Source organism: Mustela lutreola, chromosome 1 (genome assembly GCF_030435805.1).
Source record: "Mustela lutreola isolate mMusLut2 chromosome 1, mMusLut2.pri, whole genome shotgun sequence".
In the NCBI taxonomy this organism is placed as follows: Eukaryota; Metazoa; Chordata; class Mammalia; order Carnivora; family Mustelidae; genus Mustela; species Mustela lutreola.
In genome coordinates, this window is record NC_081290.1 from 252,038,608 (window position 1) to 252,110,696 (window position 72,089).

Sequence of the window (72,089 nt, forward strand, 5' to 3'; positions counted from 1 at the left end):
AGTCTCTTGAAAAGAGGTATAGTCAATATCCTATTTTGGAAAGTAGGATGACCTCTATTCCTCACTACATACACAGGGCAGATTTTATTTTTAAAGATTTTATTTGAGAGAGAGAGTGTGTGTGTACCAGTGAGGGGAGGAGCAGAGCAAGAGGGAGAATCAGACTCCCCACTGAGCAGGGAGGCCAACACAGGATTCAGTCCCAGGATCCTAAGGTTAAGACCTGAGCTGAAGGCAGATGTTTAACCAACTGAGCCACCCAGGCACCCACAGGGAAGAAATTTTTAATAATGATGTATCTTTCCTCTTCTGGATGCCCTGATTCAGATTGTCAAGTTTGCCCTTAGGATCATGATGATTCTCTGTTCTCCTTGAAGTAATTGTGGCACAGAGGAGTGTATGTCAGAGACAATGCATTTTAGTTCACAGAGTATCTGAAATTTTTTGAACATCGAGGACAGCACTTTCCAGCACTCCATTAAGCTGACCTTTGATTTGGTCCTAATAATTTCCAGGGGCCACAGTTTAGGCCATTTGGCAGTGTCCTATCAGTCTATCCTGGCTGACTGAGCTTAAGATTGACTTTCAAATAAAACTTCTTTTGTTCTCATAATTTCTCAGTGAAGTGAAAGGTGTATGGTTGTATAATATAGGTAGATAAAATGTTATAATTATCAAATATTTTATATCAATAATAACATTTAATACTGATTTAATTGAGGACACTTCATATGTAACTTCCTCAGAGGACCTTTTTGTTATTATTATTTTTATTTTATTTTTTCCTTTTTGTCATTGTTATTAAGTAAGCTCTAGGTCCAACATTGGGCTCGAGCTCATGACCTGGCATGGGTTTGTAGGTTCTACCAATTGACTGAGCTAGTCAGGTGCTACTGCTCCAACCTCAACTGGAGGACTTTTTTGAATCACCATGCAATCCATTTTCTTGCCTGCTTTCTTTTTCATCATATTATATATATATTATATATATATATATGTATATATATATATATATATATATACATTCATTTCACTTTAAAAATTCATTTATTCTCTCTCTTTTTCATTGGAATGAACAGTTCATAAGGGCAGGGGATCTTGTTTCTCCTATTCACCACTGTATACCCAATACCTAGAATTATATCTGGAACATACTCAGTGCTTAAGATACATTTATAATTTGAAACAGCCCCGCAGGGCAGATACAGTACATTTGGTGATGAGGTAGCACACTCAGCTGAGCCTCTTGACTTGCTGAATGTAAAGAGCTAATACATAGCATGGCATATTTTCTTTTTCTGCTTTTTAACTGGGCACCTCTAATGATTAAGCCTGAACCCAAGTTCAACTACATTTGGTAGTTTGAAAGTACCACTTGCTATGCAGAGGACTGTGAAAACAATTTAGAGCCATTAACCTGTGAAAGAAGGCTAACACTTCTATGGCTTAGGCTTTACAGGGGCGATGCAGATAAACAATCTTTGGGAATGCTTGGATGCGTTGAACCCATACCAGTGAGAAAGTTTAGCAGTTCAGAATTCTCAAAAGCAGATATTTTGGAGGTTTTTAAAGAAAGCCTCTTGCTAAGCCTCTATCACACGTATCTCTCAAACCTTTTCAGCTTATGGTTTATTTTTGTAATATCCAAGTCACAGAATTCCATTCAATTTCCCTTGTAACTAATATGTGCTTCATTGAGGCAAATAAAAATACATTTTCTAGCTTTCTTATATCTTCAGTTGTTCTTCCAAATTTATTAGGCTTTCCCCCCACCCCCCTCTTTCTGATAATTATGGCTGCTATTTCAGGAAAAGATTTCAAATGTCAATAGTAAGTTTGCTGTCTTCTGTGTGGCTATAGATTTGTAGAGGGACGCTTGTAGATTTATTAGTCCACACAGAATGGCATGTATCTATTTCTATGATAATGCAATGCTTTTGAAAATGCTGTGTGACTTTCTATTTCACTAAACATAAAATAGAAACGTGGATAATGTGTTTGGCCCATTTTTTTAAAAAAAGCATATAGTTATCAGGACTGTCATCAAGGATTTATTTGAAATCAGATTATTTTCTTACCTGCTCTGTCAAAGCAGCAACCTTGAGATAACTGAAGGGGAACTGAAGGTTCACCTACTGAGGCCACATTCAACAGCTTTCCATCTACTCCTCCTAAAGCTGCATAAAACCCAAGGCTAACAGGATATGAGTTTAAACTTTTTGTGAAGATACCCAGGTGTGCTCTTGGCCCAGCACCCTTCAGTTTCACTTACTTAGGTCTGGAAGAGGTGAGCAAGTTGACACAAGGATAAAATATTTCCAATATATGAGTTTCCACACTTTTATCAAAACTCATAACAGGACATATCTCTGTAGTGAATCACTTCCTTACTCTCCCCTCCGTCGAACACTTTTCAGTTACAGCAGTGATGCCCAGCCCCCCATGGTATGTGCCAGTACCCAGAGGATCAGGATGGAATACTTCTGGAGGGACCTGAGTGTCTTCATTCAGGGGCATTGGTTTCAGCAGAGTCTCCAGACAAAATCTGTCCTAATTTCCCCTTTCATTTTTCACGTTTGTCCTAGAGATTGGCCTGTGCCTCTTCTTGGAAGAGTGCCATTGCTGTGATGGACCATAAACACTGATGCTCACAATGCCTGGAAACAAAACTTAGTTGATTACTTACTAGACATGTGACGTTGAACATGTTTCTCAACTTCCTTGTACTTCAGTTTTCTCCCCTTTCAGATGAAGATTATAAAGGTAACTCAGTCGTAGGATGACTATTCTGTTCAAATCATTAGATAAATGAAAAGTGTTCTCAACAGAACCTAGCAAAGAGTACTTGCTATGCAAATATTTGCTACTACTCCAGTTGTTACACACACACACATATCCCTACATTCAACAATCACATGCACACTCTTTCCCATTAGCATGAATTTTGGCTTCTTTGCCTTAAACTTTTACTTAAAGTTCTAATTTCTCAGGGCACCTGGATGGCTCATTCAGTGAAGCATCTGCCTTCAGCTCAGGTCATGATTCCAGGGTCCTGCCATCCAGCCCTGCATCGGGCTTCCTGCTTAGTGGGGAGCCTGCTTCTCCTTCTGCCTCTGCTGCTCCCTCTGCTCGTGTTCTCTCTCTTGCTCACTCTCGCTCAAATAAATAAACTCTTTAAAAAATTAAAAAATAAAGTCTTAATTCTCTTATTAATGTCATTAATCATTAATTTGATATGCCAGACATTCTAATGCATGATGGGAGAGTCTCGGTTAAGGCTTCCTGAGTGAAAATGTTTCACAGTTCTCCACAGGGTTTAGCCTAATGTTTAGAGTATCCAGTGACATCTTTCCAAGTCATTCCTGTGATCATATATTTACCCTACTGCCCAACAAAACAGATCTATTTCCTGAGGATTCCCTGTGCTTTAAACAAGTCATTTTGTTCTTATCATTTCCTCAATCATCAGTATCCGACTAAATATTTTCCTTTAGTGACCACCTCAAAATTCACTTTTATTATGAAGGCTTTCTCTAATTCTGTAGTCAAAATGACTTTCTTCCTACTGTAATTACCAAAAAGGAAATAAGATAATTTTTTTTAAGTATAATTTACCCATAGAGAAATGTACAAGTTTTAAGTTTACAGTTCAGGGAATTTTGACAAATGCATATACCTATGAAATGAACATTCCTTTACTCCAAAAAGCTATCTTGAGTCCTTTGCCAGGAAAGCCTTACCATCTCTCTCAGGTAAAATTGTTCTGATGTCTAACACCATAGCTTAGATTTGACTGTTTTAGAACGTCTCATGAAATCAGACAGTAGATATTCTCTTGTATATATTAATCATGAATTAAAGTCCCCTAGACAAAGTCATGGTGGAGGGCAACCTATGGTGAAAGATAACAATAGTCTCTATTATATGCTGCCTTTCTGAAATAACTCCTAGGGAATCTGGCTGGGATCCCAGAGTGTTTGGCATAAAGTAGGTACTCTAAATATTTGCGTTGAGTTATATATTAACTGAGGGATTGTAGAGACAATGACTTCACCTAATGTTGAAAATTCAGTCAGACAGAGGAGACATATTCCAAGCAGGCATTTCTCATTCTCCTCACGTGATATCTATTTTTCTCTCCCATGTTTTAGAGATTAGCCTACATTGCAGTCATGCCTACATCCATTCAGTCAATCGTGAAAGCCAAACTCTTGACCTTGAGAAGAAATAGGCAAGGCCTAGAAGGTGCTTTATCTAGCGTTCTATTGAAAATCTGCCTAGAGTACTTCAAGGACGTTTTACATAAAGTGATACTCTTACAGTGTTTACAGAGAACATAATGAAATGCCAAGTTGCATAACTTGGCACCTGTTATGCATTATCTTGCTGTCACTGAATTCGTAATATCTGTTTAATATGTATAAGTAATATAGCTTTCCCCAAAGTATATCATCTTGTCAAAATAAAGAAATTTTCAAATCCCTCTTAGCTATATGCTTGGGATGTTGTTGAAAGAGGACTTTTTTACATTTGTAAGGAAGGGAATCTGAAATATTCAACATTGGCACTTAGAGATTCTAAAATCTATGGAGGTCACACAAATTTAGGTTATATGTGAAAAACTTTAATTAGATTTTTCCATCAAAATTATATAACTAACAACAGCCACATGACTGTACCTATATCCACATAGTCTGCTTTGGAAGTGCATACACTGATTTCTTGTTGCAGGACTCTCTAGGGTTGGCTCAACCACAAAGTTACAGAAAAACAGAAAAATATTTTTCTTCACTACATTTCCCATTTTTAGTATAATTGCACATTCTTTTTTTTGTAAAGATTTTATTTATTTATTTATTTGACAGAGAGAGATCACAAGTAGGCAGAGAGGCAGGCAGAGAGAGAGAGAGAGAGGAGGAAACAGGCTCCTTGCTGAGCAGAGAGCCCAATGCGGGACTCGATCCCAGGACCCTGAGATCATGACCTGAGCCGAAGGCAGCGGCTTAACCCACTGAGCCACCCAGGCGCCCATAATTGCACATTCTAATGAGCCAATCCTAATATCGTACATCTACAATCAAATGACCATGATATGCCATAGCTGAGCAAAATCTTAAGGATGTGTTTACCTCAAAAAAAAAAAATAATAATCCCCCAAGGAAACATTTTAAAAATATAAACAAATTTTAAAATATTTATAAAAATATAAATATAAACACATTTAAACATATAAATGTTTTAAAAATATAAATGTAATTTGAATGAGAATATAGCTTGCTAACATTACATTTACATATGCAGAATATAAATTCAGATCTATTGAAATATAAAGAAACATAAAGATGTGGTAAGAAATTTGACAAACCCTGCTTTAGGAATTTCAGCTCTCTCACAAATCCAGCCCAATAGAAATGTTTCCTCAGTCTTCCTGTGCCAGGAACAGGGTCTGCAATATCAAATAAGACTGATATCTTTCCTGCTTTTCCAGGGCAGAAACATTAAAGGCATCGTTACAAAAATGGTCATTGATTTTATTTGGCGTGTGTGTGAAAAACTCTCTGAGTATATTTAAAGTCTTCTAAATGCATGATTTCTTTCTGTAGGCTCTCATTCAGAACTTTGACTCTCCTGTGGTGAGTATGATTATGCAGATTCCCAGGGTGCAGCCATTCAACAATTGAAGCTAGAAACAGTCTACTCAGAAGAAATCTGCTGGAGGCAGGCATCTGACAATGAATAACATAAGGGACAGCAAACAACTCATAACAACGTAGACAAGAGACATAGAACTGTAGCTTAGTTCAAAAATTCAATATTATTCCAATTTATATCTTTATGTATGTGAGATATTTCTTAAAAGAAGCCTTATCTGAAAGTACAAACAATAAAATGCACGAACATTGGGCAGCTTGTAGGGTAACTGAAAATAAAGAATGAGAGATGGTAAGGCATTAAGAGTTCCTATTTATTCCCATCCATGACCACCTCAAACATCAGACCTGATGAACCTCAAAGAATGCTCCTCAGAAATCTTAGGTCTCATCAGTTTACCTTAAAAATAACTACAAAAATGGATACCATAATGCCACTAAAGAAAGTTTCAATTCAAGCCAGCCATTTCCTTTACAAGATTACAACCAGAAGAATGATACAACTAAAGAATTTACATTGACAAAACTGAAAGAGAATTCGAGACAAGAGAACTTCAGCCTTAAAATTTTGCCTTTTGCTATATATGTCTGTGCATATTAGTCACTGCCTATGCTTCTAATAGTACCCTGTTGCTGTTGTAACAAATTGTCATCAATGTGGCTTAAAGCATATAAATATATTATGTTACAATTCTGAAGCTCAGGAATCTCATACAGATCACACTTGGCTAAAGTCAAGCTGTTGGCAGAACTGTATCTTTTTTGAGGCCCTAGAAAGAGCTTTGCCTTTTCCAGCTTCTGGAGGCCACTCTTTCTTTTTGGTTCACGGGTCCTTTGTTCCGTATTCAAAGTTAGGAATATTGGGCCAACCCCTCTTCTTGCTACCATCTCTCTGGTTTTCTCCTCTTTTAACCTCTTCCATTTTTAAGGACTCACGTTATTACATGTGTCACACCTGGATAATCTAGGATATTTTCCCTATTTTGAGACCAGTTGATTAGGGACCTTACTTCAATATTTGTACAGTCTTGTACTTGTGCCATCTTTAATCCTCTTTGCTGCATAATCTAGCATATTCACTGATTCAATGGATTAGGACACAGGAATCTCTTAAGAATGAGTATCCTTCTATTTGTATGCTTTATTTTCCTTTTCCCTAGAAGAGATTTTACAGATACAAATCCGTATAATATATATATGTATATATTTTTATTAAAATTTTATTTATATATGCATATATATGTATATGTATATCTTTTTTAATTAAGATTTTCTTATTTGTCAGAGAGAGAGAGAAAGTGCAAGAGGGGGGTGGCAGGCAGAGTAGGCAGAAGGAAAAACAGGCTCCCCACTGAGCAGAGAGCCTGGCATGGGACTCCATCCCCAGACCCTGGGAGTATGACCTGAGCCAAAGGCAGACGCTTAACCAGCTGAGTCACCCAGGCTCAGAGTAGAGAGAGTGGAGAGTATAGCTACTAAATTAAGAAAAAACATCAGCATAGGGTCATTTTCTTGTAGACTTTTAAAAACAAACAAACTCATTTTTAACTGTTGTTTAGAAAATTTTTGATTATTATTAGATAGAGTGTAATAAAAACTGTAAAAATCAAGTATATATTAATATTTTTATATTATTATGATGATTAAAAATGATTTTTGGTAATACATTCCAATGTTATGACCAAATTTAAATACCCTATGTATTAATACATTTATCATTCTGTTATCCAGAAGACATATAAATACATTCTCAGTGCAGTTCATCCTGGAATTCACTCTGAAGATTTTCCTTGTGAAAACAAAATTGATCAAAATTAAGGCTTACAGTATAGATCTTTTTCTATATTAGGGTGGAGCTTGAGAAATTTGAAAATAATTTCTTACCTTGAAGAAATTAGTAGAACCTCAGCAATAACCATTAATTGTTCTCCTTTACTATACTATTAATTTACATTGCATTATACTTGCCCGTGATGGATTCTCTCTCTCTGTTTCTCTCTTTCATATCTGAATTTCAAAAATTTCTCTGTTAATAAAGATTTTCACTCAGAAGCATGACTTTACCATTGGGCTAGCTATATTTTCAGTTCCTCTTTGATGTCAAGATTTTAAATTATGGGGAAAAATTTTGCCCTATGTCGACTTACTGTAACTTAATAGGTTTTGAATCATACTTGAAAATATTCTGTATTTTTTAAAGATTTTATTTATTTATTTGATAGGCAGACATCACAAGTCAGGCAGAGAGAGAGGAGGAAGCAGGCTCCCTGCTGCGCAGAGAGCCCGATGTGGGGCTCATGTGGGGCTCGATCCTGGACCCTGAGATCATGATCTGAGCTGAAGGCAGAGGATTTAACCCACTGAGCCACCCAGGTGCCCTATTCAGTATTTCTTAATCTGTGGCAGTTTGTTGCTGTTGACCGGTTTCTTTCAATCCTCAAGCAGAGAGCACTCGGCTTTATTTCACTTGCTAGATTATACCACTGATAATCATCAGTTTTACTGTCCACACAATTGCCTTAGTTTTCACACATAAGGATAATAACAACTTTCTTTTTGGATGGCCAGACCTTGTTTTCTCCTTTGCTCTTGAGAGGGTATGTCCCTCTCCCAATACAAAAGGTCTCAAATTTATCTTTCAATTTTTTTCTTATATGATGCCACAATTTGTATTCATGATGATGTTTAGTTACCAAAAATACTTGCGTATATTCAGAGGAAGAAAATTGAAAACAATTTTTCAATATCTAGTAAATATCTATAGCCTTTTCATTTGGGAAAAATTGAATGTACATTTCTGAAACTAACTCTTCACACTATATAAAATAACATCACGGGCGCATACACACACAAATATATTAAATATTCCTTGAGTCCCCCTAAAACTTTTAATATATATTTTCAATCTCCAGAATGTATATTTTATGTCAGACCAAATCAAATTTCAAATGTATTTTAATGATTTTGAAGATATCCAGCCAGCCATTTCCAGAGAGATAAGGTATTAATCAAAATAAAGATGGAAAATAGAACTTTATTATAGAAATCACATAGGTCAGAAGAATTATGTAGGAATTAAATGGATAGTTTAGAAAAGTTATTTTCAGCTAAAAAAAAAAAACCTCATTATTTGCGACGTCTTGGAAATCTCTAGGATTGTTGTCAATTTTGTGAAAATATGTATCAAGTTTCTTTAAAATAAGTGTCATAAAATATGGGGGAAAAAATCCCAAGTTCTTATTCAATATATTTCAAACCCTGTCTCTACTCTGTTATCACCTGCCACACACTGTAGGACATGTTCATACTGCAATGTCACTTTTGACCCTTGACCTTGGTATCACTTTTCCCAGGGTTTTTTTTTTTTTTTTTTTTTTTTTTCACAATGAGTGGTTAAAGTCCAAGGAGCCATTTTTATCAGGGAAGCTAATTTAGTTATGTATAGATATGACCGCAGGTACAGAATACATCACTAAATCCAAATTAAATCTATCTCCAGGTCCACCTTGCCTTAGCAAATATCAAAAGTCCCCATAAAGATTGAAAGTAGTAGTATGGTATAAGAGAAGTTGAAGTGGAAATAAAAAGCAGTCATAATTTGATTACATTGAGAATATTTTATATTTTGCAGATTTGACAAAAACATAGACCATGTGAATACATTTTCTTTAGAGCACCTTTAGGACCTTAGAAAAGGTCTGTGCAAATTAAGTTCTCTGGAACCTTGCTTCATTAATTTCATGCCTTTACATGGAGAAAATTTTCTATACTGTATTACTTTTCAAATGTTAGCTCTCTATTTCTATTTTGGTAATTTTGTTGTTCATGTACATTTTATGGTATGTCACTATAAATCCTTTTATTATTTATTTAATTTTTAAAAAAAGATTTTATATATTTAACACAGAAAGAAAGAGCACAAGAAGGGGGAATGGCAGGCAGAGGGAGTGAGGAAGGGAGAAGCAGGCTACCCATGGAGCAGAGAGCCCAATGCAGGACTCTATCCCAGGACCCTGAGATCATAACCTGAGCTGGAGGCAGACACTTAGTGGACTAAGCTACCCATGTGTCCTATAAATCCTTTTAGAAAGCAAGTACTATAGGCCCTCCTGGGTGGCTCAGTTGATTAAGCATCCAACTCTTGATTTCAGCTCAGGTCTTGATCTTAGGGAGTTCAAGCCCTGTGTTGTGCTTCACACTGGGTATGGAACCTACTTAAAAAAAAAAAAATCTATGTATCTATTTATATCTATACACCTACATAGTTAGATAGATATAGATAGATATAGATTTAAATAAAAAGCAAATGGTAAGTAAATTATGAAATAAAACACAAATAGGACTGGGAATCAGAAGATATTAGGTTATCACTCAATGTCTCTGGCATCCAAGTTTTTAAACTCAGTGGTGTAAGGCTAATTAAGGCTGAATATTATGATATGTGGTCAAATGGGATGACCTCAAATGGCCTAATCACAAGATTCCTCCCTACCCTGCTCCAGCAGGTAAGATGCACTAGCCAACACCTTCCTCAGCAAGGGGCCCAGGCATGGTTCCTACTTATCCCTGAGTGGTGGGTTTCAGTCTGTACCAACCCAAAGGATTATTCTAAGAAGCCCATCACTTCCTCCATGGAAACCAGGGTTCACATCATTCTCCTGGTACTATTACTTTACAAATAAAGAACCAGTGAGCATTACCCAAGCCAAAACCCACGGCCAATCACTGACCAAACCATGCTTGAGCTCCCAACAAAACCTTTTATCGCTTTAGGACAGACTCCAGCTTCTCCTCAGGGCAGAGAGAGGAGTTTGAGCAGACCTCGTTTTCCCAGGGCAAACGGTGGGATTGACTTCTTTTCTCTCAGTCCCCACTTCAGCTGGGTCACCCCAAGAAGCATTTTCCCACACAGATAGACTCTCTCTTCCAAACTCTGCTAAAACCTTTTCTTTTCAGCTCACTTCTTTCCACGATGGCAGAATTTCCATGATGGCATCGACATCGCACAGGTGACCTTCTTGTTGTCCTTCTCTTCTCCCCCAAGGCAGCATGTGACTCAAACCACTCTGGGTCTTTCTCATACATCTCCGCCATGAGACCAGCATCTGGGACCCTCTAAACCTGCTGTATAGATGTTCATCCCAGAGATAATGAACCACAGTTCAGTGACGTTATTTGCATAGAACAGTGCCTGAAAAACTGGGGGGCCTATTTTCTGCACCAACAGGAAAGGCGTTTCTGCAAAGGCAAACCAAGAGAGTTCCCTCAGCAGGTGCTCTGTTGTTGTTTAAAGCCTGTTGAGATGCTAAAATCTGGAACTGAAGGCCTCAGCAAGAGGGCTGCCAATTTCCTTGGTAAAAGAACCACAAAGAAGATGGGCTTTGGATACTTGACCTTCGTTTGCTGTTCTTGTTTTTGTTTTTTATTTTTATTCCCCTTTACCGAGTAGAGTAACTGCTTCATCTATCAAAGGACAGATTGAAATTGCAGCAACCTGTGCTCTCTCTTACATTAGTAAGATGCTGAAAATCTGGAAGACTCTTGAAAACCTTTGCCTCTTGATGAGAAGGTCCAGTGGGGGCAGCAGTGAGAGGAAGCAGGACAGCGACGAAGTGATATGGGCGAGGACTCAGGGGAGGGGCAAGAGGTTAGAATGTTACAACACTATTTTGTGTATGAGAATCATAAATGCCTCTCTCAGAGATATCTTGAGTGAAAAATCAGAAATTACAAAAGGAGGAGAGACTGCTTTAGAGACTCTGTGTATTTAATTAATTAAAAATACCTAAATAAATCCTTTGATTCAAATCTGCCATAATTGATTGCATTTGCCTGCCCTTAATTCTTCAGTATAGTAGAAAAAGTCATAATGCATTGTTTTAAATACCACAAGATGGCTTAGTTGTGAACTTGTGACATGTGCAAGATGTAATTAATCAGGGTTTTTCTGTAAGAGAAAGGCATAAAGAAGGAAGAAAAGCCATGAGGCTTCAAAGTCCTTATACTAAACCAGCAGCTTTTGCATCTTGCAATTAGCAAAGTTGAATGTTGATTATATTAATAGAATTAATTGAACAGATAAGAAAGGTAATTGGGTGAGGCATGCTTGGAATACATCTTTTTGAAGAACATGATTTTTAACAATGGATTAATATCTGTGTGTACCAAAATAATACTCTGCTGTTGTCAACAAAGCTGAAAACTTGCTTTATTTTCTTCTTTATCCTTAAAACTAGAGGTGTAAGGTAGCAGAACATAAAGACTTTTGCTCTAGAGCCAGAATGGTTGGTTTGACTTCCCCAACTCTCCTGCTCTATAACCTTGGTGACGTCACTTCAAATTTCTAAGTCTCATTTGCCACATAGGTAAAAACGAGAACCTCTAAGAATGCTTTATTTAGTAGAGGACATAAAACAATACAACTCTCAATAAATGTTAAATGCTTCATAATTGCTTTTATTTTGTCTATGCTGAGGACCTCGTGAGCATTATCTCACCTTATGTTTGGTCTGACCCTGTATGCACAATTTTGCTCCATAAAGTGAAATCCATTTCAAATTACAGAGTCTGAGGTTTGAGTTCAGGATTCCCTGTTTACAGAAGGACGACTTTGGGAAAGTCATTCAGCTTTGAGTTTCATATTTTGCGACTGTGAAATAAAAACAAAATAATATTTGGGGGAGATTTTTTTGGTAAAATCTAAATGATTCATGAATCATCTTGTCATGTCATTTATGTACCTTTCCTTTTCTTTAGTCTTCCCTTAAGTGTACTGCTTAAACATATTACTACTAAGTTTTAGCAAGTCTCATATTGAAATAGAATTGGATATGAGTTGGAAATATACCAATCTGCCCAGCTTTTCTTAATTGGTGCTTGGGGAAGTTTATAAGGCACAATGTCTTTGAATGCCCTGTTACAGACAAAAAAAAAAAATCATTTTGCAATGCTTATTAAATTATATTTTATTAAAAGGACATTTCTTTAAAACTAAAACTAACTGTTGTCACGTGTTCTACTCAGAAATAGAGAAGAACAAAATAAGTCTGTATATGGGAAAGAGAAAGTATTTATTCTTCCCTTTCCAAGCTTATGATATTCAGATTTCAAAGTTTGGGATAGAATTACAAAATGCCTCATAAAATTTGAATAACTCTAGTTTATTAAGGGACGATAAATGTCAAATGATGTGAGGGGCCAACAAAGAGAAACCTGAAAGAGAAATTCCATCGCACCTGCCCAAATATTTACAGACTCTTTGGAGAAGACAGTCTTTGAGATGAGACACAAAACCAAGATAAAGTGCATAACGGTGATCTAGAGTGGGGGTGCAGATAAGACAAAGTTAGGATTTAGTGCTTCTGCTATTTCTGTCCAACCAAACATTCAAAATTTAGTGGCATGAGACAACCATTTTACTGTGCTCACAGGTTCTGTGGGACAGAAATGTAGCTGGTGGCTTGTCTTTGTTCCATAACTTCTGGGGCCTCAGTGGGGAGGACTCCAAGGTTCAAGGTGACATGAAGGCTGGGGCCAGAAATCATGAGGAAGTTTCTTCAGCCATATAGTTAGCACATGGCCTGAGTGATCAGAAGGCTGAGTTTACCTGGAGCTCTGAATTAGATCACCTATTGCATCATGAGCAATGGACTGGACTTCATGAGCACGATGGCTGGGCTTTGAGAAAAATTTCCCAACAGCAATCAGCCCTAGAGAGCAAGGTGGGATTGCATGGCCTTTTCTCTCCTAGACTCAGAAGACGCCCAGTGTTACTTTGAATGCTTTCTCTTCTTTACACTGAGTCACTCAGGCCAGGTAGATTCAAGAGAAGGGACCAGAGCCAAATTGCAGGCTTGTTTAAAAACCACCACATAGAAAACAGTCACTTTATCTTTCTATTTCTCACAGTAATAAATATGAGATGTTTGACATATTGTTTTAGAATACATGATTTTAGAGCTGGACGGTTATATTTTTGGGCGTAATGGTTGTATAGGCCCAGAAGCAACTAGCAGTGTCCAGAGACATGAATTTCTTACTCTTTAACTAGTTCACAATTGAAGATGTAGTAGTTGGTTCAGAAAGTTGAAACAGAAACAGTAAACTGAGCTTTTAGAAAGACTGTCTAAAAGACCAGAATATTTGAAATCTCATTACAAAAAGGATAAGGAAGGGCTCAAATATCAGATGCATGAATAATTCTCTTTTTCAATATAAACATTGTGCTTTTGTGAGCAAGGATGAGCTTTGCCAATAGGCTTATTTCTTTTTAAGGAAAGACTTTTCTGTAGCTCTTTCATAAAGAAATCACCTGTGATCTTCATTAAAAATCAAACCCTCTAGATATCCCATAACTACTTCAATATATTAAAAGACAGGGGTCTTTACATTTAAATTAAATTAAATTTTCCTACCTTAGCTTTGACAGTAAGATCTTCTCCCTGCCATTACTTAGTTATAAATCTGGAGATGGATCAGAGAATCGTAGAGTCTTAAAACTTCAAAGAACATTGGGAATCATCGATCCAGTCCTTATATCTTATGCTCTCAGGGTAATGGAAATCAAAGAAGTTAAATGACTCACCCAAAATCATAGAGGGAATTAAAAGCACAGCTTCCAATTCTAGAACTTTTTCAATGAGTGTCTTTGTCTCTTCTCCCTGTCTTTCTTATGTTTCATTCTCCCCAGCTCCCAAACTTTTCTGTCATTAAAAAGAAACCACTTTTGTCAGACTGGAAACATTCTTTCTCATCAAACTGTAGAGTACAGTTTTAAGATCACATTCTGACATAGTTTAAGAAACTCATTATTGCGACCTTTTTCTCAAATGTTTACACTGAGGATGGCTGTTAGTGTTTGACAGTTGATATAAGGTTTCATATTTCAGACAGATTTGAATGACCAATAGCTCTTCAGCATTTTATTTTTAACAATTTGCAGGTGATGTGGATAACACAGGAGATATTTAACGTTTTATTCATAATGTAGAGTGGTTAAGCAGAGAGAAAAAGCACTTGCTGACAATTCAAGTATTCTATTTTATTTTTTTAAAAGATTTTATTTATTTATTTGACAGACAGAGATCACAAGTAGGCAGAGAGGCAGGCAGAGAGAGAGGAGGAAGCAGGCTCCCTACTGAGCAGAGACCCCAACTCCCGGGCTCAATCCCAGGACCTGGGATCATGACCTGAGCCAAAGGCAGAGGCTTTAACCCACTGAGCTACCCAGATGCTCCTCAAGTAGTTTATACAGTGTCTGAGTAAAATTTATTTTACTTTTGGATAACAGTAAGAGAAATTTGTTTATTATGTAATCACTTTCATTTCTTGAACTGTACTTTGGTTTTAAAATAGTTTCACATCACATCTGTGGTAATCATCACATCATATACATTATTTTTCATGAAAGAAATTTAACTAAAACTTTGCTTTCAGCAACAAAGCTGAAATGAAATAACTTTTATAAATGAAATAACTTTTACCATTCTTTTTCACTTATTGACTAGTTGATTTATTGGTTGATTCAATGAATACATGTTGATTTCTTGTAATGTGCTAGGAACTCTGCTGGGAATTGGGGATATTAAGTGCCCTTAATTACCTCTAAGTAGTTCCAAGCACTATTCAGATTTTTGTGCCCTGGGAACAAAGAAAAAGAAATGATAGCTAATTCCTGCCATTAGGAACATGGATTAGTGGCCTGGAAGAACTAAGGAGGGGATAAGAGAGCAGGGATCAGATCATGTGTTATGGCCCTTTTTCTCCTGAATCTTACCAAGATCATGGTCTCTTCCTATGGAAAGCTATTGCTAACCATTCTTGATCTCAATGACATCTTCTTTTTTGTGCTTAGAATATTTGTTGGTCTATATCTTTTATCTGGTGCTTATCTAAAGAGATTTTGAAATAAATATATAAATAACCCCCCCCTCTCTACACACACACACACACACACACACACACACATCTCCAACAACACTGAAGGTCCTTTGGGAAAGGAGACAGTAAGGAAGAATGTGTTAATCATGAGGTTTCTCCTGAATTATCTGCCAAAGTCTTTTGGAAATGTAGGTAACAAAAATTATTTGTTGAATGGTTTAATTCACACCAACTAATGTCCATACATTTCTTTTTATTAATCTTACATTTCGTAGGTCATCTTTTTAATTTCCTCTTTGCAACCATTCTCAAGTATTTACCACTTACTTTTCTCTTTGTCACATTGTTCTTAGGAAAGCCCCAAATCAAATTTATCAGTGAGCTATTACCATAAGAGTACTCCATAACAAACCATCCCAAAGAACTTAAAACAACAATTTTATTCATTCATTTGTGAATCAGCTTGACTTGGGTGGATATAGGTAGAGTGGATCACTATTTGGCTTTTAGCTGTAGATTCTGCTCAGGTCTGCTCTATGCATCTCTAGTCCTCCTTGGTCTAGCAGTTAACCAAGTTGTGTTCTTCTCACGGAAAACGATGGATAACAAAGAGCACAGCCATCATGGTAACATAATTTAAGTCTCTGATGTTGTCAAGTCTGTCATCTAATTGGACAAAATAAGTCACATGGCCATGCCCCAAGTTTCCCGAGTGGATAAACACATTCTGCTTATAATGAGGATAAACGCATGTGTGGATTTATTTGCTTGAACTAATCAGTATTTCCTCTAGTTTTATAAAACAGGTATAACACAAAATACAGGCTTTGTTATTAAACAAATTTTGGACAACAAGTAGTGTCTATTACAAGTGAACAAAAATAACAGTATCTTTCTTTACTTGCAAGGAAGTACTGAATAAACAGCTGTTAGGGGGTCTAGTCCAGACTCTGTCTCAAGGTCTCTGCCTGACATTGGCTAAATCCTACACCTTCTCTGGCTTTCAGTTTTATGATCATTAACATGAAGAAGCTAGATGAATGTCTCTTCTAGTTGTGATTTATTCTGTGATAGCGCTGCCTTACGCTTTATATACCTGGAAGCCTCAAATATATCATACTTGACTCAGTTTGAATTCTTAGTCTAACATTAGGAATGCTGTGATGGTCTCAGAGAGAGTTAACTTTCTCTTCGGTACTGTCTTAAGGTCCTATCGTCAGCCTGATCGTAATGAAATATGACTTAATGTACTTATTCGTCTTCCTGCATTAGACAATGAATTCTTTTAAGAAAAAGGCCATATGTTATCCTTTGTTATATCTCCCATGTTCAGGCTTCTGTCTGGTAGAGAGTAGGCAGCCAAAAAACACAATTGAATTATCTGTTAATGCACTGGCATCAGATAGCTTTGCTGTGACGCTCAGTAAATAACAATAACAATAAGTTCCAAGGTTTTGAGGCTAGGGCCTAAATCAGTATGAAAGTGATAAATGGTCCATTTGAAAATTCAGGTCACTTGTACATTGTTTTGCTTAGGCATAATGGTATATACCACAGATTTTTGACCCTTCAAAATCAACTGATTTCTTTAGAGTTTGACAAACTATTAATATAGGAGAATCTATATACTGAGTCCAACCTTTATACATTTTTGGAAATCAGAGTACTGTCACTCAGAAATATGTAAAATATTGACATATGTGAAATATCATTTTTAATAATTAAAGGGAAGGACAACAGTGCATCAAAAATAACTCTAATTTTTTATCTATGTCTACTCTTAGTTCAACATTATCATTACTGATGATCCAAATGAAATGCTACCCAAGAAATTGCCCAGCAAACTGCTGATCATTAATCACCGGTCCAAGTTTCAGTATGTAATAATGATCATAAAACTGAAAGCCAGAGAAGGTGTAGGATTTAGCCAATGTCAGGCAGAGACCTTGAGACTGAGTCAGGACTAGACCCCCTAACAGCGTTTATTCAGTACTTCCTTGCAAGTGAAGAAAGATGCTGTTAGCTTTGTTCACTTGTAGTAGACACTACTTGGGGGAATGTTTTCTCACTCATTAAAGAGAAACAATGAAAAGACTACTGTCTTGTACAGACAGAAGTTGTGTGTGGGCCTGTAATGCCCAGTATTTAGTTGATCGGTTATGACCAAGAGAAGAAGGGAGCTGACACACTGAACGTGGAAGAGAAGAAAGGTGAAAAGGGCTGGGGTCTGATGACATGAATGTGCTAGAATCGAAATAAGTTTTTCGATTGTCAGCTGTTTGTGTTGATGTTTCTTATTGAAATGTGAAAGTTTATTTTTTAATAAATATTAATTCTATGTACAAATATAATTTAACATTTAAATTCTTTTCAATTTTGAGGTAATTGTACATAAATATATATTTGGAAGAAACAGCACAGATGTACTCTTTATCCAGATTTCCTCCTTTTGCAAAACTAGAGGGCACTATTGCAACTAGGGTATTCACATTGATACAGTTAAGGTATGGACTACTTTCCACCATGTGTTCCCCCTGTATAACCATACCTACCACCATCCTCCTACTTTTGGTGACTGCTACTATATTCTCCTTTCTTTAATTTTGTCATTTCAAGAATATTACAGAAATGGATCATACAGCATGTAACCGTTTGGAATTGTCATTTTTATGCAGCATGATTCTTTGAAGATTAAAGTGAGCTGTGTGTATCAATAGTTTGTTCCCTTTTTTGATTAATTATATTTCATGGTGGTTTGTACTCACCCACTGAAGTGTATCTGAGTTTTTTCTATTTTGTGCTGTTACAAATAAACTGGTTATGATCATCCGAATATGTTTTGTGCAGACATATGTTTTTATTTCACTGGGTAAATATCTGAGTTTAATTTCTGGGTGAATTGGAAGTCACATGTTTGATTTAAAACAAAACAGAACAAAAAACCCTTTTCCAGAGAGACTCCACTATTATATTTCTACTAGTAGTGTATAAATAATCTAGACTCTCCTTATCCTCACCAGCATTTGCTGTTGTCATTATTTTATATTTTAGCCCTTCTGATAGGAAAGTAATAGTGATATCTTCTTGTGGCTTTAATTTGCATTTCCTTAATGGCTAATTACATTGAACATCTTTCATGTTTGCATTTGTCATCTGTATATCCTTTTTGATGAAATGCTTGTTCAAGTATTTTCTTATTCACTTTTGATAGGATCATTTGTTTTTATACTATTGAGTTTTGAGAGTTCTTTAGATATTCTAGATACTGGTGCTTTGTCAGAAACTCAGTTTCAAATATTTTCTTATAGTTAATAGCTTGTTTTATAAATTCCTGTAGGACTTCTCCAAATGAGGTTTTTAGTTCAATGTCATAATTTATCATTTTTTTTCTTTTTATAGATTGTGCTTCAGGTGTCAATTCTAAGAACATTTGGCCTAGTCTCAGATCCAGTAGAACTCTTACAAATTTTTCTAAAAAGTCATAATTTCACATTTTGCACTTAAGTCCATAATGTCTTCTGTTTTTTTGTGTAAGATGTGAGATAGTCAAGGTCCCCTATCCCCACCCCAGGATATCCAGCTACTCCTGTGTCTTTGTTGGGGAATAAAAAAAATCCTTCTGGGACGCCTGGGTGGCTCAGTGGGTTAAGCCGCTGCCTTCGGCTCAAGTCATGATCTCAGAGTCCTGGGATGGAGTCCTGCATCGGGCTTTCTGCTCAGCAGGGAGCCTGCCTCCCTTCCTCTCTCTCTGCCTGCCTCTATGCCTACTTGTGATCTCTCTCTGTCAAATAAATAAATAAAATCTTAAAAAAAAAATCCTTCCATTGAATTGCTTTTACACCTTTGTCAAAATCATATTTTATTTATTTTTATATTTATGTATATTTCCTACAGAAATAAAAAACTCTAAAATAGTTAAAACAAATTTTTAAAAAGAATAAAATGGAGGGATCACTCTAGAATTTCAAGATTTATAGCTATAGTAATTAAGAATGGAACAGAATATAGAAAACCGTATAACACATGCTTTCAAGTTTTTCTTTCTTTAATTGTCAGAACCTTAATTATAAAGTATCTTGATGGATTTATTTGGGTTTATGTTATTTGAGATTCATTTTGAATTTATGCCTTTTTTTCCCCCAAGATTCTATTTTTAAGTAATCGGTACACTCAATAGGGGTTTTGAACTCACATCCCTAAGGTCCAAAATCTCATGCTCTATGGACTGTGACAGCCAGGTTCCCTGAATTTATGCTTTTCACCCAGATTTGAGAATTTTCACCTTTTATCCTATTACTCTTTCTGCTTAACATTCTTCAATTCTTCTGAGACTTGAAATATACAACTTTTTAAAAACTCTTTAATGTTCTACTGATTCTCTTTCATTTGATTTTTAAGTCTATTTTCTCTCTGTTGTTTAGATTGAGTAAATTCTATTTTTTTTAAAGATTGTATTTATTTATCTGAATGAGAGAGAGAAAATGAGTGGTGGGGCAGTGCAGAGGGGCAGAGAGAAAGAGAGAAAACTCCCTGCTGAGCAGGAAGCCAAATGCAAGTCTTGATCCCAGGACCCAGAGATCATGACTTGAGCCAAAGGCAGATGCTTAATGGGCTGAGCCAACCTAGATGCCCCAGATTGGGTAAGTTCTATTGATCTGCCCTCGAATTCACTGGTTATCTCTTCTGTGATCTCCATTCTACTAACCCAACAGGGGAGATTTTGGTTTCTGTTATTGTATTTTTCAGTTCTGTATATTCCATGAGTTGTTTGTTTGTTTGTTTGTTTTAATGATTTTTATTTCTTTGCTAAGATTTTCTGTTTTTCCATTTGCCTTGGTGGTTCAGCTTGGTGTTATCACAGGAAATTTTGTTCAACCCCAATAAGACTGAACCTATTCTAGGTGGTCTCCTAATGCTAGTTTTAGGATCAGGAGACATTGGATCTGGATTGCCTTCCTTAGGATGGGGGGTTGTAAGATGCCATAGATTGCTATGCTGCCTCTCTATTCCTGAAGTCTTCAACCAACTTGAACTACTCTTTATGTTTAACTCTCAGGATTGTCTTTTGTCTATTTCTTACTATATTTCTCTGACTTAGAGTTGAAAGTTATACTTTGAGAAAGAGAAGTAGGGAATGATAAATTAATGCCATCTTGTCTGGACTACCAGTCTCTGTTTAGTTTCATACCTGAATTTTAGCCACAACTATACCAGGGCATTGCGTGTAACTCACGGTTGATTTAAAATGTTTATTCATTAAATGTGTAGATTGCTTTAGGTAGCATAGACATTTTCACAATATTTATTCTTCCAATCCAGGAGCATGGAACATTTTTCCATTTCTTTGTGTCTTCCTCAATTTGTTTCATGAGTACTTTATAGTTTTCTGAGTATAGGTTCTGTGTCTCTTTGGTTAGGTTTATTCCTAGGTATCTTATGGTTTTGGGTGCAATTGTAAATGGGATTGACTCCTTAATTTCTCTTTCTTCTGTCTTGCTGTTGGTGTAGAGAAATGCAACTGATTTCTGTGCATTGATTTTATATCCTGACACTTTACTGAATTCTTGTATAAGTTCTAGCAGTTTTGGAGTGGAGTCTTTTGGGTTTTCCACATATAGTATCATATCATCTGCAAAGAGTGATAATTTGACTTCTTCTTTGCCGATGTGGATGCCTTTAATTTCCTTTTGTTGTCTGATTGCTGAGGCTAGGACCTCTAGTACTATGTTGAATAGCAGTGGTGATAATGGACATCCCTGCCGTGTTCCTGACCTTAGCAGAAAAGCTTTCAGTTTTTCTCCATTGAGAATGATATTTGCGGTGGGTTTTTCATAGATGGCTTTGATGATATTGAGGTATGTGCCCTCTATCCCTACACTTTGAAGAATTTTGATCAGGAAGGGATGCTGTACTTTGTCAAATGCTTTTTCAGCATCTATTGAGAGTATCATATGGTTCTTGTTCTTTCTTTTATTGATGTGTTGTATCACATTGACTGATTTGCGGATGTTGAACCAACCTTGCAGCCCTGGAATAAATCCCACTTGGTCGTGGTGAATAATCCTTTTGATGTACTGTTGAATCCTATTGGCTAGTATTTTGTTGAGTATTTTCGCATCTGTGTTCATCAAGGATATTGGTCTATAGCTCTCTTTTTTGGTGGGATCCTTGTCTGGTTTTGGGATCAAGGTGATGCTGGCCTCATAAAATGAGTTTGGAAGTTTTCCTTCCATTTCTATTTTTTGGAACAGTTTCAGGAGAAAATGTTTATTCAACATTCTGGTTTCAAATGGATTAACTGTAAAATATGAATGTGCTCTGCAGAAGGCCCTTTGATTAATGAATAATGATTTTAGTCCTAATTAGAATACTATACTATTTAATTAGCTAAGTCTAGTGGCCACCTATCAATTTGTGGGCCAGTTGCTAAGTTAAAAGTTAAAGGAAGAAAGATAGGAAGGATATTTTAATCAAAACTGAGAGTGGAAAAGATGGTGTTGACCTCCTAGGAATTAAGCTACCTTGGCTAGTGGTGAAGATAAATGACATAATGCACAAAAACTGTGTAGTACAGACATAGTACACAGTCGTTGCTATTGTCATTGCAAACCAATTCAATATGAGTAGCAGGGTATTCAGCGTTAGGGTCCTAGGAGCAGCAAAAGTCCTCGACAAATCCCAAATTCCTTCCTATGCTGCTATAATAACACTAATTATTAACAGCATCCTCAGAAAGCAGTTACTGGAATTTGTATGAACAGTCTCTGGAGTGTAGGTTATCATCACGCATAATGTGCTAAGTCATTAATCTCTGTGGTTCCTAGCAGGCCTTAAGTTTTAGCTTCTTCATTTCTCCCTACTTGGATTTAAAAAAGAAGAGCAACAATTTGAAAGGTGGGCAAGATTAAAAATGAAGTCAATCATCTGTACGTTTTCTTTGAGTGGATGCCAGGCAGAAAGATCCTATATGTGGGTTGTGAAGGGCTGATCCCTCTGTGGGGTAAACATATCCCACCCCCACCCCCCCACCCCCACAGCACGTCCACACAGGCACTGGGATATCACTGGCAGAGGCATTATGATGGAAATGATGTCTTCTGAAACAATCCTTGGGGATCCCACCACAAGAGGACAGTCGTATTTTGCTTTAACTTCAGGGCTCATATTCTCATACGATAAGCACAACACTAACTTACATTTCTCAGTTTGTAAGGCATCACAGATTTTATGTTGTTGCCAAGCATAGAGGATGCCAGGCATTGTTTCATCCCAACACATAAATGCTATGTAAATGGTACATCAACATTTCACCCTCTGGGGATGTGAATAGGTAATTGATAGATACCTGTACTGAATTAACATATATTAACTTTATATGCAAAAATAAGTTTAAGAAGTATTAAATAAGTAATGATGGGTTATAATAGACAAAAGAAGGATTTTCGGAGACAGAGGGAATAGGAGCTGAGACCTGGCTAAAGTATTTATTATATGCATGCATTTGTTCAAGTTATTTGGCATTTGGATCCTTTTTTTTTTTTTTTTCCTCTGTAACAGATGCAACATCTAATTCTTAAGATGATGGGGCTGAAATTTAAGAATGTGAGTTGTTAGGGCCTGGTACACTTATAAGGATTTTCTTCCCCTTCTCATTAATTTATAATATTTCAAAGACTGTATATATTCACATGTGAACATATTCACACATTCACATGAGAGAGAAATACAGATATTTACCTGTATACATAGACACGCATGTGTGGATAATTTTACGGATGTGTTATAATTTAGAGACTAAGGATTTAGAGATTGGAATAGGGTTATTTAATACATATTCAAAGCATTCTCAGATCTCTTGACTGCCCCAAATTTAGAAAAGGTAATAAATTTGATTTCATTTTTCTTGATGGCTGCATAGTATTCCATTGTATATATACACACCACATCTTTATCCATTCATCTGTCAATGGACATCTAATTTCTTTCCATAATTTGGCTATTGTAGACTTGCTGTTATAAACATTTGGGTGTTCATGCTGCTTCAAAATATTACATTTGTATCTTTGGGGTAAATACCCAGTTGTGAGATTGTTGGGTCGTAAGGTAGTTCTATTTTCATCTTTTTGAGGAACCTCCATACTGTTTTCAAGAGAAGATACACCAGCTTGCATTCCCACCAACAGTGTAGGATGGTACACCTTTCTCCACATCTTCAGAAACATCTGAAGTTTCCTGACTTGTTGATTTTTAGCCATTCTGACTGTTGGTATCTCACTGTGGTTTTGATTTGTATTTCCCTGATGCTGATTGATGTTGAGCACCTTTTCATGTGTCTGTTGGCCATTTAGATGTCTTCTTTGCAGAAATGTCTATTCATGTCTTCTGCCCATTTCTGCCCATTTCTGGGCTCTCTATTCTGTTCCATTGATCTATGTGTCTGTTTTTATGCCTGTCTTAATGATTACAGCTTTGTAATAGAGCTTGAGGTCTGGAATGGTGATGCCACCAACTTTGGTTTTCTTTTTCAACATTTGTCTGGATATCCAGGGTCTTTTCTGGTTCCATATAAATTTTAGGATTATTTGTTCTATTTCTTTGGAAAAAAATGATGGTATTTTGATAGGGACTACATTAAATGTGTAGATTGCTTTAGGTAACATAGATATTTTCACAATATTTGTTCTTCTAATCCAAATCTTGCCATTTGCAATGATGTAAATGAAACTAGAGGGTATTATGTGAAGCAAAATAAGTCAACCAGAGAAAGACAATTATCATATGATCTCTTTGTTATGAGGAATTTCAGAGACAGGGCAAGGAGTTGTGGGAGATAGGGAGGGAAAAAAATGAAACAGATGGGATTGGGAAGGAAACAAATCATAAGAGACTCTTCATCTCAGAAAACAAACTGAGGGTTGCTGTGGGATGGGGGGTAGGGATAGAGTGGCTGGGTTATGGCCATTGGGGAGGGTATGTGCTATAATGAGTGCTGTGAAGTGTGTAAGCCTGATGATTCACAGATCTGTACCCCTGGGGCAAATAATACATTATATGTTAATAAAAAAAGAGAGAGAGGGAGAGAGAGAAGGAAAAAAAAAAAACTTGATTTCAGAGAAAAAATATTTCTTTGAAATATATAAAACTGCTGGGTTTGTGGTCAGCATTGTCATACAGTTTAATCTATTAGACATCCTGGTCTTTATTGCTGTGTTTTGTGCAGCCTGTAATGTGAATTGGGAATAAGTCCTGGTTCCTGAAGGAGGGAAAAGGTCTAAATAAGCAGGAGTGGAGAAACTCATGTAGAAAACACATTTGTGCTGTGGTGATAGCAAGATGACTCGGAGTTGAACAAGCCAAGCCCAGCATACCTGTTTTTCCTAGTGACAGAGGCAAAATTTTGCCTTCCCTGCTAAGCAAATATATTCCAACTCTAAAGGAGAAAATGACTTGATACTTATTGGTAGCAGCTTTAATTACCTTGATCCATTCTAGTCTGATTATAATCAGCTCTCAGAGTACTTGATAGGACAGTGTAAAGTCATTGAGCTCTTGTTCTTCATGAATAATTTTTCTATTCCCAGGGAAGGCATTTCACATAGCGAGACTCATTATAGACCAGCACCTCATTCCAATCAAGTTGTCCATTGCAATTTCCAAGGTGTAAGGTGTGCTCAAGCATCAAAGTAGGGCTATTTGCCGAGCCTCTTATGCTGCCAATAGAATCACACAGAGAATTATTTGGTGAATAATGTGAATTCCCCGACATATTAAGTATAAATGACGAGAAACGTCAGAGACCAATGCTGACACTTGTAGCTAATGAGAAAATCTGCCAGAAGAAGGAGAGATACCAGGCTGAGAATCAGCTGTGTTATAATGAACGTGAAAAAAGGCTTTGGCCTCAGAAACTCCAGTGTCAAAACTACTGCCACTTGCTGGTTACAGACCCTGGACAATTTACTTTAATCCATTTAAGCTGTTAGGTTGTTTTTTTTTTAAACTTATAAAATAGTTCTTCTCTACATAATGAATGTGTTTATTGTGAGCAATGACTAAGATGATTTAAAAATGGCAAAGAAAGATCCAAAGGCTTGCTGTATTATAAAAAAGTTACTATGTATCAGATGCCTTGAGATGTATCATTTGTAGATATAAAAAACAAAAGAAGTTTTAAAGATGCAAAAGAAAGACAATAAATAACTCCATGTAATAATAAAGTTTAACAACAACAACAACAAAAAGATAAGAAAAGAAATATAACCAGCCACCCAGGTGCCCCATTATTTATTCATTTTAGAGAGAGAAAGAGATTGAGCATGAGTGGTAAGGGACAGAAGGAGAAGGAGAAAGAATTTGAAGTAGACTGCAGCAAGTGCAGAGCCCAACGCAGGTCTCAATGCAGGGCTCCATGCCGAGCTCGATCCCATAACCAGGACATCATAACCCAAGCCAAAACCAAGAGTTAGACACTTAACCAACTGATCCACACAGTTTCCCCCTTGATTTGTATTTTATGTAAGAAGTGAAGGCACTGGGGCCCCTGGGTGGCTCAGTGGGTCAAGCCACTGCCTTCGGCTCGGGTCATGATCTCAGGGTCCTTGGATCGAGTCCCGCATCAGGCTCTCTGCTCAGCAGGGAGCCTGCTTCTCTCTCTCTCTCTCTCTCTCTCTGCCTGCCTCTCCATCTCTCTGTGAAATAAATAAAATCTTAAAAAAAAAAATTCTAACAACAACAACAAAAAAGAAGTTAAGGCATTGGTGAGTTCCAGTGAAAGAATAACATATTGTCCATTTTGACAGTATGACTCTGACTCCTATAGTAGGAATAGATTTTGGAGGCAAAATTGAATTAGGATGATAAGCTGGAAGGCTATTGCAATTTTTTCAGGCAAGAATGTTGTTGCTTTGACCTGTGAGTTAATGGAGGTGGTAAGAATAAACGGAATATCTATTTGATTATAAATGTAGCTGTAGGATTTCATCAAAGTACCAATTTGCGGACTGAGAAAAGGTGAGAAATTAAAGATTCCAAGAGTTGGCCTGAGAAACAGGAAGAATTGTGGTTCAATTAACTATTTGTACAAAATTTTAGGAGGAGCAAAATTGGAATAGAAAGATTATAAGTAAGTTGATTGTGAATATACTGATTTGGAGAGAATCTATTAGTCTGGAGTTCAGGGAAAGTTATTCCATTTGACATATATATTCATCAGCAGAAACTAGAAGAGATGACCTAGATATAAAACTATAAAATATAAAAGTCATGAGAACAAATAGAATATTGGGTAATATAAACTGAAAAAAACATTTTTTACATAGTAAACATTTCTGCCAAATTTATTGTGGGTATTTCTTTGATATTGAACATCATCTTGAGATTCTTATTTATAGAAAAACAAAGGTCAGAAGAAGAGCTTACAAAGAATAAGAATAAATTGCCTACCTTGGAAAAAAAATGCCTCTTCAATTCCCCTTTCCACTTCTAAGCTCATTGTTCACAAGTAAACTAAGACTCTAAGAACTCCATCTACATCAAGTATCAATAAACTTCAATTTACAGCCTGTCATGCAGCCACTTGGTGGTTGATCTTACATGCACCCAGCTACCTTCAGAGCTGAGCTTCTGTTTGGAACAATCCAATGGGTCATTGACCTTTTTATACCTTTAAAGAATAAGGATAAATTGTTCCTTGGCCCACTTCATGGAGACAATGTGACGATCTATGGGGTTATGTCTGAAAAGAAATTTGGATGTCTCACAAAAAAATAAAATAAAATAAAAAATAAAATAAAATAAAATAAAATAAAAAGAATGTTAGATGCTTTCAAAGCAAGTCTCTATACCTCCTGGCCAGAATCTAAATAGTGGATCCATGATATTGGATTATTTTTGTATATTTACACAAATTGGAAAACATGGAAAATCATTTGTTACATGGAAAAAGGAGAAATATATCCTTTTGTGGCCCAAACACAGCTGTATGCCTCTCTCAAAGGGTCTCTAATGAGTAGAGAATGATTTCTTAAGCATTCACTAGGCTCAAACGTTTCTTAAAGAAGCACATGAAACCCTCCTAAGCATAAGGGCACTAACTCCGGGAAAACACTCTCTCCCTTGTGTCCAGCTACACCCAGTTGCTCAGGTTATAAATCTAGGATTCATTCTAGTCTTCTTCAGCGCTTTTTCAATACACCCCCCAGCGCTCCACTCTTCTTTTTCACCATCTTTCTATCCATTCCCTTGTCTTCATCACTGTATCCACTTTACTCAAGGCAGCCATTATTCTCTTGCCGTGGTTTTTACGTCTCTCTGATCTCCTTGCCTTCAGGCCTATGTTCCCCATTGCTTATGCCATCTGCACAGCCTCCGTGGTCCCATTGGTCTTTCCTCTAATCCTTTCATCCAGTCCTATACCCTTTCACTCTCTCACTTACAGCCTTTGCTTCAGAAGTGCTGAATTACTTTGACTTCTCCCAAAGCATAATTTGTTTCACAATCTGGGTATTACAATGTGCTCTCCTTACTTTTACAGTGAGAGTAGGTGTAGGGAGCTGTTGGGAGTCCTGGCTTCGAGAGCAAGATGCTTGTACTCAAATTTCACCTCTATCCTGTTCTATCTTTATGACCTGAGCTTGGGATCCTCATTAGTAAAAAAGAGAATATTATCTACTTTAAGAGCAGTTTTTAAGACTCAAGGAGATAATTAATTCACTTAGCACATATTAAGAAATCAACAGTGTTAGTTTTTATTTTTATATTTTTGCCAAAATATAATAATCATCAAATTGCTTATTTCCTTTCTGTGAAACCTTTCTAGTCACCCTGCTCACACTGCTTCTATTATAAAACTGATCACTCCCTTTTTCATTCTACTTCTCTATAGTATGTAGACAATAATTCAACCTCACAGGTGCTTGAAATGATTGTTTGCACATCTGTCTTGTGTGCTGAATTATGAGAACTTCTTGAATGTAGTTGTGGGTCTTAGTTATTCCAGTATTTCTATTTCTGTGACAAATTCTGGCAAAGAATACATAATACATACATAACAAGTATGTGTTGAAGGAAAAACTTTAAAAGTATTGTCAAGCTATCTCTGTCCCAAGATACCCAAGAGATATAGAATGAACCTTTCCTCTTTACTCCTGGGTAATGCAGGACACCCAAGACTTTCAGGGTAGAAATCAGCATTTTTTTTCCCTTATTATAAGTGTTAATGTTCTTTTTCCTCACACTTTAATAACTTGTCTGTGGAAGAAGGTCCTTTTTGTCTAACTTTTATTTTTGGAGCAATTTTTCTCTTATTTACCACTGACTTCTTTGTTGACCCACAAACGTAAAATGATTTAACTAAAGGTTCCAAAGGGGGCTTGTGATAGATACAGCTTAGCACTTGATGGAGGAACAATTTATATAAAACAGGTTAGGAGCTTTAAAAAAAAAAAAGATTTTATTTATTTGAGAGAGAGAGAGAGAGAAAGAGATAACACAAGCAGGGGGAAAGGGAGAAGCAGGCTTCCCACTGGGCAGAGAGCCCAGCACAGGGCTGGATCCCAGGACCCTGAGATTATGACCTGAGCTACCTGGGTGCCCCACCTTAGGAGCTTTTATTTTGCAAAATCTTTTTAGTAGCTAAACTATTTAGGAGCAATACTGATTATGAGTATGCTGGCTTTCCTGAAACTTATGGTATCATAACTTGTGAGTAAAAGACTAAAATGCTTTTATTTTAAGATGAAAGTGTGTATTTAATTGGAAATATGTTTCATTCTCTATAATTAGATCCCTAAACAAGTTTCTCTAAAAATAAAATGACATTAGTGGATCTCTATCATAATTATTATAATTTCATTACCAAATACTAAAATATTGCTAAAAATTACTAAAATTAAAAAATTTACAAAATTTAAGTCAGTGAACTCTTAAAAGTCCATTGACGTTTAATTTCTAAGGTCAATATTTCTAGCATTATGTTTTGAAAGCATTTGTCTGTTGACTTTGCTGTGTGCTAAAAGAAATAAAAATAATGCATCTTAGGCTGTGATCAAAATATTTAATCATGAGTTTAGCTTCAGGCATTTTGCAGAATATTGAACTGGGTTTCTTACTACCTGCCCATTTGTCCTTGGCAAATGAGTTAAAAATATCATCAATAATAAATTGTGTTTGCTGCAATAATAAAACCTCTCAGTCCTATGGAGTCATATAAACACAAAGTGAAGGTGTAAATAGGTCTTCTCTGAGGCCTTCTAGGGGACTCTTGCCTCTTTCAGGAAATCTGAGAGCTCCTTAACAAAGCACCTTCTTTCCTAAAGCAAGAGCCTTCTGTCCTGCAGCCTCCCAGTCTCCTGTCTCTCTGTTGCTTTCTGAAGAGTCAGCACATCTCCTAGTGTATCAGGTTTAAAGACCTTGACTCTTTGTATTATCAAAATAGCTTGGAGGAAATGCCTCCTGCAAAGTCGGGAAGTAATTTTTTTGCTTTCCAAGTCAATTAAGCACCAATCTGAGATATAAGATCTAGATCAGAAGTGTTTATAAGTTTAGTGTCTGAATGCAATATGGGGTATAGACAGCAGCAGTCAAAAAGATATCTGTTTCCTACAACCAGTAAGTTGAACCTAAGACAAAAATACCAATTAATTTTTAATTGGGCTGTACATAAGCCAATATTTTAAAATACTTTTATACTATTGTAGTATCTTGCAATCCCAGATTTTGCCTGTTTCAAGTGGTGTCTATATATGAGATCTTTGATATATGTGAGCCATCTACTAAGATATAAGAATGGTTGGTTACAGTATCTTCTAGACTTCTACAGGACAAATCTGAAACAATGTGGCAAGAAAAAATTCAATATGTGTACAATGCCTACATTTGCAACAAGATTTTAGAAGTAAACGTTCTTTCTGGTACATCCTTTTAAAGCCAGGGTATACAAAATTATGTCATTCATTTCAGACTATAGCCCATCTTCATTGATGGGCATTATTTGGGCTGTTTTCAATTTTTAGTCTTTTGTATAATATTGTGATAAACTTTTGTCTACAAATATTTTCATACATCTTATGTGAATGACTTTATAGAAAATTAAATTCAAATATTAAAGATAATCCAAATTTTCAGTTTGCAGAAGAAATTGTTATATATTTTTAATAAAAGGGAAAAATTGAAAACTGTAAACACTATTAGAACTAACAAAATAGTTTAGTAAATGGCTTGCAAAACAGGAAATGTGTATGTATGTATGTGTATAAATCAAGAGCTTTTCTATAGACTATCAATAACCAATGAATAAATGGAATTAGGAAAAAGTCCTATATATGATACCAACAAACTATCAAATGAAAGCATATTTGGGGACTTTTATATCTTAAGAAAGTTAGATTTTGGCTTCATTTCAAAAGAATACACTTAAATATTTTTTATTAAGGGACTAACAAAGTCTCAAAAGAAATAAAGGAATGTACTTTCATACTTCAGATGGCAGTTGAAATACGCAGTCTCTAATACCCCTTTGAGTGTTATTATTCTAGAACTCCATTTTCCATACCTCTTTGTATGTAAACATGAGGAAGCTTGATTTAGAGTATTGTTGAAGGGATGCATTAACAAAACAGAGAGCAAAATATAAGCTCGAAATTGCCATAAAATGTGCCTTTCTGCCGGAGGGACTAATAAACATGAATCATGGAATAAATTAGAGTATCTTCTATAAATTTGTTTAGATCAACAAAGAAATATAATTTTTAAGTTAAATAACACTGGATACTTCAAATATACTTACTTATTATTTATCCTCAGAAAGATAGTTTCCCAAATTCATGTAATTAGTAAATGGAAGAACAAAATTCAATTCTAAATCTTTTCACTGAGAATTTATGTTTCTGCTCACAGTAAAACTATTCTCTATCATTTCCTAGAAGTTTTTACTGCAGTTTGCAGTAAAGAATATATACTAGCACCATTATTGATTAATACACATTCATATGGTAAAGAGGATGATGAGGAATGACATCAGCAAGACATCAAAACAGGAAACCCTGGATCCTCCCCTCCCTGCTTCCAACAAAAACATCAATTCAACAATTCATACACAAATAGCTTTGTGAAACATCCAGAAATCAGTTGAGGAGCTCCTGCTCCCCAGGCATGCACAAAGCCAGATACATCCAAGCTGACTACAAAATTTGAGATGATGAGGGAGCAGGAGGCTGGCTGAGGACAAAGCAAGAGCTGGCGCCTTGCACCCCCCCCCTTCATCCGCTCCCCTCCATATGTGTAGCATTTCTCAGGCACCCCTGACTGCCATAAAATGATAAATAGTTAACTTGCTGAGATCACAATCCTGCAAGACAGGAGTCTCCCTTGGTTTGCAAATGTCCTTGAGATTTACAAACAAAGAAGTTACCTTATCAATAGCCCAATTTCCAAAGACACAGAACTCAGTTCCTCAAGCCCTAATGTCACCCTCCCCTCCATAAAAAACCGAAGGAGGTGGAGGTAGAAGGAAAAGTAAATAAAGTTAAATTTCTTCTAAACCTAAATCTCATTAACAAGGATGCTTGATAGCAGGAATGTAACATTCCACCAGACTTCCAATTGTCTTTACTTGATAGCAACTAAGCCTTCAATATCCTGATAGTATTCTTTGCCCCAATAGCCCTTCTGAACACCCCTTTGTCCTCGCCTACCCAACTCCTATGTATATAACCAACCACTCCTAACAACCCGGGGCAGCCTCATCTCTGCCTGCCCACGGGCCCTGTCCCCGTGCTTTAATAAACCACCATTTTGCACCAAAGATGTCTTAAGAATTCTTTCTTTAGTCATCAGCTCGGAACCTCACCCCTCCGAACCTGACTTAGGTTCTGGGACTTCATCAGAGATACCCTTTTACTAGAATTCTCACCCCCCAGCAGAGCACAATATGGCTTCACTTCTGATATTTACCCAAAAGAACCAAAATCAGGTTCTTAATAATATTAGAACTCTTGCAATCATTGCAGCTCTATTCTCAGTAGCTAAGAGGTAGAAATAACCTTAGTGTCCTTCTGTGGATGAATAGACAAAGGAAATATGGCATATACATACAATGGAATATGTTTTAGTCTTAAAAAAGAAAAAAAAATTCAATATGTGACAACATTTCAATATGTGAACGTTGAAGGCAACACACTAAGTGAAATGTCAGTCACTGAAAAGCAAATACGGCATTATTCCACTTGTATGTGGAATACCAAAAATAGTCAAACTCATCAAGTCAGAGAGTTGAATGGTGGTTGCCAGGGCTGGGGGGAGGGGGCAATGGGGACGTGCTAATAAGCAGGCATAAAGTTTCAGTTACGTAAGATGAGCATGTTCTAGAGATCTTCCCTACTGCAACGTGCCTATAGTGAACAATACTGTGTTATACACTTACAATTTTTTTAAGATGTAGATTTCATGTTAAGTGTTCTTACCACAATAAAATAAAGTTAAAATTTTAAAAACAGCATGACAGGGTGCCTGGGTGGTTCAGTGGGTTAAGGCTTCTGCCTTTGACTCATGTCATGATCTCAGGGTCCTGGGATTGAGTCCCACATCAGGTTCTCTGCTCAGCAGGGAGCCTGCTTCCCTTCCTCTCTCTCTGCCTGCCTCTCTGCCTGCTTGTGATCTCTGTCAAATAAATAAATAAAATCTTTTAAAAAAATAAATAAAATAAAATGAATAAATAAAATTTTAAAAACATACAAATCAAAGTCATTACAATTCATAAGATACAATTTGATCTGATCTCACCATATGAATTTTCTCCTCCTGTGTTCCCTATAGACCATTCCTTTATGTCCACCTTGGCTTCTTCATACATGGGGCAAACTTCTGCCTCAGGGCCTTTGCACTTATGGTCCAATATTCCTGAAATTATATCTTAGAGACATTTACATGACATCATCCCTTGGATCCTTTAGGTCTTCACTTTTTCTTCAGGCCTTTCCAAACTACCTTTAAAACTGAAACCATCATTCCTACATACAGTATTCTCCTTCTCTACTTCATTTTTCCCCTTAGTCCCTATTGCTATTTGCAATATGTTATACATGTCTTATTTATTTTTCTCATTTATTTTCTTATACACTAGAATTAAACACCAAAAGGGCAGGGATATTGTCTGTTTTCTTAATGGTCTGGCCGATGTAGTCACTCAATGAGTATTTATCGAATGTATGAAAAGCTATACATTTTGTACTTAACAGAATGACCTAGAATTTTGTAAATTGTACTGATGGATTTTAAGAAACTTCACCATAGAAGAATGGTTGCTGTCAGGGCATGGATCCATGAAAAGTTGTATGTCTATTTCATGTATTAGGTTGAGCCGTACAAAATTGGCTCTACTTCTCAGTATTCAATTTTGATTTTGATCAATTTTTAAATAAAATTGATCACTTTTCCCCCTCAGGGCTGATTGTTTTTCTTCTTTGATTTCTGACAGCTTTTAGTTATAATTCCCAAAATCTGAATTCTAAAAGGTAAATGGCTATTGGTTACTTTAGTTAAAGAAAAACAAAGGCTGTCAATTACTCAGGACTTAACTACACTGTAATCAGCTTCATGTCTGCAGACATGCAAGTCAAATGCTGACATTCCTAGTGTGAAAGAGAAAAGTTCCGAACTCTACTTTGCTATTGCAGATTCAGGAAAAGATGACAATGTAATCACTATTATTATTTATTTTTTAATTTTTTTCCAAAATAAAAAGTTAGTATCATCCACTGAAGATTTTTGAAACATTGGGTTAAGTTCTTATTTTTCCCTTCTATATCTGCAATTCCTTTTTAATTGGGTTTCTCTTGAGCAAAGCCAACTATTTTACATGGAATGAAACTCTGTAACTCGTCTCCTTACACAGAGAAATGTTTTGAAAGGAAAGAAGTTATGTTACTGTTTTCTTTTTGAGTGAAAAATGATTCACAATGAGTTTAATGCTTTGAGGAAAAAATATGCCAGTAAGCTAGAAAGTCCACACATGTTGGGGTATTATTTATTTCTCTCCTACTTTAAAAGTTGGCTGGGCTTCTCCTATTTAAGCTATTTCTATACATATAAAAACAAAATAAGCAAAAAAAAAAAAACACTCTTAAATATGTTGAGAGCCAAAGAAGACAAGACTGCCATTAAAGTGGCCAGTGATGTATAGAGAAGGAGGAAAGGATGTGCTTGGAATCTGGGTTGGGGCTGAGATAGAAAGGGGATAGTGAAGTGATAACTCACATTCAGTCAAATTGTGTGAGTTCTTTTCCATAACAATACTCTGGCAGGGTAAGATTTTCCTATCCCCATTTTACAGAAAAATAACCTAAGCTGCTTGTCCAAGAAAAAGAAAATGTAATATATGTATAGATAGCACATATGGAGATAATACCTATATTTAAGATATAATCCTTTATGACAAAATAACTTGTTAGCTTTAAGGTTTTTAATGTAGTAAGCAAAAGAGTTAATTTGGAACATTTTCATATGATAAATAACATTATGTTTCATCTTCATTTTCTAATTTATGCCTAATGCCTTACGTATATGAAAATGTGTTAATGACAACATAAGTATTATTAAGGATTTGTCTTTCCTCCATACAAAAGGATTTAAGTAAGTAGACCGTATAATGCAGTCAAGGTACTAAAACAGACATTAATTTTCCTCCTAATGGAAATAAAATAATCCTAAGAAACTCTTCCTATTGGTTAAGCCATAACATTTATAAAAAAAAAAAAACACAGTAACTCCTGGAAAACTTTTGACTTAGAAACATTTTTTCTCCTTAATATTTTGTCCTTGAGGTGATACATTTATTAGAGTCTGGGAGAAGGCTTAGTAAGGAAAAGAACAAGGAGAGAAATGCTGATAATTAACACCCTTGACCCTCAGTGTCTACAAGAGCTGGTGCACAAATATTCCAGGTCCCTCACAATTTGTGTGGTACATTTTACACTGATTTCCAGTTTCTCATGAGAGATTAACCTCCTTGCACTGACTAGGGTAGCTGACTTAAAGAAATGATCTCTATTTGCTGCCTTTTCTCTCAGCCTTAATTCTCCACTACTGGTGTTTCTTTCACATCCTGAACAAGCTACTTGCACACGAGTCCTTGCCTTAGGGTATACCTCTGGGGAATTCAAACTGAAGCACACATTTTAAAAACTGGGTGCTTCCTGCTCTACTTTGCAGTGACCCAAATATCTGCATGATTAGTCCTGACAGCCTCTGAACACACGTTTCCAGGTGCCTGCGTCTTAGACTCTTCCACTTTGTCACTCCCCTCTTCATATATTTTAAAAAGTGAAATTTTGCTGACATTCTATTCCAGATATTTGGTTTCTGGGTCCTTTTAAAATCTGTCAATGGAAAAATTGCCCTGGACAGTTTAGCAGGTAAAGAAGCCTTGATACAAATGTAATAGGGGAGAAACTGTGAACCCACCTTTTGCTGAAACAAAACTTGGGAGCCCTCTGAAGTGCTGGGATAAGCCAGCGGAAGTGCTGGGATAAGCCAGTGGAAAAGTGCTGCATGATGTTAGTTGGTCAACAGCATGTGAAAAGCATGTGGTGTCCTGCCCACGTTGGCAGTTGTTTTTGTTTTGTTTTGGTTAGGCCAATGGTAATTGCTCCTTGTTAAGTTAGGTTCCCACCATCCACGAAGACTGGGAGTTGGGGTCACTATTTCTTTCAGTGCTTACATTTCAAAAATGATGGTTCCCAAGTTGTTGAGAAAGACTTTCCTTGATTATAAAACTGGTAAGAGTGTTGGAGAAGATTTACATATATTTCAAGTAATGCATCCATTATATAAAATCACAAACTTTCTAAAGCAGATGCTCTAAGAAATGCAGAGGTCAAAGCCTTCAGGAAGAAGGCTGTCTAAAGTTCAGTCAAGCTGAGAGAACTATTAAGGCCATCTTGGTCAATTCCTATTAGTAAACATTCAAGGACATTCTTTTTTAGTCCTTTCTCATGCAGTGGTAAAAGTTGTCCAGATGTGTCCTTCACATAGTCGTGTTATCTTGGGACCTTTACTTAGTATCTCTAAGCCTCACGTACAAAGAGCTGGTAATAATCATACCTTCTCCAGTATCAGAACATATTAGTCAGCTAAGGTAGCCATAACAAAATACCGCAAACTAGCTAGCTTAAAACACAGAAATTTATCTTCTCACAGTTCTTTGGACTGGACATCCAAAATGCTAGTGGGTTAGTTTCAGGTAAGACCTCTCTCTCTAGATTGTAGAGGACCATCTTCTCACAGTAGAGAACCATCTCCTTCTCAAATGGCCTTCCTCTCTATGTAGCATCCCTGCTGTCTCTTCCTCTTCTTTTAAGGACACAAGTCCTGTTGGATTAAGGCCCCACCCTTATGAACTCATTTAACCATAACTTCTTTCCAAAGACACCATCTCCAAATACAGTTATACTGGTTAGTCATACTGGGTTAAGTCATACTTATGAATTTTGGAGAGCCACAATTCAGTCCATAACACATGGTATTTGGATCACAGTGAGAAACACTTAATTTATAAATATTATTAATAAACACACCACAACAGTAAGCTTTGAATAAAAGGTAACTTTAGTAGAGTATTGAGGAGGTTTGAAAGCATAGAACATTAGTTCTTTGGAGGAAGACAATTTTATACTAAAGCGCTGATGTAACTGATCTTCTTATCTACCATGATTAAGAAAACCTATTTCTAGAAATTCTTTCACCACTGCCTCTTTGATTTGAGAAGTTTTACATTGATTTGATGGGCTGATATTTTCTTATGCCACATGATTATTCAGGAGAGATAAGATTACAAAGAAATGCCCTTCTGGCAAATTTATATTTTAGAGTTAGACCAAAAAAAATTAACTTTAGGAACTAGCCTGAAACAAAGAAGAACCCCAATAGATCCAATTAGCCCTTTTACTACCAATCTTATTGATTGTGGGAGGAAATGCATACAGAATACGTAATTGGTTTTAGGTGATTTATTTGCAAGTAAAACTATAATCACAAAATCGTTTTAATGAAAAAAAATTGACAGAAAGGGGGCAATGAGAGGTATTTCAAGACAAAGCTGAAAACAGAAATTTTCTGATGGAAAATTTTTTTGGAGAAATCATTAATTTTTTTGTTAATCTCATGTTTTAGGAACTTCCAACCCATACCATCAGAACAATTTACATGATTTTCAAAACCTTTAAAAATAAAGATTCGTGGTCTTGAAGTCACTATTTAGTCTTGCATCAAGAGGGAGGAATTCTGGATGTCTGAGAACACAATCAGAAAAGCAAACTACATGTCATATTCCCAGAGGCACTGATAGTTAAATGGAAGATGCTAAGGGTGAATATCCACCCACTCCTTTTCCATTTATGCTGATCTAGTGAATTCAGTAATCTCTGCCTGATTTTCTTGTCCTGAGTTTGAGCCATTCAGCAGTTTTTGATGACAATATAATGTTACAGATGTGATTGGCTTTGCAATCTTTGTCAAATTTATAGTGTGAAGCAAACACTGCAGAATAATATGATGTGACAGAGAGTCAAAGAGTCTCACATGTTAATTAAGGCAGGAGAATGCCTCAGAGCTCCTTTATGATATCCCTGAAATCCTTGTGAGAAAATCTGCAGTGTGGGTGGAAATCTTTCAGGGTTATCACCTCAGGACTATAAGTATGTATATGGAGACAGGGTGGAGAAGAGACTTGACTTTTCCATTGCTGCCCAGATTCCAACTCTGGTAAATCTTGGTAAATCTTTTTTTTTTTTTTTTGAAGATTTTATTTATTTATTTGACAGACAGAGATCACAGTAGGCAGAGAGGTGTGGGGGGAAGCAGGCTCCCCGCTGAGCAGAGAACCAGATGCGGGGCTCTATTCCAGGACACTGGGATCATGATCTGAGCCAAAGGCAGAGGCTTTAACCCACTGAGCCACCCAGGTGCCCCTGATAAATCTTCTTTAAAATAAAAGTAGAATAAAAAGAATATGGGAGAAGAAGAAATGGGAAGTAAGACCAAAAAGAAAAAAAAAAAAAAAAGGTCATGATGTTCTGAAGTAGAATTGAGGGTACCAAAAATCTGGACCCCTGAGCTGCCTCACTTCTTAGTTCCTCTTGTATTGTTTATCCCATTAGCTAAATTAATTAAACACTTAAATTAAAAGCCTTCTTGACTCCTGATTAATCACCAAGATTTTCAGAGAGCTAAATTATTCTCTGAGGAAACATTAAATTTGATTAACGCTTCTTGTCACATTCACACACACACACATATATACACATGCACACATACAACTCTAATTACTAAAGCATTATTTTGGTATCTTAAAGTTAATCTTCACTTTCAGAAGTATATTCACAATTATTTTATTTAAAATTCACATCTTTGGGTGCCTGAGTGGCTCAGTGGGTTAAAGAAAGCCTCTGCCTTCAGCTCAGGTCATGATCCCAGAGTCCTGGGATTGAGCCCCACATCCAGGGAACCTGCTTCCCTTCTTCTCTCTCTACCTGCATCTCTGCCTACATGTGATCTCTGTCTGCCACGTAAATAAATATAATCTTTTTAAAAAATTTCACATCTTTGTGAAATAGGTATTATTATTTGTTCACTTTCTGGATGAAGAAAATGAGACTTAGCATGTCTGTTACTTGACTCCAAATTAGTGTCTCCAAACTAATGAATGATGACTTTAATATTTTAACCCACTTCTGTCTGATTCTAGAGCCACCTCAGGGAGATGAGAGAGTTTATTTAGAGGTAAGCTCTTGAGTCAGATGGCATATCTTGAATTTTGAATGTAACTAATTACAATCTATGGAAACCTTTGCATCTTAGTTTCTTTCTTTGACCCTCAGGTCTCCTTCTGTGATACAGATATAATATACTTACCTCATGGAATGTCATGACAGTTAAATGAATCAGTGTGTGCAAAGTACCCAGAACACTACATAGAATGCAGCAATATGTCCAGCAATGTTAGTCATGAAGATGTAAAGGTGGTGGTGATGATGATGATGATGATGATGATGATGATTGATGAAGATTGATGATGAAGATGGTGATGATTAATGATGATTGATGATGAGGAGGAGAAGGACCCATTGTCTCCAGTGATGAAAAAGCTCTTTTTGCCATGGGTGAAGCTTCTACTCCTCACATTTTGCTGACAATGATACATGTGTGTTGGGAAAGCTTTCCTCTAACAAAAGAAGCCTATTTATTCTATATGAATTTCCTGCACTGTTGTTACTGGTCAAATCACTGTTGACCATTCCTGTGGGTAAATATGATGTCTCCTACAGAAGCTGAAAATGCAGTTTATTTCTTATTTCTTATTCTAAGAAACTTCTTCAACTCATCTCTCTTAATGAAGTTGGGGGAGATGACATCCAACAGGAACAGGATGGAATATGAAGGCTCCCACAGTTAATTAATGGGTTTTCAGAGGAAAAACCTGCTGTTTCCATTTGTAGATCCTGGATTGATTCTTGCTGCTCATTCTACTTTTACAACCAACCTCAATCTAAATGGGAATTTAGGGGATTACTGACACCATCTTCTCTTTGAAAAGACTTTGTAAATCCTTTAAAAGTAATTAAAGAGACTCTGGCATCAAAGATAAAGCTAGCTAAAAATTACAATTCCTCAGAAAATTTATTGAAATGCTTTTGTGTTTCAGTGGTTGTCAGTGCAGTACAAAGAAAAATTTTTTTAAACAGAAATACTATTTCTGTCATATTGGGAAATTGACACTGTTTTTGGATGCCCTTTTTATGTTGTGTTTCATTTAATATAAGGCCAGAGGCAAGAACTTGTCTTCACGAATAATGATGGCATTAAAAATATTAAAATGAGTAAATGGAGGAAAAAGTGTAGTTTAATAGCATGTTCTCAATTTTTACCGTTTTTAAAAAAATGATTTATTTATTTATTCTAGAGAGATAGAGAGTGAGACTGGGGATAATGGGGGAGAACAGAGGAAGAGGTAGAGACAGAATCTAAAACAGGCTCCCAGCTGAGCACAAAGCCTGATCCTGGGCTCCATCTCATGACCCTGAGATCATAACCTGAGCTGAAATCAAGAGTTGGGACCTTGACCGACTAAGCCACCCATGTACCACTCAAGTTTTACTTTTATTAATGACTTACCAGCAAATTTTTAAAGAGAAGTTGGTCAATAGAGCTCTTAAAGTATTTCATTTATATTTTTGTAGATTTTATGGGATGAGTCCCAAAAGTCTTTATTTATTTATTTATTTATTACTTGTTTATTTATTTTAGTAACAACACAAAATTAAGAACATACAATTATACTTGATGATCAACTTTTATCAACAGATTGAATGACAAATGCTGTCCATCAAGTAATGCCACATTAGAGAAAATAAAAAATAATCTGTTTCAGTGGTTGCAGACAAGGTCAGGGTTTGTGGAATGAAATGGTTCTCTGGAGAACCATGAGCATGGTATAGTAACAAGTTTGGATTATTAACCATTATTAGTTAATGCAATATGGTTATAGTCACTGTTTAGAGAGACCAAGTCATGTTGGAATTAACAAGATATAAATTATATGGTATCTAATATTGAAGTTGCTTGGATAAGAGGTATGGTGCTGCATTTATATTATCACAATATAATTTAGTTCCCTTTGCTATTCTGTGTCTTTCCAACTAAATCCATGAATGTAAGTCTAAATTGCATAGGGAACGTGAACATGAGGCGATGAGGGGTGCACAAACACTAAGATACTAAAAAACAGTGGTGGCGAGTCCTAGAAAGTGCTCAGGCTTTAGTGAGAGCTCTGGTGTCTCATCACTGCCACTAAGTAAACATGCTTTAAGATTTACTTACCTGATTGGTAAAATGAAAGCCATAAATTCTAACTCACAAAGTTGTTATAAGAATTAGATGTGATTATGTCAATAAATGGGCAGAGGACATGAACAGACACTTCTCCAAAGAAGACATACAAATGACTAACAGACACATGAAAAAATGTTCATCATCATTAGCCATCAGGGAGAGTCAGATCAAAACCACATTGAGATACCACCTTACACCAGTTATAATGGCCAAAATTAACAAGACAGTAAACAACATGTTGCTGGAGGGGGTGTGGAGAAAGGGGAACCTTCTTACACTGTTGGTAGGAATGCAAGTCGGTGCAGCCACTTTGGAAAACAGTGTGGAGGTTCTGTAAGAAATTAAAAATAGAGCTTTCCTATGACCCTGCAATTGAACTACTGGGTATTTACCCCAAAGATACAGATGTAGTGCAAAGAAGGGCCATGTGTACCCCAATGTTCATAGCAGCAGTGGCCACAGTTTCCAAACTGTGGAAAGAGCCAAGATGCCCTTCAATGGACGAATGAATAAAGAAGATATGGTCCATATATATAATGGAGTATTATGCCTCCATCAGAAAGGACGAATACCCAACTTTTGTATCAACATGGGTCGGACTGGAAGAGATTATGCTGAATGAAATAAGTCAGACAGAGAGAGTCAATTCTCATATGGTTTCATTTACTTGTGGAGCATAAAGAATACCAAGGAGGATATTGGGAGATGGAGAGGGGAAATGAGTTGGGGGAAATAGGAGGTGGAAACAAACCATGAGAGACTGTGGACTCTGAGAAACAAACTGAGGGTTTTGGAGCGGAGGGCAGTAGGGGGTTGGGTGAGCCTGGTTGTGGGTATTATGGAGGGCATGTATTGCATGGAGCACTGGGTGTGGTGCAAAAAGAATGAATACTATTACGCTGAAAATAAATTTAAAAATTTTAAAAAATTCATCACAGTGCTTTGAAAGATGTTAAAATTCTATATACAATTGACACTTAAACACAGTTTGAACAGCATGGTCCACTTATACATGGATTTCTTTGTTAAATACAGTACTGTATTATAAATATATTTTCCTTAAAATTTTCTTAATAACTTTTTGTTTGTTTTATTGCAAGAATAAAATAAAAATACATATAACATACAAGATATACAGTAAGCTACTGTTTCAGGAAGTCTTCTGGTCAATAGTAGGCTATTAGTAGTTAAGTTTTGGGGGAGTCAAAACTTATATGTGAAGTTTTTACTGTATGGGGATGTTGGTGTTCCTAGGTCCTGTGTTGTTCAAGGGTCACTAATCAGTTGTGACTTATTATAATTATTTTTATTGACATTACTGTATTCTTTTTATGCTATAGATCTCAGTTAGAGTCAATAAATAATTGGTAATTCTTATAAATATATAAGTATATATTATATCACTGATCCCATACTAATTTTCCCCCCCAGGAGAAGAAAGGCCAGAAGACAAACCAACCAACCAACCAAACAAACAAACAAATAAAACAAAATGCAAATAATTGAGGAACAAAAATTTAAAGATTAGTTTGAGGATTGGTGACCAGTTTTATGTAACAGAAGATATTGAAAAATAATCAGAAATAACATCACCCTATTGTGAAAATTTTGTTTTTATTATTAAGATGTGTGTGAGGTCACCATATCCATGGTCTAGAAATAATGTGTTGTAGGCTTTGATGAATAAGTGGGAATATTCTAGAGAGTAAACTGGGCTAAGGTTTGAAGAACTAAATTCTTGGCTTATTTCCTGGTTAATTTGAAAAATAACCTCACACAGTCCAAATCTTTAATAACACAAATGTAGAAAATTAGCCATGCTAAATGATCTCAAGAAGTCATTCAAACTTCAAAGTTCCAGACTTTGCTGGAAGAACAAGACATTCCTTCTAAATTGACACAGGCTTCGTATCAATGATACTTTTATTATTCCATTTTACAAAGAAGATGGCATCATACATTTCTATACCTCAACGTGTACTTTGATCTCTACACTTTTGAATCATGACAAAACTCTGAGTTTCTTTCATCAATGTTTTATAATTTTTAGAGTACAGTTATTTCACCTCCTTGGTTAAGTTTATTCCTAGGTATTTTATTCCTTTTGGTACCATTGTAAATGGAATTGTGTGTGTGTGTGGATTTGTTTGTTTGTTTGTTTGTTTGTTTTTGCCTGTCACAGTAAAGTTTTATTGTGAAAACAGGCTTGCATAGGGACAAGGGGGCAGGCAAATACATTTAGGTTGGGAGGCTCTAGTGAAGGAATGCATCTTCTTCATATTGATGCCATACTCTCTGAGGACAGGAGTCAGGTCTTCCTTGCTTAGAGTGTACTATTGCTCCTTGCTTTTTCTTGGGGAGCTGCCAGAAGCTGCACCCTTCATTTTTCAGTGCTTATATGGGATTGCTGGCAATATCTGAGATGAATTTCTGGGCAGCTAGGGAGATGAGCCAAATTAAACATGGGTTGGAGACCTCAAAACCATTGTGGTTCAGATTGTAACCAGTCCCTGTGTCTGGCTTCATAGGCATGTAATCCTCCAGCTGCATCAAGAAGTCCACCAGAGGTGTGCTGGACACCACTGGCTTCACAACTCTGTTGGTTGGGCTCTGCAGTTTGTGAACCCCATTAGACATGGCCCCTTTCATGGTTGCCCCACCACCCTCTGACCCCAGAGCCATCCTGCACCACATGGGGGCTTTCCAACCTGCTGTCACAGTCATGTGCCCCCTGCCACAACTCCAGCCCCAGGACCCCTTCTGTCCTGGAGCAGGAAACCTTGTTCTCCCTAGCAAAAATAGGGACTGTGCTATAGGGTGAGACTAGGGCCACCGGCTAGACCTAGGCAGCAGATCCCTGCTCCAGAGGAGGAACTGTTTTGTTAATTTCTCTTTCTGCTACTTCCTTGTTGAGAACTTTTTTTCTTATTCTGAATGGATGTTGTGCTTTGTCAATGCTTTTTCTGCAACCATTTGAGGTAGTCATAATGGTTTTTGTACTTTCTCTTGTTAATGTGATGTATCACATTGATTTATTTGCAAATATTGAATTACTCTTGCATCATTGGAATAAATTCTACTTAACTTGTTAGAATTACTATTATCAAAAGACAAGAAATAACAAGTGTCGGCAAAGATGTGGAGAAAGGGGAACCCCATTCACTGTTGGTGGCTGTTGGTGTGCCTACTATGGGAATCAGTATGGAGGTTTCTCAAAAATTAAAAATAAATCTATCATATGATTCTGCAGTTCTACTTCTGGGTATTTATCCAAAGAAAATAAAATACTAAGTTGAAAAGATATATGGATTACCATGATTATTGCAACATTATTTATAATAGTCAAGATATGGAAATAACCTAAGTGTCCATTGATAGACTAATGATACATATACACAATGGAATATTATCCAGCCATAAAAAAAGAGTGAAACATAGATGGACCTCCAAATTCAGGTGTCTCACATAAAAGTCAAAACTTTGGTCATTATTCCAGTCTCTTTTTCATAAAGAAGATAATTTTGAAGCAGGGAGTTGTGAGGCTCAAAGTTAAGGCTCTCCATTTCATCTAAGTGAGTAGCCAAGGATCCAGAGTTATTTACCATTTAGATTAAAGACAGGAATCTAGAAAGTGGACCAGTAGTCCAGGAAACATGATATCTGGGTACATGGAATTATAAATGCAGATTACAGGATTTGATTCTGAAGACAGCTTTCTATCCCATCCAAGGAAGATATTTTACTGAGCATTTTTTTACTGAATAAATTTAAGATTGCCAATAGATGATATGTAGACACATGGGTCCAAATAGGTAGAAATAGGATATACATAGCTTAAAAAGATGAGAAATTAGACAGGGGGTGGTAAAGGTGAAGAATGGAAATGAGATCACCTAAGAAAATGAGGCTGCCACTGAGTGGAAATTTAATGTGTCCTGGAGACTGACAGACTGGGTTCACCTCCAATCTATATTATTAACTGTGTAATTGTAGGCTAGTTATGAAACTCTAGAGCCTCTTTGTGCTTTTCTACAAAATGGAGACCATGATATTTGCCATGTGTGATTGTTTTTAAGATTAGAAATAATATATCTAAAATTACTGGCAGTACTTCCATAAAAGGAGGCACCCAATATGACAAGAGTGGCTGTCTTTATTATGAGTTCTACTAGCCTCACATGAAGCTGCATGTCCTTGAAAAACAAAAGGAGCAGAATGATAGATTCTGATGGCTAAATAAACTTTCCTATGCACCAGAGAACTGATAGGATAAAGCAAAAGAAAATGGATATATCAGAATAGGCAGGTTCCATTTCAAAGCACTCAAGGAATCAGCAGTTAAAAAAAAAAAAAAAAAAAAAAGAGGTCTTACCCATTTGTGTTGAAAAAAGAGACTAACTTGGAAAGTGACATTTGTAACATTAAAGAACCTGCTCACTTCAACCTTGCTATTTTTACTATTTGGAATTTAGATCACAGGGAAAAAAAGTCTTTGAAATTTAGTTCCATGTTTCCAATTAGTAAATGGTTCCTTAAATAATATGATTCTAACTTGGGGAGACTAAAATAACAGTTCATAGTTCTTTTATCATCTCTAGTAATAAAAAATAACTGGTAAGTTTTTCATTTTTTAAAATATTTTATTTATTTGAGAAAGAGAACATAAGCTTGGATGGGATGGAGGGGAGAGGGGCAGAGGCAGACTCCCCAGTTAGCAGTGACCCAATGTAGGGCTCCAACCCAGTACCCCAAGATCATGACCTGAGCCAAAGGCAGATGCTTAACCAACTGAGCCATCCAGGTGCCTCTAACTGGTAAGTTTTGGGTTAAGATAAACATAGACAGATAAATGAAAAACTAAGAATGTGGATAATCTAAAGCAAACTACATTGTTTCTTAAAAAGATCATTTTGGGGGCACCTGGGTGGCTCAGTTGGTTAAGCGACTGCCTTTGGCTCAGGTCACGGTCCCGGAGTCCTGGGATCAAGTCCCGCATTGGGCTCCCAGCTCCATGGGGAGTCTGCTTCTCCCTCTAACCTTCTCACCTCTCATGCTCTCTCTCAAATAAATAAATAAAAATCTTTTAAAAAGATCATTTTGGAATAAAAATCTGATTCTAAGCCAAATCAGAGTAGGGGCTACATTAATCCTTTTCGATGGCCAGTATTTTGAAAGATAAATTAAAAAGACAAAGCATAGGAGTTATGTAATATTTTAGCCACTGCCTGTTTGGTATCTTTAAAAAATGGAGTCAAAGATGAGATTTCTCTACTACTAAAGAGAAAAATAGGAATTTTTCAGGTTAAAAAAAAACATAAAGAACTTATATATCTGTTCAAAGTGCAGTTATAAAAGACAATAAGATGAGTACACAGAGTATCATAAAGATGTTGATATTATGCTCTCAATTTAGCAGAATAGAGCCTATACGTAGCTTCTCTGATATGACATATTTGGCTTATACATACTTACCAGTCTTCCTTGATATTATGGGGTTGTGTGTGTGTGTGTATGACACTATTTCAGAATTCAACTCAGAAATCTCAGTATACTCTTTCTAAATGTGTCTGTAAGTATGTTGTAGGACACATATTACATTTCTACCTTAGAATAGATTTATCTTATCTTGAACAATAATTGCCTTATCAATAGCACTAACCATACGGATGAGTGATAAGGAATTAAGAACACCAGGAAGTCAAATATCCTCAAATAAGGATATACATATACCACAAATGGTATAGAGTTGTGACAGCCTGTGAAGGATCAGTTAAAGACTGCTTAAGCAGCAGTGACCTGGAATTTATTGTAATTCCTATAAGTTTATGGTTAACTACAGAGAAACCAAGTAGGAAATACGAGTAAAAGATTTTATTTTCTTGGTTAGGCAAGGGATCAAGTTGAGAGAGATTAGTTAAGTCATGATCAGAAACACCTAGTCTATCATTACTGGAAAAATAAAAGCCACTTGCCAAAAACACTAGGCAGGGGGAGAGCAGATGGTAGACAAAGAATCTACCTGGCAAGTTATGGACAAATTGCTTGAGCCAGACACCTCGTGAATAACACATAGGCTCACTATTTCATCCTTTGTAGACATATCAAAGTATGGAATGCCTTAGCCTACAGTTTAACTGAACTTAATTTGAATGGTGGAGAATGGAGAAAGGCCATTATGAATCTATACCTAGTGAAAATAGTAACAAATTACATCTCCAGGGTTGAAACTTTTTAAAATGGTTTAATTACATATACTCCATATTAGGATTAGCATGATTGAATAAGTGCATTTTTTAAATGTGTTTATTTTTAAAATTTTTAAATTTATGAATTACTTCCTTTTACTAATGTTTTATTATTTTGTTCAATTAGCCAGCATATAATTTTCCTTTCTCATTAAGGAAAGGATAGGCTTATTTCTACAAACGATAGTGCATACTGGTCCTAACCTACCACCTGATAATTAACCTTAATTCATTCATCCTAATTTCTAGAAATGTAAAAGAAGAAGAACTTCCTTTTAAAAAATCTATTGATTATGATAAAACTAAGGATAACACAATCATTCATTCATTTAATCTAACTTTAATTTAATGGAACAAATCTAATCGGAGTCTTGGTCCATGTTGGACTTTACTCATAATCAATAATATTCTGAAATCATATGACATCAATAAGTTGAGATTTGTGTTTTCTCCTTAAAACAGTCAACAGGATCCACAGGATCTTTGTTTTGCCTCTGACCTTAAAAAAAAAAAAAAGTGAAATTCAAACTAACGTCAATTTAACGAGTTGAATAAATGCAGGAAGAGCAGAAGTATAAAGAAATAGAACACAGGATAAATTAGTTCAGGTAGTGAGATTTATGATTTACTTTCATGGCTGAATTATAAAGACCATTTGTAAAATTATAAATAGAGATACTTTTATCCTGGTTATACAGGTAAATAAAATACATTAATCTAACTGACAAATTTAAGTGGAGTTAAAATTTAGATTTTTCTGACTGCAGTACTTTGATCTTTTATTAAGCTTAGATATAAAAATTAAATATCATGATGAAAAACTTTCTTATTTTATAACATTATGTTCACTTTATATTACATATCTATCATTTAATAGGTTCAATTGGGTAAGTGTGATGCTCTAACGAATAAAGTTGTGTAAGATCAAGGTTAAGTTGTTTTAGGAGACAACCTGATGTGTGCTTGATTTCTGGTTTTTGTGACTTAATGTCTCTTTAACACTGAAAAGTAATTTTTAAAAACCTTGATCCTTAGTTTTTTTTATATTTAAAATGAAGTTAATAAAAATCAGTTTATTGTGAAGAATGGATGTGCTCTATATGCAAAGCTTACCATTGAACATGGTACATGGTAAGAAGCAGTCTTTAAAGGTTTACTTCTCTTTCTCCTTCCCCTCTGTTCCTTCCCCTCTCTAGTCTTCTGTGTATTATTATTATCACCAATCATTTTAACATCCATCTCACTTAATCAGATGAAAACTCTATCATTCCCCTGTTTGCTTTATACAGCTGGGTTATAAAATGGCTAAATGTGATGAATGAGCTGGACTGATTCCAGATCAGAGCATCTAGTGACCTTGTTTACTTTAGGGTAGAGTGTAGAAAATGCTTTAAGAAAGAAAGATAACTAAATTGACACAGCCAATATAACCTTTTGTTCAAGTTGTCAATTTCATAGCCAAAAAATGATACATAATAATGAAGATTCTATTCACCATAGATTCTTTATGGCCTCTAGTTTAAGCTCCCACTATTATCAAATATTTTATTTACTTTCATTGTTTAAATTTGACTTCATGTTTAGATAGTAAAAAGTGATGTTCACAAATGAGAGTGAAGTATATGATGACTTAGGGCCCTTGGGGAAAATATAATCAATTTAAGTATATGGCCCATGATGAACAGAGATCAACCTGACCAGATAATTCATTTGTTGCATCCATTGTTAATTGGGAGTGTATGCAGGAAGACAAGGTGTTGCCTAATGGAAATCATTAATTTTGATTAAATTCTGGATCTCAAATTATATTTTGTGAGTTTTCATGTAGCATTTAACTTCTAGGACTAATGAACTTCCTCTGGGAAATCTTTAAGATACCATTTTTAATTCTAAGGTAGCTATAAAGATTTTAACCTAGGAAATAAAGACTGTTGAAATAACAACTGTGAAAAGAGAGCACCTGGGTGGCTCAGCCAGTTAAGCTTCTGCCTCAGATCAGGTAGTGATCCCAGAGTCCTGGAATCAGCTCCACATGGAGCTCCCTGCTCAGCAGGGAGTCTGCTTCTCCCTCTGCTTCTGCTTGCCACCCACCCTGTTTGTGCCCTCGCTCTCGTTCACTGTCTCTCTCTCAAATAAATAAATTCTTAAAAATTTTTTTAAAAAATAGCTGTGAAGTCAAGAATTACAATCTTTGATTTTCAGGTTATCAGGAGTCAGATTCTGAAGCTGAGTCAATGAATTAGCACATATCCGTATGCATTTCTAGACCTCATTTATATGGCTATATCCCCCCTTTCCATATAACTTCTGTATCATGTAGTCAGTTTGATTTTTTTGTTACACAAATGTAACTTCAGTTATCCAGAACATAAAATCATGTGATAGACTAAGCCAATAATTAAAGGCCAGTTTTGATTACCATGTCCGTTTTGATTACCATGATTGTAGGGTTTTCAGCCAAAAAATGGCAAGATCTAAGTTATATTGTGAATTGATCACTTTTGTTCTGTTCGTGTAAAGAGACTTGTTAGGGGACTACTGCAATAATCTAGGCAAGAGATGCTTGTGTCTTGGATGGGTGTGACACTTTTGGAGGTAATTGTGAGGCTCCACTCAAAATTGTGGGTAATTTTGAAAAGATAGCAAACAAAATATTGTATGTGGAGTAAGGGAGTAAGTCACCAAGGATGATTCTTCCAAGGTTAGATTTTGTTGTTTTCTGAACAACTTTCACACACAAGAAAAACTGTGGGAGGGGTGGTTGACGATGGGGTGGTGTTGATGGGAGAAATATGATTGGTCATGTCTTGCACAATGGATTCTCCAGATGCATACAGTGAGATGAATAGAGAGCTTATTAGAGATCAACCTGTATAGAGAGAAGGGGGTCAAAACAAGACTGGATAGAGGGAAAACTTTAATTGCAATGCAGGACCTTCTATACCGTTACTCTGCATGTGAGAATTGCCTTTCAGTATGTCCCATAGAGGCTGAAATGGCTGGGCTTGTCTATCTAGACCCCCTCAGTCACTGAATGTGGCTTCCCCCAAACAAGACAGCTGTCTGCAAGTGATGCAGACCTAAAGACCTGGAGGTTGGAGGCTGTCTGCTGACTGCACAACAGCAGTTGGGCAGTGAACAGGGTTTTGAAAGACCCGGGTGGTGAATCTCCATGTCTACTACAATTGACCTCTGGCAGCCATTCACTTTTGCATATTCATTTGGAGAGTTGCTCCTCAAGGCCTTTCTTTCTGAGGAGAACCATAAAAAACAGACATAACTTGGACAAATGACAGCTGGTGTCAGGGCTAAAATCATGCTTCCTATCTACCTATTTCCAGTTTCCCAGTACTCTTGGCTACCATCTCTGTGGCCTTAGTATCTTGCACGGTGAAGTTACCTTGACCCTGCATCCAAGGGAGCCTGAGCCCTGATCCCTCTGCTCTTCTCAGAATATGGCTGTTGTTGTTACAAATTTATGGTTACAATTGGTCAAGAGTGTAATAAGAAGCATCCACATGGAACAACTGAGTTTAACGTGTATTTCTTCCTCTGTCTTATTAGGTAACAGCAGCCTTACAGTCTCAAAATTATCAGGGTTCATTACCTCTACCTAGGGAGTGATTCTTCTTCTTGTATAAAAGTCCTAGAAATGAAAGGAGCCCTATATGCCCAGGAAGCAGCTAAATTTTATAATTATACTTACATACAATACTTTTATATGTCCCAGGTGAAAGTAGTTTCCTTCTAAAGATCAAAATTTCTGACCCTACAGAATCCATAGTTGTGAAGACAGAAAGCATAAAATCCCCCTTAGGTCGTCAGGAATGATAATGAGACCACTCCAGGTTCCACACTTGATTTCTAAAAGCAAGTCCATTTCTTCTACTGGATAAAATTTTTTAAATTAAATATATAGTCAGTGTCCTTAAGGATAGTACCTTACCCTTTCAGAATATCTCCCTAGAGGGGACCTTTCAGCTGTGCATTCAACTGGCTATCCTGGTGATCTATCAGGCTGGAAGCCTCCAGATAGAGACTAATGTGGTATGACTAGTGGATCTCTCAGTCATAAACCTGCAACCACACCTTCTTTTCTGTAAGTGGGGCCCCATTCCAGTGCATCAAGTATTCAGTAAGCCCTCAGAAAGTGGTGGTCAAAGTCCAGGGAATAGAAAAAACAAATCCATAACCAGAATATGTTTTTTATTCTGTCCCTTCTAGGTAAAGCCCTATTGAAATCAGCTTTCCATTTAATTTACTCAAGAATTGATGTCATTGAAGACCTCACACTTCTCTCTGTGGCTAGCATGTCAAACATTAGGCAACAATGATGATTAGATTAGTCTTGGGAAGTAGAATCCCTGATATTGGGCTTATATGTGGCCTCCATTCCTATAATTATCTTTTTAGGTCATGTGTGCACATTAAAGCAGAAGTATAGTGGCTGAAGACAGAAGATAACTGACATCAATTTGCTGAGATAATTTGTCTCCTTAGCTGTTCAATGGGTTTTTTCTATTTGGATGCTTTCTGGTGGATAGAAACATGTCACACACTGATGTCCAAATGTAGAGAATAATGAATTAAATACCTATGCTATAGACCATAGGATGATTGTTGAAGAAAATTGAAACCTTTTGTTATAACATAGTTATTTGAAGTGCACTGAACTAAGAGTCACAAAGTCTTTTCTTGAATACCACATGAGTAGGACCTAGACCTTGACCAATTGTAACTGCATTTGTGAAAATAGGAATATTACTTGCTCTGAATGCCTCAGTGTGTTGTTGTGATCAATAGTAAATTTTGATGAAATTTAAGTTTTTAATTTTTTTTAAATTTAAGTAATAATAATAATAATATGGAATAAAGATGGTCATAATCAGAAATCCAGACAATGAGGTTTTTAGGTTTCTTAGTCATAAGATTATAGGTAGAGTGATTTTACCTTGAGAAGTTTAATTTTCTTTCATTTCACTTACAAGTCTACCTTTGTCTAACCATTTCTTCAAAATATGAGTGTCTAAAGGAGATGGCCACATAAATGCCTCTCAAGTTATTTTAGAGGGTAGATTTGCTATATAGTTTTACCTCAACACTTGGCAGGTTTAGCTTGGTTCTTAGATGTCACCAGCTTTTGTATGTTTCTTTACCATCTATTCTCTGATACTAAAGCTAAGGGTACACATTTTAGTTTTTGTGGTTGTTTTTATGACAGTATCTCAGTTCTAAGGATAGCATAAATTCTCTGAATTAGATAGTGTAAATTGTCAAGCTACCTCCCTAACCTGTAAAAAAATGGTTAAACAATATGAAAGCTTATTTCTCCCTATGTAACCATCTTGCAGTGACTGATTCAGGGCCAGATGAGAAGTTCTGCCATCTTTTTCATCTAATGACAACCAAACTTCCTCTAGTCATTGCCATTTTCTAGTCCCTATTAAAGGGACAGAAAGTAGAGAGTAATGGTTTAGTCTTTTTTTTTTTTTTTAAAGAATTTATTTATTTATTTGACAGAGAGAGATCACAAGCAGCCAGAGAGAGAAAGAGAGGAGGAAGCAGGCTCCCCGCTGAGCAGAGAGCCTGATGTGGGACTCGAGCCCAGGGTTCTGGGATCGTGACCTGAGCCAAAGGCAGAGGCTTAACCCACTGAGCCACCCAGGCGCCCTGGTTTAGTCATAAAGAGTGATTTATAATGCACTAATTCTGACAAAAATGTAATTTGGGCTTATCACATTTTATCTGGGAAATTGGGACTTAGAGCCCGTTAAAGAGAATTGGCCAGTTATCAGCCAATTTGAAAAAAAAAAAAAATAATCACAAAATAATCTCAAGACTTGGTCAAGAAAAATCCAAGATAATAAGTTATAAATGGAAAAAACTAGTTGGTTATGAAATAAGAAGCAACAGCAAATGATTTTAGCTGAGTTATATAATTAGAAATTCATGAACTAAAGATCTATTAATTCTTATTATTGAAGACCTGCAAAATATCTACAACTACCTGACAGACTTAACCATGCTGCAACTCCTGTTCCACCATTTTTATGGAAGTACATTAAAACATTTCTAACATCTGTTTACTCTCTTTCTTTCTTTGACTGGGATCAAGAAAGTTTTTATGCCTCACCATTTGAGGAACCTTAAGAGAAAACTCAAACCAATTAATTTTTGAAGCCAGAATGATGTTTAATTGAAAAGTAGCAGCCTGATAAAAAAATCACATCCATCATGTTGGCCAAAATAAGTTTCATAGTGAACTCAGACCATGGAGATTCTATCAGTACAATGGCCAAAACCACTTATGGTCACTCATTGCTTCCTCAGTGCAATTTGATTGATCTAATAAAGTCATCACAAGAAATACTTAGTACCATGTATCATACCTGGACGTATAGACAAAGCTGTTGAATTTCTTCCCACAAAGTTATGTCAACTTCCACCCGACGTATTTTTATTACCAGATTTGTTTGTTATGTTGTGATTATTTCTCAATATGTCATAAATAGCTATGCTCATACTGATAAAGTACTTATTTACTGACACCAATTATTTCTCCTTAATCTTGTCAGATGGCTGCTGTTCAGTATAAGGTGTCCTTAATTAACAACTAAGTATAATTAAAAGTGTAATGAAAATATATTATATTGTCAAGACTGTGATCATCTTGATATTATACAAGGACAATAGCACTGGTCTATGAGAATGCAATGCTCAGATATTTAGGTCCTCAAAATTTTCTCAGTGCATTTCAAGGATTAGCATTTTGAAATCATTGATTTAGAATTATAATAAGTATTAACCCTGCTAAAAATAATATATATTCCAAACAGCTGTTTATGAGATAGTTCTCAGAAGTAGACATTTTTTAACCCACTGAGCCACCCAGGCGCCCCAGAAGTAGACATTTTTTATGTGGAATAAAAAATGGAAGAATTTGGTAACAATTTGTTCTAAATAAGAATCAAAGCATGAAGCCATTTCTTATTTTTAGGCTAATTATATTTCAATTAGGTCAAAGTAAGCCGTAAAATTAGGTCAAAGTAAGCCGTAAAAATTCATAGTAGTAAAATTCACTGAAAGCACATTAATATCTTTACTTAGACTACACCTTTGAGTTCATTCTGTCTAGGCAGTCTATTGAGGCTTTCTTTTAAAAACACAGGATTTGAGGTGTTTGCTGCATTGTTACCTGCTTTGAAGAAAAAAAAAATGTGAAAATCTAAATAAAAAGAATGTTCAAGCAATATTGAAAGAAAAATTGCTTTTTCTTCTGATTTTTTATTTGGACTTCCTCTATATTATGTAATTTCTTATTTAACATCCTTCCACATTTATTGCATTTTACTATATATTTATTGAATATTTGGGGAGTTATAATAAACATTTTACACACAAATATGCACTAATTTCTTTCTGTGAATAAAAGACATAGTGACCTGACTTCAAAGACACTCTGTGATCTAACAAAGGAAGGCTCATTATAATTAATTGGTCAGAAATGAAATTTAGGCTCTCTGCTTAATGATGAAAACATAGCTACTAAGATAACTAAATGTTACAAACTCAGTGGTATTTTATTTTTTTTCTACAGTATCAATTCCCTGCATCCAATGACTACCAGGAACCTACATGTGACTGAACTACTTAGCCTTATTACCCATCTCAACAGAGGAATGACAAAAAAAGGGCAGTGTTATATTGTGATTTATTATAAAACAGATATATTTGGTCTTCATCCCATTCCTGCATAGAGTTCATAAGACCTTTGGAATTTCCTAAGTAATAAGAATGACAAAGATGTCTTGATATTCACAACAAACCCCTTTCAACCACATCTGAGTTTAATATCAATGAAGTGACTTATGGAGCTGCCTAAGGATGGGGACTGGTTACCTTGGGAACCCACCCTATGTTTAGAAGGTGGGAAGTGTCAGTCCCATTCTTCTGACCGCTGGGGAGAGAAGATGGGTTAGAGGTTGAATAGATCAACAATGGTCAATGATTTAATCAATCATGCCTATGTAATGAAGCCTCCATAAAACCCCAGAAAGATGGAGTTTGGAAAGCTTCCAGGTTGGTGAACACATAGAGATTAGAGGACGTAGTGCACTAGGAGAGGTCATGGAAGCTCTTTGCCCATTCCCCATACCTTACCCCATCCATCTCTTTCTTCTGGCTGTTTCTAAATTATATACTTAAACAAATAACTTATAATCTGCTAAGTAAAATGTTTCTCTGCATTCTGTGAGACACTCTAGCAGATTAATCAAAACTAAGGAGAGGGTCACTGGACCCTCCAATCTATAGTTGGTCATTCAGAAGCACAGGTGATAATCTGGACACATAATTGGTTTCTGAAATGTGGGACTGGATAGGGGCAGTCTTGTAGAACTGAACCTTTAACCTGTGAAACTTGATGCTGTCTTCAGGTAGACAGTGTGAGAATTGAGTGAAACTGCAGGGCATCCAGCTGGTGTTGGAGAACTCTTTGTTGGTGCGGGGAAAAAACCCACACATTGTAAACTGTAATCAGAAACATGAGACAGTCTGGTGGGAATGAGGAAAAGTTAGTTTCTCTGGTTTTCTTTTTCATAGTTTCTTTCTCTTTTACACAACAAAACATCAGTTTGAGTCTCAGAAATTTTACAGGAATTACTGAGGAATAAAAGGATAGTTTCTTCCTACTGGAGTTGCTAAATTCTGAGAATGTGATTCAGGAACGCTTAGCAGGTATTTAACCTTTTACAGAAGCTGACAAAGAAAGAAAAAGACAAAGAAACCTTGCATGAATCCAGAGGGTATCTCTTGACCTCCCGCATCCATATATGCCTGAAATTTTTCATTCTTGAAGTCCATGAATGGTTTTTTCAATAATGAAAGCCAAGAATTCATTTTTTCCCCCTAAAGCTGGATTGACTTGGGTTAATTTGTTGCCACTGAAAGATCCTTGTCAAGTTAGATAGGCTGGATTAAGGAGGCAAGAGAATGACAGTGTTTTCCTTTAATAATGCAAATCAAACCTTCACTCACGCTCCTTTGGGGAAGATTTAGTTTCCATTCAGAACCTGTAGCATACAATATAGTAGCTTGCAGATATTTTAACCACTGCTGTTCTATTGTGTTTTTCTTCATAGTACTTCTATTCTGATGTTTTGCCATCAGATGCCCACATTTCCTTTGGATGTGGCAGACTGCCTCCAATAGATGTCCTGCAGCCACCATATATTTCATAGAAGTATTTATGGCTTAAAAACATCTTGAAGCAGTTAGATGGCTTGAGTTGATTGCTGAGAAGTCAATTCTGTCCCCTCAATTTATTTAGGAGCATTTCCAAAGGCATTGCACATTTTCAGGTGTCCATAAATTCCAGGATGCTCCTAGGCTGTATTGCATATTTTGACTTAAGTCCATTTATCACCTGATGACTGTTTATTGTCCCCAAACAGGTCTTGGATTGATTGCATGATGACAAAGAAAAACTAGAACTGGACATTAAAGAAGTTAAAACAGATGTAACTCAGGACTATTGCCTTAGGAGAAAAGAGACCTCAGTAGAGAACTGGGCTTAATCCAAATATAACATGGGCAAGTTAGAATTTATAGCCAAGAAGCAGAGTGGGGTCAGTAGATGGAAAATTAATAAGAGGAAACATTAGGGTTAAGGAGGACTTTGGCTAAATCAATCTAACAGGATTCTTGCTGAAGATAGGCCAGGGTAACCAGGCATCACCTGGGGTTGGGGGAGGATGAGCAACCTCATCAGGTATTGAGGATGATGAAGATATCCAAGATGGGAGGTTCTGGTCACACTGAATTAACAGGCTTTTTGCTAAAACCAGATTCTATAAGGAAGTACACTAATGGGTCTACAAGAAGGTTCAGGAACCTAATTAAGTTACTCACTGAGTAACTTCAAGGTGTTTGAGGGCTAGTGAGAAAGAGAAGAAAGTAGATGATTAAAATATAGGCTATTAAAAGGTACAAAAGGCTGAACCTGAAATGTGACAGGAACAGAAAAAAAAGGGGCAGGCTTTCAACTCACACATGTCAGAGAAGGCTTTGGGTAGAGAATTACTAAGAAACCAAAGTGAGTAGCAGTTGTTTGAGGCTGGAGAGAGGAGAGTGCTTCAGGCCTAGGAAAGGGCACAGGTTGTTGAGATCATGGCATATTTAGGTGACTAGAAGTAATTGAGCATGTCTAGAGCCATGATTTTTGGGAGATATGACTAAAGAAGAAAACAGCCAACAAAAATGCTTGGACTAGACCTTATTTTGATGGCAGTCAAGTGACCTATGTTTTGAGATGTACATCACCTAGTAGAACTCAATGTCCTCCAAAGTTTGAAGACACTGGATATTATGTTCAAGTTGAAGTTCACTTCTTTCATAGTGGAGACCAGATAGAAACTTAGTACCCTTTTCAGTATGAAGATGGAATGGAATCTTAAATCATTGCAAGTTCCATGTGACACTTTCATGGCTTGAAAAATGAAGATGAGCCTTAGATTTTGGCACAGTTTTATCCAGTTGTGCTACTTTGTTCAAATATCAGTGTCTCCCATTAATTATATACAGGCAGCAAAATTATGCAAATCTTTCAGAACTTCAGTTTCCATGTTGGCTAGATGGGCATCAATTCCAACTTAGAGAAAGAATTAAGAAATTACAGGGGACATCATATACTAATGTAAATCAGAAGGTGCCCAATAAGAAGAAAGTGCTCAAAAAATATTCTTTTTATCCTTACTTCAGAGATTTTTAAGTTAACACATGAAAATGATCCTAATATGCCCCAAGCAAAACAATCTTCTAGATGCAGCCAACCCCACCCGACAGGTGCTAGGTACCACCTTCTAAACACTGAATCTATCCTCTAGCCCATCAAAATATGCAAATGTTCCTCTTGAAATTCCATTCACTGCTTCTGAACTCAGCAATGCATCACCTTATATGGCACACATTTTCTCATGATATGCCTTGAAAAGTGCAATATTTTAACTTCTACTTCACCCATTGTTATGCTATTACATTTTATAATACCCTCTTAAGTGCCCCATTGAAAGAGATTATAATCACTAGGCCCTGAATGTTCAACACCCCTTAGCAATTCCTCACTCCCACTCCATTTCCCACACCAGCATCCACAATAGTCTCTGCAACCCTATTATTTAGAAAACCGTAAAGCACTGTATCCATACAGGCACAGACAGCTGTTTCTTAGGACCCCTTTCAGCTTATTCCAATGCTTGCAGTAACTGAAATCTTGCATAATTACAATTTTAACTACCTACATATATTTACAAAGACCAATCTTTGCTTTACTTTCTGACAAAGGCCTCAGTTGGTACAACACAGATCAATGACTTAATTATGCCATTGTGAAATTGAAACAGGGAGGCCAAACATTTTTCAGGTTTATTGCCATTGGTATCACAAGAAGTAAAGGATATTCAAATGAACTACAAACCCCATTTTCATGCTTCCTTTGTATTTGTGTTCAATTTCACATGTTTCAAATACCATGAGAGGGTAGAGAAGTGACTTTTAAAATGTTTTTCAGCTTATTTTCATCCTAGTGTCTCTCAATATATAAAAATGGGGAAAAGTGACTTAAGACTAAAGTCACAACACCTTCTGATAGTGAATACAGATTTTTGGAAGCATCTTTATTTTTCTTGGAGGAAGCTTCAGGAGTTGCATCAGATTCTTAATTTATAAAACATCCAAAATATTTTTGGGGAAATCAATTGACTCTTTTGTACAGAAGTAGTCCTTTAATCATGATAGTCACTGTTTTGTTTTGTTTTTAATAACTACTATCTTTCAAGAATTCTTGAAGGAAGCACTTCCATGCATTATTAGTGAGAATGAAATCTTGTTTATTTTTATTCTTGAACTTTTTAAAAGAAAATTTATTTATTTGACAAACAGAGATCACAAGTAGGCAGAGAAGCAGGCAGAGGAAGAGAGGGGGAAGTAGGCTCCCTGCTGAGCATCAGAGACCCTGATGCGGGGCTCGATCCCAGGACCCTGGGATCATGAACTGAGCACGGAGGCTTAACTCACTGAACCACCTAGGCACCCTTTCTTGAACTTTTTAACACTGTTATTAAAAGTTACAGAAATACATATATTTCCTCTCCCTATAGTTTCTTATATTTTATCCTAATAAAATTATTAGAGATGTAAATAAAACTTTAGCCAAAAGGCTATTCAGCACAGGATTCTTATAATACTAAAAAGTAACAGCAACACACAAAAGAATGGACCTGGTCCACCTTCTTACAATATACACAAAAATAAACTCAACGTGGATTAAGGACCTAAGTTTGAGACCTGAAACCATAGAGGAGAGCACAGGCGGTAATTTCTCTGACATTGGTTGTAGTAACATTCTTTTAGATAGGTCTCCTGAGGCAAGGGCTATAAAAGCAAAAATAAGCCATTGGGACTACATTAAAATAAAAAGCTCTGCACATTGAAGCAAACAACCAACAAAACTAAAAGATAGCCTACTGAGTGGGAGAAGATATTTGCAAATGACATATTCAAAAAAAGGGTTAGTATGCCCAAGATATAAAGAACTGATACCACAGAACAACACCCAAGACAAATAATCCAATTAAAAAAAAATGGGCAGAAACACCCAAGACAAATAATCCAATTAAAAAAAAAATGGGCAGAAGACATGAAAGACATTTCTCCAATGACATACAGATGGCCAAAAGACCCATTAAAAGATGCTCAGCATCACTCATCATCAAGGAAAATGCAAATCAAAATCACAGTGCGCCATCAACTCACACCTGTCAGAATGGCTAAAATCAGCAACATGAGAAACAAGTGTTGGTGAAGATGTGGAGAAAAAGGAACCCTCTTATACTGCTGGTTGGAAGGCACACTGGTGCAGCCACTGTAAAAGACAGTATGCAGGTTCCTCACAAAGTTAAAAATAGAATTACCCTATGATTTAGCAACTGTACTACCAGGTATTTACCCAAAAGAATATAAAAACACTAATTCAAAGGACATATGCACTCCTACATTTATTGCAGCATTATTTACAGTAGTCAAACTATGGAAGCAGCTTGAGTGTCCATCCATATATGAATAGATAAAGAAGAGGTGGTATGTACACATAATGGAATATTACTCAGCCACTAAGAAGGAATTAGATCTTGCCATTTGCAAAACATGGATGGATCTAGTGAGTATATGGCTAGGCAAAATATGTCAGTCAGAGAAAGACAAATACCATTTGATTTCACTTTTTTGTGGAATTTAAGAAACAAAATAAATGAACAAAAGGTGGGAAAAAAGAGACAAACCCAAAACCAAACTCTTAACAAGAGTCAAACAGATGGTTACCAGAGGAGAGGTGGGTGGGGGTTGGGTGAAATAGATGAAGGGGATTGAGTGCACTTATCTTGAGGAGCACTGTAATAAAAGTAATATAAGGAAGTGTTGAATCACTAAATTGTACACCCAAAACCAATATAACACTGTATTATATTAAAAACACTATAATTTGGGGTGATTGGGTGGCTCAGTCATTAAGCATCTGCCTGCGGCTCGGGTCATGATCTCCGGGGTCCTGGGACTGAACCCCAAGCTCCCTGCTCAGGAGGAGGCCTGCTTCTCCCTCTCTCACTCCTCCTGCTTGGGTTCCCTCTATCTTGCTGTCTCTCTGTCAAATAAATATAATCTTTAAAATAAATAAATAAATAATAGAAAATAAAAACAATTCCTGTCCTACATTATGCCCAATGATAGTTAATTAGTAGAGCTGCAATGCAAACAAGGGATTGTTTGGACTCCAAAGCTGATGCTCTTTTCCCTAAATGCAAACATTCAGAAACTTACTCTAATTGCTAAAGGTTTGTTTCTCTTCTGGGCGCCTAGGTGGTGCAGTCCATTAAGTGTTGGACTCTTGATTTTGGCTTAGGTCATGATGTCAGGGCTGTGAGACTGAGCCCTATCTCAGTCTCCGTGCTGGGGGCGTGGAGCCTGCTTAAGATTCTCTTTCTCCGGGTGTGGGTGCGGGGTGGCTCAGTCTGCTAAGGGTGGGATTCCCGGTTTTGGCTCTGGTCACAGGCTCCTGCTTGTGGGAGGATCAAGCCCTGCAGGGGACTCTGCACTCAGTGCAGAGTCTGAAGCTTCAGATTCTTCCTCCCTCCCTCCCTCCCTGCCCTTCCCCACTTGTACTCTCTCTTTCTCTCTCTCAAATAAAAAAAATAAAATCTGAAAAAAAAAAAAAAAAAAAAAAAAAAGGATTCTCTCATTCTCCCTCTGCCTCCTACCTTTATCCCTCTTAAAAAAAAAGTTTTTCTCTCTTCAGTATTTCTTCAAATTGAGATAGGTAAATATCAAAATGAAATCAGCAAATCCATTAATACTCAATTTCTTGTTCTTTTTCTAATGGCATCACTATAGATATTATCCCTTCTTTTTATCAATTTTTCTTGTCAATATGCGACAAAATTAACACCTGTCTTAATCCCAGTATTATTAATTATGCTATAGCAGGAGTTTTGTGATGCATTTTTAAGAGCTGTTTGCACTCCATTCCTTTTCCTCCCACTTCTCTGGAACTCACTCCAAGTTAGATTTCATCCTTACAGCTTTGCTGAACTAACTCTTGTCAAAGTCAACAATGACCTCCAAATCATAAACACGAGTGGGCCTTCTCTGTTTTAAATCTAATTTTGGCTTCTCGGCATTATTTTATTTTATTTTTTTTTTTATTTTTATTTATTTTTTTTTTTTTAAAAGTAAGACAAGAGTAAGTTTAATTCTGCAGGATTTCAGGGCCATTAGGGCCATACACAGGAAATCTCGGCATTATTTTATACATTTGATTCCCTCCTTCTTGAAATACCATATTCACTTGAGTTTCAGAAAGTAATACCATCTCTCTAAATGAAGGAGTTTCGTGGGTCAGTCATTGCAGCTTTTCTTTACCCTCTCTACCTTCACACTCTAAGCTAGGACTGTCCGGGAAAAATGTCAGACCAGCCACAGATGTGAACCACATTATAATTGTAAAATTTTATAAAAAGTAAAAAGAGTGGACAGTTGTAATTTTAATAATTTATTTTATTTAAGACAACATATTAAAACATGATTAGAAATATAATCAGTATAAAAGCATTAGTGAGAGATAGTTTAGGTTATTTTTTCACCATATGTTTTCAAAATTCAGGGTATTTTATGCCTACAGTACATCTCAACTCAGACAACTCACGGTTCTCATGTGTGAAAGCCCTATGTGGCTAAGTCTACCATATTGGTCCATATGGCTATAGATGACCTCATTTATGGTTTTAAATGCTATACCTCTGCTGAGTACTGTCAAATTAACACATTTGGAAACATTTCCCTGAAATGCTTTTCCCTAAAAAGCCTATCTGGTATCTCTACTTGGATGTCAAATGGTTACATCAAACTCATGCTCAAAATGATTTCTAGTCCCTACACCCAGAAACTATCATGCCTCCCAAATACACACACACAGACATATATATATATATATACATATATACAAATAGACACAGATATATATATATACATTTATATGTATGTGTGCATATACACATATACTCACACATATACATGGAATTACACTTGAATATTATTCTTACATCCAGCATTTGATTTGACAGTTAACCCTGTTAGAGCTAGAACTGCTTCAGGGCACCTAGGTGGCTCAGTCTGTTGCATGCCTGACTCTTGGTTGAGTATGGGGTCATGTTATCAGAGTCATGGGATTCAGCCCCGCATTGGGCTGGGTGTGGATCGTGCTTGGGATTCTCTCCCTCTCCCTGTGCATCCTCCTACTCTCACTATCTTGCGATCTTTAAAAATACAAACAAAAAATCTAAAAATACTTCTATAAAGTGTGTAGAATCTGATCATTCATGTCCTCTACTACACTATTATTTCCCTGCCACTAGGACCAAGTAGGAGTTGCTATTTTTCATTGTACTTGCACACTTGCTTTTCTATGGTGAAGCTTTTTTTTTTCTGTCTCTAGAGTATTATAAACAAATATAAATAGAAGGACAAATCCACATAGTTGTGTAATTTAATGTTTGCACCTCATCAAACTTATCATTATTATTTCCTGCCTGGCATTTGTGCTTGGAACACTAGATATGGACCACAACACATGACACACAGGAGGCTTAACATGTCTTGACTAGCATCTACCCTATTTGTCATATTAAGGATGTTAGGGATGCTTGCTGGTGTTATTTCTACAAATCATTAAATGAAATAATGATATTTTTTCCTCTTAAATTCCATAGCTGGATGCTTTCTTTACACTTGAATCTAATAGTATGAGCAACATTTAGGGGACAAATATTTAGGAGAACGTAGACAAATATAATTGAACTGTGTTACCCACTACAGTGTTTCAAACTTAATGATACGTTTTTGATTCCTGAAAAAACAATTTTGAATTACAATATTAAGTGATCATTAGGTCTACTTGAAAATTTAATTTCTGTGAATAAGAAGAGTATTTGTAATGTGTTATTTGTGTTGGGGTCTTATTTGTAATAAACTGAAACTCTTTCTCTTATCTTCCTATTCTGTTATGTAACATAAAAACTAAATTAGCAACAACCACAAAGACAACAAAAGATGAGTTTTAAAATGCTCAAAAGGGTTTATTTTCATGTGTGTATTTTTTAAATACCATAATATACAGACAACTTTCAATTTATATGAAATAGATATTTAGATATTGGTACAAAACTAATCACAAATAAACCATGGAGTTCAATGTATTTGTGGACAAAACAAGTTTTCTTTCAAAGTCTTAATTTAAAGTAGTTGAGACCCATGATCTTCTGGTTAAACACATCAGAGCAAAGGGATTTCCACTTCCACTGTCAATTCTGAAATAATCAAGAACAAACCAGGTAAATATATTTCAAAAACAGACAAAATGTGAAAACACCACTCATGTAAACAAAAAAATTAGGAGATGCCTGCGTGGCTCAGTGGGTTAAGCATCCACCTTTGGCTCAGGTTGTGATCCCAGGGTCCTAGGAGCAAGTCCTGCATCAGGCTCCCTGCTCTGTGGGGAGCCTGCTTCTCCCTCTCCCTCTGCTGCTCCCCCTGCTTGTGCTCACTCTCTCTCTGATGAATAAATAAAATTAAAAAATAAAATTTAAAAATATTTAGAAATGGTCACAATACCTAACTATTAACTGGAAAGAATAGTTGTTACAAATCATGAAACCTGAAACTAGTCAGGGACCAATGATAAAATAGATGAGACAGATGATCAGACTTCACTAGAAGTATCTTTTCCTCTGGGTTATAATTTGATGGTTTGTTCCTTTGGCATTCGGTACAGACAGGGAGGGGCTCAGGTGTGACTGTGCAAAATGTCTCTTTCAGTAAGTTCTGTTTTATCTTCATAGTTTATTACATATTCTGTTAAATGTTTAGTACCAATGGGGGTTTATAGCTCATCCTATGGAGAGAAAATCTTGTAATTTTCATCATAAATCCATTTTCAGAGTTAAGGATAAGAGTAAATGTTTCCATTAGAAAGTTATTTTGTTAATTACTTTTCCTGTTTTTCTTTAGTATTATGCTTGATTAAAGTAATTTGTTGGATTATGGTTAAGATAAGAAAGTATGAAGTTCTACCTGGGTTTAACTATTACGCCAGTAAATATTGCTCCAGTCCTTATGGTGAACTTTTAAAATGAAATCTTATATAATAATGATATGGTCCTTGCTAAGTTACATTATATTAGAATAAAATATAATAAGCATAATATTTCTTTCTTTCAGCCAAGAGTCAAGGACTCGTATTATCAAAATAATTATGAGAAAGCATTTAATATGACAAGTAAATATGTTTTTAGTGTTGTCCAAAGTGAGCTATGTGAGAAGGAACAGGACATCTTCCCAAAGGAATGCCCATTAGACCTTATGATGTCTACATTTCACATGAATGTTAGATGAGTAAGACATCATGACTCTCACTGTTGAATAATCAGTTCAGAGAAGAAATCAGCAGTATGCATTCATTAGTTATTTCAGCCAACATTTAATAAGCACCTACCATCAGCCCAGCTCCATTCAGCATCCTAAGTATATAGCAGAGAATAGACAAAGGTGTATTCTAGAAGGGCTATAAATAAAAAGTGCAGAAACAAATAGAGATACAACCATTTTAGGTTCTCTGAAGATAAAGGAAGACATGAGAAGAAGGGAGTTGGCTGCTGTTCCTTTAGGGGTGAGGGAAGCCTCTCTGAGAGTGACCTTCAAGCAGATGCCTTAATGGAAAAGGGTGTATATCTAACATACTCAGTGAATTGTTTTGAATGCTGAGATTGTGTGAAATAGGCCCAAGTTATCAGTATATGGGCTTAGATATTTTATATTCCCAAAATACGAACAGTATTTTGCATCGCCATCACCAAAATTATGAAAGTATGCATTGGCATTGGTAGCAACAACGTAAAAGCAATAGAAAGAAACAATGATGCTACTATCAATTACATTCCCACACCCATGAGAACTTCCATAAGGGAGTATAAAAGGTAAAAGAGATGCCAGCCTTTTAATATCCATGTAACAGAAAAACACGCAAAACAGGATTAATTCTCTTAGCTTGAATTTAATTAATTCTCTTAACTTTATTGTAACTCAGTTATCTGATTTGTGTAAAGACTTTTTACCATCAAATTCCTTCCTTGAACAATGTATGGGCTTGAACTGACAGATCGCTGGGCACTCAAGCTCCTTTGAAATGCAGATTGTTTTGAGGTTCTTGGTTACACAGGGCTCTGTAATTATGCCATAACAACAGGGAACCTCTAACTCCAGAAAAACATTGGACAGCTGCCGTGATGGCGTACAAACGTTTTCTCAAATTTCGGTTTCTAAAACAAACATAAGTGCACACTGTTCAATGACCTTTATTAGCAGGCTAGCCTCTAATTTGGTCTCTTAACAATCTGTCAGTGTTTTCTTTAAATCAGCTTTCTAAAAGAAAAAAAAATTATATATATATATGTTTTATTATATAAATGTATGTATTATATGTATTACATTATATAAATGTATGTATTAAATGTATTACATATAATACATATGTACATATGTATACATATATATATATAATTTAGCCATTTTTAATTACGGCAAAGATAGTATTTGGCACTTGATCAAGACTATTATTGTATTTCATTTTTCCCTTACAAAACTATTAACTAATCCTTACAAAAACAGTTATAAAAACATGCATATAAATACTAAACCTTAATATGTACAGTAAGCATACATGTCTTAGAGAGAGTCCCTCTATATTTATCCTTTTTTCCATCAACCCTGAAGGAATCAGAACTTGTACATAAAATCTCATTAGCTTGGCCCCTCAACCTTGTGTAATGAAATGGCTTGTTAATCCTATGGAGTGATTGGATCCAAGGACCCTGGAACCTGGGTTCAGATTCTGACTGCCACTTAAGAGGTGGGTGGCCATGGACTTGTTACATTTCTGAACTTCAGATTCCTGATGTATAAAATGTGAATGTTAACAGCACAAGCTTCCTAGTGATGCTGACGTGATAAATACATCTGGCTTTAAGAGCTTCACCCGGAAGAGCTCAATGCCTGTTGCTTCTACCTGTTTATGTTCACTGAGGTCCCAGTAACTATGCTGAGCACAAGCACAGTATATACGCCCCTACCCAGGAAAATAAAGTGATTCTTTGATATTTGATTAACGAAGAGATCATTCAATAGTTTTAGCAATTAGGAACATGGGTGAGTGACAGAAAGCTTGACTAACTGGAAGCCATATATTGCTTTCTCACATCACCAGGCTTGGGGAGATATACTGTTAACTCGTGTAGAAAGTTTAGTTGCACAGTGGTGTTATTTGAGAAACTGGCTGTAGCCTAATGACTGCAATCATTCACACATGTTCCTAATAACAGATGGATACATCGAGAAAGTCTTCAAGGGAGAAGGGGTATGGGAGTGGAGGCCATCATTTCTGTTCCTTGCTCTTTTATCAGGAAATTAAGATTTTTACAACCTCCCATTAGAATTTTGCTGATGACTTACTGTTATTGTCTGTGTCATATGGTTTATTCCCTGTGGCAAGAAGTACTGAAATAGCAAGCTGGGACCTTGCAATCTCCAACAAACTTAAGGTTTTATTAATAGGAATGAAGGTGAGAAATACATGTTGGGTAATATTTTATTGTCTGCCATAATGGCCATCCAGGGAAACATCAGAATTGGGTTAGACTTGCATATATGTGTTTTATGGTTTAGTATTTATTGTTTTAATATCCAATTGCCTATGGGAAAGTGATACTATGAACTTTTCATTGCTTAATTCCTCTGAAATTTTAACTTAGCACTTGTATGAGATTGTATTTTGTAACTGAAATGTTTTCATTGCTTTTGTTTGTAGGTTTGTTTTCTTGGAAAACAATCAGCCGTTGGACAAAGTGTTACTAGAGTTCACTCCGTTCACTTATCACATTTTGGTTACACTGGCTTTCTTTTTTTTCCTCAAATATGCCAAGGTCAGCCCTACCTCATGGCTTTCCCACTCATTCTTGCTTCAGTTTTGGAATCTTCAGCCCACACCTGCACTTTTCACTACTATCTTCCCCTATCTGGTTCGTCCTGTAGGTTTGGTTCAAATTTCCCCTCCTTGGAGACTCCTCCAACCAGATGTCCCTTCTAATCAGCCTCTATCTCATTAATCCTGTCTTATTTTATTCATTTTCCAGCTTTAATTTTCTTCCTTTAAAGCTGTCTTACTTTTAATGCACCTACTTGTTAATCTGATGCTTCCAAATTTACTGTAAGTTCCTCTAGCTGAGGAACATTCTTCACTGCATTTTCTCAATCTAAAACAGTACTTAACACATAGTAGCCACTTAATAAATACTTGTAAAACAAATGAAAGCATTCTTAACATAGGGTTCTTGATTAAAACAAGAGGAGTAATTTAAATATTAAACACTTAAATATTTGATAGCAACAGGAGAAAATGGATAAAGCTCTCCAATCCAACAATTGGAATATACTTGAGAATAAGTCTTCTTACACCTAAGAGAACCTGAATGGACATGGTAACAGCTCTCATTCATATTATACCGTGGCTGAAAAACTTCCTTTTTTTGACACAGACTTTCATTATTCAGTCATCTACTCCTGGTCAAATCTTACTGACTTGGGCATCATTGTCTTTGCCTATGTCTATCCTGAAGCACTAAATATTAACTTAAAAATGCAATTCTCTCCAATTAAAAGATGGGCAAAATATCTGAACAGAAGTCTTACCAGAGAAGATAAAACAGGTGATAAATAGACGTATGAAAAGATGCTCAACTTTATATGTCACTAGGAAATTGCAAATCGAAACAACAGTAAGATACCACTACTTACATGTTAGAATGGTGAAAATCTAAAACACTAACAACATCAAATGCTGGTAAGGATGTGGAACCACAGGAACCATCATAAGAGACTGATGGGAATGCAAAATGGTACTCCCACTTTGGAAGACAGGTTAGCAGTTTCTGACAAAACAAAATAATATTACCATACAATCTAGCAATCAAGTTCCATGGTATTTAACCATATGAGTTGAGAACTTATGTCTCCTCAAAAATCTGTGTGTAAGTATTTATAGCAGCCTCATTCATAATTGCCCAAACATGTAGGCAGCCAAGATGCTCTTCAGTAAATGAATGAAGAAAGAAATTTCGGTACATCCATAGAATGGAATATTATGCAGCAATAAAAAAAAGAGCTCACAAGCCCTAAAAAGACATGAACAACCTTACATGCATATTGTTAAATGAAAGGAGCCGGCGTGATAAGGCTATGTATTGTGTGTGATTCCAACTATTTGACATTCTGGAAAAGGCAAAACTATGGAGACAGTAAAAAGATAAATAGATGCCCAGAATTTGAAGGGAAGAGAGTATAAAAACTATATAATGTTCAACATAAAGAGTAAATCTTATTTTATATTATTTTTTATACCTTATTTTATTTTATTTTGTTTGTTTTAAGCTATGGATTTTAGTTAATAACAATATGTCCATACTCATTAATATTAACAAATATACTACTCTCATGCAAGATATTAATAATAACAGAAACTCAGGGCACCTGGGTGGCTCAGTCTGTTAATTATCTTCCTTTGGCTCATGTAATGTTCTCAGGGTCTTGGGATGGAGCTCTGCTTTGGGTTCCCTCCTCTGCAAGTAGTCTGCTTCTCCCTTTCCCCACTGCTTGAGCTCTCTCTGTCTTTCTCTCTGTCTCTCTCTTTTTCAGATAAATAAATAAAATCTAACAAAAAAAGAAATAATAGAAGAAACTTAAGGAAGGGTGTTGCGGTCCATGGGAACAGTTTGTATATTCTAAATTTTTCTATATACCTGAAATTACTAAAATACAAAAAAAAAACCCAAAAGTAAAGTTTATTTTTAAAGTAATTCTCACAGAGTAATATTTTTATTTATGTATTTGTTTGTTTGTTTAATTTTAATTTTTTTTTCACAGAGTAATATTTAAATACAGAGCACTTGTCTGTAGTGTCTTTGTATTAACAACCTGTAATAAAAAAATTTGAAAGAGTAATTGCCTTGGTCATTATTATCCACAACAGATTTGATTTGTTCCCTTTTTTCCTTAGGTTTGTTAAATAACTAAAGGCCAAAAACACTACCAAATCCCATTTAATTCTGGGCTCTAAGATTCTGTGTTTTTCAAAGTTCTGTCTATAAGTATTAACTAAACAAAATGTCAGCCTTTTCAGAGATCAGTATGTCTCAGGAAATGTAATAAAAAAATTATAATAATAATTGTCTGCATTTTAGCCAACAAGTAGATATTTAAGTTTTCTTCCTCAAGAAAGAAAAATATTGGCTTTGAGGAAAAATAAAACTCTCATATACATTAAAAATGTGTAAAAATTGAACTATCATTTTGTTAGGCAAACAAACTTCAGGCTTACCAGAGCACTAAAATTAAGATACTTTATTATCTCTTAATGTTTCTGTACTATATGGAACAATATAGCTTATGCTATTCATATATACATGAGAATATTTCTTGTGGGCTTTTGTTTTTTGGCCACAATCAAGGCTGAATCGAGACATGAAAATCCAAAAACATTAGAGAGGATCAGAAATTATTAGTAATCACCATATTATGTAGTTTATCACTGTTACCCAGTAGAGTAGTTTCACAATGGTTTTACTTTCTTTTATTTATTTTTCCTGACAAATATCTATAGTGCAGTAAAGGTTAGAGATCACGAAATTGCCCTGTCATTTACAAAGCCTGAAAGATTCATTGATTTCTGGTCTCTTGACTCACCCTTATAACTAGCTAAAAGGTTATCTTCTCGTTGATGAAAGTCTTTCAGCAGGCAAGACAATAGAATGTATTGATGAAATGTCTAATGCAAAAAAAAAAAATGCAATTGCAATTCTAATTTGAAATCTGCTTTAAGACTTTAGTTGAGAGTTTCATTTGTTTTCTCCTACTTGTAAATCAGTGTTTTAAAGAGAGCTGATTGTTAAAGGAAGTTGCAATGACTTACCCTAAATTTATTTTCTAGTGATCTAATGGCATGATCCAGAAACTAAAAGGTTCTTCCTGATAATCATAACTGAAACGTGACTTTTCCTGGGACCACATGCATTCCCAGCATTTTTTTTTCTTAAGATATTGAAAAGTGCTACTACATATATGAGGACTGCTACTGAGGCTTTAATATAATTTATCTCATGCAACAAGACAGTAACCCTCTGAAATAGACATTACTACCTTGTTGAAAAACCTGAGACCCAGGAATTTAAATATCTGTTCAAGGTTTTGGATTGCCTGTGTGACTTAGTTGTATAAGACACCACTCTCAATTTTGGCTCAGGTCAGGATCTCAGGGTCCTGGGACTGAGCCTGTGTGGGGCTGCACGCTTAGTGCAGTTTGCCTGATGATTTCTCTCTTTTTCCCTCTACCCTTCTGTCGGTGCTCTCTAATTAAATAAATAAATCTTTAAAAAAAAATCTGTTAAAGGTTTCAAAACTAGACAATGAAAGCATTTGATTTCTACATCCCTGATTTTATTCTCATGATTTTCCCACTCCCTGTGTGCTGCTCCCCTCAGCAGAGGGGAACATCGGAATTCTCTAAGTCGCTGTTGCCATTCCCATTGTCTGTTGCCATATCCTGCTATTTTCATAGAGATATGCAGTCTTCAAATTCCATGCAATTTTCTTATTCTGCATATCTCTTTATTTTTCATTTTTTTAAAAAGATTTTACTTATTTGAGCAAGCTGGGGAAGAGCAGAGGGTGAGAGACAGACAGACTCTGCACTGAGCTTGGAACGTGACCCAGGGCTCCATCTCACAAC